The sequence below is a fragment of the Aquarana catesbeiana genome, linkage group LG03, assembly GCF_042186555.1.
Source record: "Aquarana catesbeiana isolate 2022-GZ linkage group LG03, ASM4218655v1, whole genome shotgun sequence".
Classification (NCBI taxonomy): domain Eukaryota; kingdom Metazoa; phylum Chordata; class Amphibia; order Anura; family Ranidae; genus Aquarana; species Aquarana catesbeiana.
Window position 1 is genome coordinate 744139652 of NC_133326.1, and position 67500 is coordinate 744207151.

Consider the following 67500-nt stretch of genomic DNA (forward strand, 5'->3'; position numbering starts at 1 on the left):
GGAGACCGAGGTGAAAAAGAAGGGGGGGGAGGAGACCGAGGTGAAAAAGAAGGGGGGGGAGGAGACCGAGGTGAAAAAGAAGAGGGGGGGAGGAGACCGAGGTGAAAAAGAAGAGGGGGGGAGGAGACCGAGGTGAAAAAGAAGGGGGGGGGGGAGGAGACCGAGGTGAAAAAGAAGGGGGGGGAGGAGACCGAGGTGAAAAAGAAGGGGGGGGAGGAGACCGAGGTGAAAAAGAAGGGGGGGAGGAGACCGAGGTGAAAAAGAAGGGGGGGGGGAGGAGACCGAGGTGAAAAAGGGGGGGGTAGACCGAGGTGAAAAAGGGGGGGTAGACCGAGGTGAAAAAGGGGGGGGGGGGAGACCGAGGTGAAAAAGGGGGGGGGGGAGACCGAGGTGAAAAAGGGGGGGGGGGGAGACCGAGGTGAAAAAGGGGGGGGGGGGGAGACCGAGGTGAAAAAGGGGGGGGGGGGGAGACCGAGGTGAAAAAGGGGGGGGAGACCGAGGTGAAAAAGGGGGGGGGAGACCGAGGTGAAAAGGGGGGGGGAGACCGAGGTGAAAAAGGGGGGGGGAGACCGAGGTGAAAAAGGGGGGGAGACCGAGGTGAAAAAGGGGGGGAGACCGAGGTGAAAAAGGGGGGGGGAGACCGAGGTGAAAAAGGGGGGGGGGGGAGACCGAGGTGAAAAAGGGGGGGGGGGAGACCGAGGTGAAAAAGGGGGGGGGGAGACCGAGGTGAAAAAGGGGGGGGGGGGGGGGAGACCGAGGTGAAAAAGGGGGGGGAGACCGAAGGTGAAAAAGGGGGGGAGACCGAAGGTGAAAAAGGGGGGGAGACCGAAGGTGAAAAAGGGGGGGAGACCGAAGGTGAAAAAGGGGGGGGGGAGACCGGAGGTGAAAAAGGGGGGGGGAGACCAAGGTGAAAAAGGGGGGGGAGACCGAGGTGAAAAAGGGGGGGGGAGACCGAGGTGAAAAAGGGGGGGGAGACCGAAGGCGAAAAAGGGGGGGGGGAGACCGAAGGCGAAAAAGGGGGGGGAGACCGAAGGCGAAAAAGGGGGGGGAGACCGAAGGTGAAAAAGGGGGGGAGACCGAAGGTGAAAAAGGGGGGGGGGGGGGAGACCGGAGGTGAAAAAGGGGGGGGAGACCAAGGTGAAAAAGGGGGGGGAGACCAAGGTGAAAAAGGGGGGGGAGACCAAGGTGAAAAAGGGGGGGGGGACCAAGGTGAAAAAGGGGGGGGGGGGGGGGAAGGGGGGGGGGGAGACCAAGGTGAAAAAGGGGGGGGGGGAGACCAAGGTGAAAAAGGGGGGGGAAAGGGGGGGGAGACCAAGGTGAAAAAGGGGGGGGGGGGAGACCAAGGTGAAAAAGGGGGGGGGAAAGGGGGGGGGAGACCAAGGTGAAAAAGGGGGGGGGGGGGGAGACCAAGGTGAAAAAGGGGGGGAGGAGACCGAGGTTAAGAGGGGGGGTGAAGACCGAGGTGAAGGGTGGGGGGAGGAGAGAGCCAGGTCAGTCATGTGATCAGACACAAGGACGGGTCAGTCATGTGATCAGACACAAGGACGGGTCAGTCATGTGATCAGACACAAGGACGGGTCAGTCATGTGATCAGGGGGCGTGGCTGACCCAGACGGGACCAGTAGCTGCGTGCAGTTGGCCCCTAGGCGATTCTTTAGGGATCACACAGAGGGGGCGTATTCTTCCTGTGTTATGTTAGTCATGGGAGGAGGGGCCAGAGGGGTTGGTTACGTTACTTCCATGCAATGGTGTGCAGATTGCCGAGTAGCCAATCCCCTTACACCTTGTGTTCCGTCATGTAGATGATATTTTGGGGTGACCTATAAAGATATTCATCTAATAAAGGGGGACTCCTCACCTGCACTGTTCTCCTCCCCTTCCTCCTCCTCCTCCTCTTCCTCTTCGTCGTTCTCATGCGGGGGAGGCTGACAGGACAAGGCGGTGATCTGAGTACATTTCCCATACAGGTCCACCACGGCCCACACTCCTGGGGAATCCCGGTGGCAGCGACTCCGCAGTCTCTTCCGTTCACCCATAGGTGGAGCTCTCCGGACAGAGTGCGCTGAACTCCCACCCGATCTCCCTCACCCAACTGATCCAGATCCTGTCCGTATTCCTCCATGATGGAGCGCCCATCCTCCAGCACCGAACAGCCCGACACAATCCAGGAGCCTCCCTTCAGACCGGTGGCACTGCTGGGGAAGTCCAGGAGGGAGGGGTCTTGTGAGGTCAGCCCGATCTCCATAGAGCCGCTCCATGAGTTCATCTGAGGGGAGACAGCAGACACACTGGTGAGTGTACATGGGGGGGGGGGGGGACACACACACACACACACCAATGACTGGGGGGAGGGGAGACACCAATGACTGGGGCTGGTCAGAAGTGGGGGAGGGGAGACAGCAGAGATACCAATCAATATGGCTGAATATACATGTGGGTTTAATGGTGGCAACCGAGGGACAGACTGTCCCTAAGGTGGTCTTATTGGCTTTTCCCCAACGATTAATCCCTCCCCTGAGGTGGCAGATCTGATCTCGTTGGCTTTTCCCCAATGAATAGTTCCTCCCCTGAATTGCCAGATCCGATCTCATTGACCTTTCCCTCAATGCTTAGCCCCTCCCCTGAGGTGTCAGATATGATCTCATTGGCTTTTCAAAAATTGCTTAGTCCCTCCTCTGAGGTGGCAGATATGATTTCATTGCCATTTCCCCAATGAATAGTTCCTCCCCCCCAAGGTGGCAGATCAAATCTTGTTGCTTGTCCAAATAATTAGTCCCTACTGATGATTAATCCCTCCCCTGAGCTGGCAAATCTGATTTCATTGGCTTTTCTTCATTGATTAATCCCTCCCCTGAGGTGTCACATCTGATATCGCTGGCTTTCCTTCCCCAATGCCTAGACCCTCCCCTGAAGTGTCACATCTAATATCACTGGCTTTTTTTCCCACCCATTGCCTCCCCCCCCAGTCCCTCCCTGAGGTGTCACATCTGATATTGCTGGCTCCCCCTCCCCCCCATTGCCTAGTTCCTCCCCTGAGGTGTCACATCTGATATTGCTGGCCCCCCCCCCCCATTCACTAGTCCCTCCCCTGAGGTGTCACATCTGATATTGCTGGCTCCCCCCATTGCCTAGTCCCTCCCCTGAGGTGTCACATCTGATATTGCTGGCTCTCCCCCAGCTGCCTAGTCCCTCCCATGAGGTGTCACATCTGATATTGCTGGCTCCCCATTGCCTATTCCCTCCCCCGAAGTGTCACATCTGATATCTCTGGCTTTTTTTCCCCCCATTGCCTAGTCTCTCCCCTGAGGTATCACATCTGATTTTGCTGGCTCCCCCCATTGCCTAGTCCCTCCCCTGGGGTGTCACATCTGATATTGCTGGCTCCCCCCCCCCCATTGCTTAGTCTCTCCCCTGAGGTGTCACATCTGATATCGCTGGCTTTTCCCCCCCCACCCATTGCCTAGTCCCTCCCCTGAGGTGTCACATCTGATATTGCTGGCTTCCCCCCCATTGCCTAGTCCCTCCCCTGAGGTGTCACATCTGATATTGCTGGCTCCCCCCATTGCCTACCCCCCCGAGGTGTCACATCTGATATTGCTGGCTCCCCCCCATTGCCTAGTCCCTCCCCTGAGGTGTCACATCTGATATTGCTGGCTCCCCCCATTCCTAGTCCCTCCCCTGAGGTGTCACATCTGATATTGCTGGCTCCCCCCCATTGCCTAGCCCCTCCCCTGAGGTGTCACATCTGATATCGCTGGCTCCCCCCCGAGGTGTCACATCTGATATCGCTGGCTTTTTTTCCCCCCATTGCCTAGTCTCTCCCCTGAGGTATCACATCTGATTTTGCTGGCTCCCCCCATTGCCTAGTCCCTCCCTGAGGTGTCACATCTGATATCGCTGGCTTTTTTTCCCCCACCCATTACCTAGTTCCTCCCCTGGAGGTGTCACATCTGATATTACTGGCCCCCCCCATTGCCTAGTCTCTCCCTGAGGTGTCACATCTGATATCGCTGGCTTTTTTTACCCCACCCATTACCTAGTCCCTCCCCTGAGGTGTCACATCTGATATTACTGGCTCCCCCCCCCCATTGCCTAGTCTCTCCCCTGAGGTGTCACATCTGATATCGCTGGCTTTTTTTCCCCCACCCATTACCTAGTCCCTCCCCTGAGGTGTCACATCTGATATTACTGGCTCCCCCCCCCTATTGCCTAGTCTCCCCCCTGAGTGTCACATCTGATATCGCTGGCTTTTTTTTCCCCACCCATTACCTAGTCCCTCCCCTGAGGTGTCACATCTGATATTACTGGCTCCCCCCCCCATTGCCTAGTCTCTCCCCTGAGGTGTCACATCTGATATCGCTGGCTTTTTTTCCCCCACCCATTACCTAGTTCCTCCCCTGAGGTGTCACAGCTGATATCGCTGGCGTCCCCCCGCCCCCATTGCCTAGTCCCTCCCTGAGGTGTCACATCTGATATTGCTGGCTTTCCCCCCCCCCCCATTGCCTAGCCCTGCTAGATGCTGAAAGCCGGATTCTCCTTCTCTCGGGAGGAAATTATTTCTGCTCCCCGGGGCCCCCCCTCTGTGCTCCCCGGGTACCGAGGCGAAAGTGTTTGTGAATGAAGGGGAAGCCTCTGTACAAAGCTCTTTTTGTCCTTTCATTCTGTGCAGCTGAGGCTGCAGGGATGGAGGGCTGTGTCCTCAGTCTCTTTTCTCTGTTTATAGCCCAGATATTTTACCCACCACCTGGGCTGCTAAAAACCAAATTTAAAAAAAAAATGGCAAAGATAAAAAACAAAAAAAAGGAAACTATTGACCCCGTCCACTGCCGTACCAACCCTGTCCTGATCTCACTGGGTTTTCCCATCGATTAGTCCCTCCCCTGAGGTGACAGACCTGATCTCATTCGCACCTCCCCCAAGGTGGAAGATCTGATCTAATTGATTTGTTCCTCCCCCGAGGAGTCAGAGGTCTATGAGAAGACAGAAGTTATCCAGCCTGTAGGCCAGACACTGTCATATGACGGGGACAGGAGAACTGGAAGAGGGTTAGTACAGTATGGAGGAGGGGCATTCAGGTGGGGGAGGGTAAAATAGGGAGAACTGCACACCCACTTTGCAGAGTAGGAAAGTATGGTGGGGAATACATTAGGGGGAGGGGTGTTACCGTAAGGAGGAACCGGAGTACAGTAGAGAAGGGGAGGAGCTTTACAGTGGGGAAATGAGCAGTGTTGGGTACAGTAGGGGTGGAGCCATACAGGGCAGAGGAGGGTCACTAACCAGCGGGGGGAGGGGGGTCAGTTCAGTACCCAGGTCAGCCCCTAGGGACCCCCTACTTCCTCATCACACACACCTTGTAAGATAGGAAAGTGTGTGTGTGTGTGTGTGTGGGGGGGGGGTATACAGTAGGGAGGGGGGGAGGAGCTTTACAGTGGGGAAATGAGCAGTGTTGAGGTACAGTAGGGGGAGGAGGCATACAGGGCGGAGGAGGGTCAGTGGGGTACTCGGGCCAGGCCCCAGGGACCCCATAGGGAAATGGGGGATACAGTAGGGGAAGGAGCAGAATAGTAGTAAGTTGGATGTGGGGGAGGAGTAGTACAGTGGGGGGAGGGAGCCATACAGGGCAGGGGAGGGTCAGTTTGATGCCCGGGTCGTCCCCCAAGGACCCCCCTCCCCACACACACCTTGTAGAGTAGGAAGGAGGGGAGGGGAATATGGAAGGGGGAGGAGCAGAATAGTAGGGAGTGGGATGTGGGGGAGGAGCAGTACAGTGGAGAAGGGGAGGAGCTTTACAATCTGGAGATGATCAGTGTTGGGATACAGTAGTGGGAGGAGCAATACAGGGTGGAGGGTCAATGCGGTACCCGGGCCGCCCCCCTGGGGCACCCCTCCCCTCCTCACACACACCTTGTAGAGTAGGAAGGGGGGGGAGGTGAATACGGTAGGGGGAGGAGCAGTACAGTGGGAGGGGTTTGATACCCGGGCCAGCCCCCAGGAATCCCCTCCCCCTCACACACACCTTTTAGGATAGGAAAGTGTGGGGGGGGGGGGGGGAGATACAGTGGGGGGGCTCAGTTTGATACCCGGGCGGGCCCCCAGAGACCCCCCTCCTCACACACACACACACACACCTTTTAGAAAAGGAAAGTCGGGGGGAGGGGGGATACAGTAGGGGAGGAGCAGTACCTTAGGGGGAGGAGCCATAAAGGGCGGGGGAGGGTTAGTTTGATACCCCGGACGACCCCTAGGGACCCCCCTCCCCACACACACCTTGTAGGATAGGAAAGTGAGGGGGGATACAGTAGGGGGGAGGAGTCATACAGGGCAGGGGAGGAGTCCCCCCAGGGACCCCCCTCACACACACCTTGTAGGATAGGAAAGTGGGGGGATACAGTAGGGGAGGTGCCATAAAGGGTGGGGGAGGGTTAGTTTGGTACCTGGACCTGCCCCCAGGGACCCCCCTCCACCTTATTACACACACCTTGTAGGATAGTAAAATGGGGGGAGGGGGGATACAGTAGGGGGAGGAGCAGTACAGTGGTGGGGGAGGAGTCATGCAGGGGAGGGTCAGTTCTGTATACCTGGTCTGGCCCCAAAGGCCCCCCCTCCTCACACACACCTTGTAGGACAGGAAGGTGGGGGGGAGGGGGAATACAGTAGGGAGGAGGCGCAGTACAGTGGTGGGGGAGGGTCAGTTCTGTGCCCGGTCCGGCCCCCAGGGACCCCCCTCCCCACACACACCTTGTAGGATAGGAAGGTGGGGGGGAATACAGTAGGGGGAGGAGCAGTGGTGGGGGAGGAGTCACACAGGGCGGGGGAGGGTCAGTTCTGTGCCCGGTCCGGCCCCCAGGGACCCCCCTCCTCACACACACCTTGTAGGACAGGAAGGTGGGGGGAGGGGAATACAGTAGGGGGAGGAGCAGTACAGTAGCAGGGGGAGGGAGGAGTCACACAGGGCGGGGGAGGGTCAGTTCTGTATACACGGTCCGGCCCCCAGGGACCCCCCTCCCCACACACACCTTGTAGGATAGGAAGGTGGGGGGAATACAGTAGGGGGAGGGTCAGTACAGTGGTGGGGGAGGAGTCACACAGGGCGGGGGTGGGTCAGTTCTGTATACACGGTCCGGCCCCCAGGGACCCCCCTCCTCACACACACCTTGTAGGATAGGAAGGTGGGGGGGAATACAGTAGGGAGGAGGAGCAGTACAGTGGTGGGGGAGGAGTCACACAGGGCGGGGGAGGGTCAGTTCTGTGCCCGGTCCGGCCCCCAGGGACCCCCTTCCCACACACACCTTGTAGGATAGGAAAGTGGGGGGGGAGGGGGAATACAGTGGTGGGGGAGGAGTCACACAGGGCGGGGGTGGGTCAGTTCTGTATACACGGTCCGGCCCCCAGGGACCCCCCTCCCCACACACACCTTGTAGGATAGGAAGGTGGGGGGAATACAGTAGGGAGGAGGAGCAGTACAGTGGTGGGGGAGGAGTCACACAGGGCGGGGGAGGGTCAGTTCTGTGCCCGGTCCGGCCCCCAGGGACCCCCTTCCCACACACACCTTGTAGGATAGGAAAGTGGGGGGGGGAGGGGGAATACAGTGGTGGGGGAGGAGTCACACAGGGCGGGGGTGGGTCAGTTCTGTATACACGGTCCGGCCCCCAGGGACCCCCTTCCCACACACACCTTGTAGGATAGGAAAGTGGGGGGGGAGGGGGAATACAGTAGGGGGGAGGAGTCACACAGGGCGGGGGAGGGTCAGTTCTGTATACACGGTCCGGCCCCCAGGGACCCCCCTCCCCACACACACCTTGTAGGATAGGAAGGTGGGGGGAATACAGTAGGGGGAGGGTCAGTACAGTGGTGGGGGAGGAGTCACACAGGGCGGGGGTGGGTCAGTTCTGTATACACGGTCCGGCCCCCAGGGACCCCCCTCCTCACACACACCTTGTAGGATAGGAAGGTGGGGGGGAATACAGTAGGGAGGAGGAGCAGTACAGTGGTGGGGGAGGAGTCACACAGGGCGGGGGAGGGTCAGTTCTGTGCCCGGTCCGGCCCCCAGGGACCCCCTTCCCACACACACCTTGTAGGATAGGAAAGTGGGGGGGGAGGGGGAATACAGTGGTGGGGGAGGAGTCACACAGGGCGGGGGTGGGTCAGTTCTGTATACACGGTCCGGCCCCCAGGGACCCCCCTCCCCACACACACCTTGTAGGATAGGAAGGTGGGGGGAATACAGTAGGGAGGAGGAGCAGTACAGTGGTGGGGGAGGAGTCACACAGGGCGGGGGAGGGTCAGTTCTGTGCCCGGTCCGGCCCCCAGGGACCCCCTTCCCACACACACCTTGTAGGATAGGAAAGTGGGGGGGGGAGGGGGAATACAGTGGTGGGGGAGGAGTCACACAGGGCGGGGGTGGGTCAGTTCTGTATACACGGTCCGGCCCCCAGGGACCCCCTTCCCCACACACACCTTGTAGGATAGGAAAGTGGGGGGGGGAGGGGGAATGCAGTAGGGGGGAGGAGTCACACAGGGCGGGGGAGGGTCAGTTCTGTATACACGGTCCGGCCCCCAGGGACCCCCCTCCTCACACACACCTTGTAGGATAGGAAAGTGGGGGGGGAGGGGGAATACAGTAGGGGGGAGGAGTCACACAGGGCGGGGGAGGGTCAGTTCTGTATACACGGTCCGGCCCCCAGGGACCCCCCTCCTCACACACACCTTGTAGGATAGGAAAGTGGGGGGGGAGGGGGAATACAGTAGGGGGGAGGAGTCACACAGGGCGGGGGAGGGTCAGTTCTGTATACACGGTCCGGCCCCCCAGGGACCCCCCTCCCCCTCACCTTGCGGTCTAGGCGGACGGTGAAGACCTCTCCGGGGCACAGCGGTCTCCCGCTCAGGACCAGGCCTTGGTTGAACTCCTGAGCCGGCTGTTTTCGGGTGGCGGTCCGGTTCTGGTTGCTCAGGATCACCAGCTTGCCGGTGCGGGGATGAAGCTCCGCCATGACAGCCGCTTTACGGCCGCAGCCCCGGCGCTTTACGACGTCACCAGGGAGACGAGTCTGACAGCCTACGCCGGAAGTTCAGGGCAAGGAGGGCGGAAGCGCCTCAATGGTTGGCGGAAGTCGGGCTGATAAAAGCCGGACGTGACGTAGCGGAAGTCTGGCTGGTGGTTCCCGGAAGTGACGCGGGTGTATCGGAGCGCCGCCGGAAGTAAGAGGTACGGAGAATCGGGAGAGGAGCTTCCCGCCTTCAGAGATCACCGGAACCGAGAGACACCGGAGAGAGGTGACCCCTCCCCCCACCTACCGGAGAGACCCCAACTCTCCTTCACCCACAGGGCCCCAACTGTCACTCCTCTCCCCCCATCAGAGGGCCCCAACTGTCACTCCGCTCCCCCCCCATCAGAGGGCCCCAACTGTCACTCCTCTCCCCCCATCAGAGGGCCCCGACTGTCACTCCTCTCCCATCAGAGGGCCCCAACTGTCACTCCTCCCCCCCCATCAGAGGGCCCCGACTGTCACTCCTCCCCCCCCATCAGAGGGCCCCAACTGTCACTCCTCTCCCCCCATCAGAGGGCCCCAACTGTCACTCCTCTCCCCCCCCATCAGAGGGCCCCAACTGTCACTCCTCTCCCCCTATCAGAGGGCCCCGACTGTCACTCCTCTCCCATCAGAGGGCCCCAACTGTCACTCCTCCCCCCCCATCAGAGGGCCCCGACTGTCACTCCTCCCCCCCCATCAGAGGGCCCCAACTGTCACTCCTCTCCCCCCATCAGAGGGCCCCGACTGTCACTCCTCCCCCCCCATCAGAGGGCCCCAACTGTCACTCCTCTCCCCCCATCAGAGGGCCCCAACTGTCACTCCTCTCCCCCCCATCAGAGGGCCCCAACTGTCACTCCTCTCCCCCCATCAGAGGGCCCCAACTGTCACTCCTCTCCCCCCATCAGAGGGCCCCGACTGTCACTCCTCTCCCATCAGAGGGCCCCAACTGTCACTCCTCCCCCCCCATCAGAGGGCCCCAACTGTCACTCCTCCCCCCCCATCAGAGGGCCCCGACTGTCACTCCTCCCCCCCCATCAGAGGGCCCCGACTGTCACTCCTCTCCCCCCATCAGAGGGCCCCAACTGTCACTCCTCTCCCCCCATCAGAGGGCCCCAACTGTCACTCCTCTCCCCCCATCAGAGGGCCCCGACTGTCACTCCTCTCCCATCAGAGGGCCCCAACTGTCACTCCTCCCCCCCCATCAGAGGGCCCCGACTGTCACTCCTCCCCCCCCATCAGAGGGCCCCGACTGTCACTCCTCTCCCCCCATCAGAGGGCCCCGACTGTCACTCCTCTCCCCCCATCAGAGGGCCCCGACTGTCACTCCTCTCCCCCCATCAGAGGGCCCCGACTGTCACTCCTCTCCCCCCATCAGAGGGCCCCGACTGTCACTCCTCTCCCCATCAGAGGGCCCCAACTGTCACTCCACTCCCCCCATCAGAGGGCCCCGACTGTCACTCCTCTCCCCCCATCAGAGGGCCCCGACTGTCACTCCTCTCCCCCCATCAGAGGGCCCCGACTGTCACTTCTCCCCCCATCAGAGGGCCCCAACTGTCACTTCTCCCCCCATCAGAGGGCCCCAACTGTCACTTCTCCCCCCATCAGAGGGCCCCAACTGTCACTTCTCCCCCCATCAGAGGGCCCCGACTGTCACTCCTCTCCCCCCATCAGAGGGCCCCGACTGTCACTCCTCTCCCCCCATCAGAGGGCCCCGACTGTCACTCCTCTCCCCCCATCAGAGGGCCCCGACTGTCACTCCTCCCCCCCCATCAGAGGGCCCCGACTGTCACTCCTCCCCCCCCATCAGAGGGCCCCAACTGTCACTCCTCTCCCCCCCCATCAGAGGGCCCCAACTGTCACTCCTCTCCCCCCCCATCAGAGGGCCCCAACTGTCACTCCTCTCCCCCCATCAGAGGGCCCCGACTGTCACTCCTCTCCCATCAGAGGGCCCCAACTGTCACTCCTCCCCCCCCATCAGAGGGCCCCGACTGTCACTCCTCCCCCCCCATCAGAGGGCCCCAACTGTCACTCCTCTCCCCCCATCAGAGGGCCCCAACTGTCACTCCTCCCCCCCCATCAGAGGGCCCCGACTGTCACTCCTCCCCCCCCATCAGAGGGCCCCAACTGTCACTCCTCTCCCCCCATCAGAGGGCCCCAACTGTCACTCCTCTCCCCCCCCATCAGAGGGCCCCAACTGTCACTCCTCTCCCCCCATCAGAGGGCCCCGACTGTCACTCCTCTCCCATCAGAGGGCCCCAACTGTCACTCCTCTCCCCCCATCAGAGGGCCCCAACTGTCACTCCTCCCCCCCCATCAGAGGGCCCCGACTGTCACTCCTCCCCCCCCATCAGAGGGCCCCAACTGTCACTCCTCTCCCCCCATCAGAGGGCCCCAACTGTCACTCCTCTCCCCCCATCAGAGGGCCCCGACTGTCACTCCTCTCCCATCAGAGGGCCCCAACTGTCACTCCTCCCCCCCATCAGAGGGCCCCGACTGTCACTCCTCCCCCCCCATCAGAGGGCCCCGACTGTCACTCCTCTCCCCCCATCAGAGGGCCCCGACTGTCACTCCTCTCCCCCCATCAGAGGGCCCCGACTGTCACTCCTCTCCCCCCATCAGAGGGCCCCGACTGTCACTCCTCTCCCCCCATCAGAGGGCCCCGACTGTCACTCCTCTCCCCATCAGAGGGCCCCAACTGTCACTCCACTCCCCCCATCAGAGGGCCCCGACTGTCACTCCTCTCCCCCCATCAGAGGGCCCCGACTGTCACTCCTCTCCCCCCATCAGAGGGCCCCGACTGTCACTTCTCCCCCCATCAGAGGGCCCCAACTGTCACTTCTCCCCCCATCAGAGGGCCCCAACTGTCACTTCTCCCCCCATCAGAGGGCCCCAACTGTCACTTCTCCCCCCATCAGAGGGCCCCGACTGTCACTCCTCTCCCCCCATCAGAGGGCCCCGACTGTCACTCCTCTCCCCCCATCAGAGGGCCCCGACTGTCACTCCTCTCCCCCCATCAGAGGGCCCCGACTGTCACTCCTCTCCCCCCATCAGAGGGCCCCGACTGTCACTCCTCTCCCCCCATCAGAGGGCCCCGACTGTCACTCCTCTCCCCCCATCAGAGGGCCCCGACTGTCACTCCACTCCCCCCATCAGAGGGCCCCGACTGTCACTCCACTCCCCCCATCAGAGGGCCCCGACTGTCACTCCTCTCCCCCCATCAGAGGGCCCCGACTGTCACTCCTCTCCCCCCATCAGAGGGCCCCGACTGTCACTCCTCTCCCCCCATCAGAGGGCCCCAACTGTCACTCCTCCCCCCATCAGAGGGCCCCAACTGTCACTCCTCCCCCCATCAGAGGGCCCCGACTGTCACTCCTCTCCCCCCATCAGAGGGCCCCAACTGTCACTCCTCTCCCCATCAGAGGGCCCCAACTGTCACTCCTCTCCCCATCAGAGGGCCCCAACTGTCACTCCTCTCCCCCCATCAGAGGGCCCCGACTGTCACTCCTCTCCCCCCATCAGAGGGCCCCGACTGTCACTCCTCTCCCCCCATCAGAGGGCCCCAACTGTCACTCCTCTCCCCCCATCAGAGGGCCCCGACTGTCGCTCCCCCTCCCCCCATCAGGGGGCCCCCGACTGTCGCTCCCCCTCCCCCCATCAGGGGGCCCCCGACTGTCGCTCCCCCTCCCCCCATCAGGGGGCCCCCGACTGTCGCTCCCCCTCCCCCCATCAGGGGGCCCCCGACTGTCGCTCCCCCTCCCCCCATCAGGGGGCCCCCGACTGTCGCTCCCCCTCCCCCCATCAGGGGGCCCCCAACTGTCGCTCCCCCTCCCCCCATCAGGGGGCCCCCGACTGTCGCTCCCCCTCCCCCCATCAGGGGGCCCCCGACTGTCGCTCCCCCTCCCCCCATCAGGGGGCCCCCGACTGTCGCTCCCCCTCCCCCCATCCCCCAAGGGCCCCGACTGTCGCTCCCCCTCCCCCCATCCCCCAAGGGCCCCGACTGTCGCTCCCCCTCCCCCCACACCCCAAGGGCCCCGACTGTCGCTCCCCCTCCCCCCACACCCCAAGGGCCCCGACTGTCACTCCCCCTCCCCCCATCAGGGGCCCCCGACTGTCGCTCCCCCTCCCCCCACACCCCAAGGGCCCCGACTGTCGCTCCCCCTCCCCCCACACCCCAAGGGCCCCGACTGTCGCTCCCCCTCCCCCCACACCCCAAGGGCCCCGACTGTCGCTCCCCCTCCCCCCACACCCCAAGGGCCCCGACTGTCGCTCCCCCTCCCCCCACACCCCAAGGGCCCCGACTGTCGCTCCCCCTCCCCCCACACCCCAAGGGCCCCGACTGTCGCTCCCCCTCCCCCCACACCCCAAGGGCCCCGACTGTCGCTCCCCCTCCCCCCACACCCCAAGGGCCCCGACTGTCGCTCCCCCTCCCCCCACACCCCAAGGGCCCCGACTGTCACTCCTTTTCCGGGCCCCGACTGTCACTCCTTTTCCGGGCCCCAACTGTCACTCCTCCCCCATACCCCAAGGGCCCCAACTGTCACTCCTCCTCCACACCCCAAGGGCCCCAACTGTCACTCCTCCTCCACACCCCAAGGGCCCCAACTGTCACTCCTCCCCCACACCTGAGTGTTAGATCCTACTATGGTCTTCAGACCTCGGTGATCTTCCCATGTTAGGTTCTTCCATGGTCTTCAGATTTCGGTGATCTTCCCATGTTAGGTTCTTCCATGGTCTTCAGATTTCGGTGATCTTCCCATGTTAGGTTCTTCCATGGTCTTCAGATTTCGGTGATCTTCCCATGTTAGGTTCTTCCATGGTCTTCAGATTTCGGTGATCTTCCCATGTTAGGTTCTTCCATGGTCTTCAGATTTCGGTGATCTTCCCATGTTAGGTTCTTCCATGGTCTTCAGATTTCGGTGATCTTCCCATGTTGGGTTCTTCCATGGTCTTCAGATTTCGGTGATCTTCCCATGTTAGGTTCTTCCATGGTCTTCAGATTTCGGTGATCTTCCCATGTTAGGTTCTTCCATGGTCTTCAGATTTCGGTGATCTTCCCATGTTAGGTTCTTCCATGGTCTTCAGATTTCGGTGATCTTCCCATGTTAGGTTCTTCTATGGTCTTCAGACTAGGGGTCGGCCGATATTTGGTGTTTTTTAATTAATCGGCATTGGTCGATTGTGCTGATAAAAAAGGCCGATATAACTTCAGAGTGACTTGCAAATGACTTCTGTAATAGAAATCAATACAAGTTGCCTGAAATCTGTGAAGTGAATTCTCTCCTCTCTGGGCAGCCAAATCTGATAAAAAGAACCTGAAGAGATACAATGTTTCTTCTTATCAATGGTCTGAACTCCCTGTGTAGGAGGAGTTTTCAGTTTAACTATTTAAATCTTTTCTGACATTTGTTGCTTACAAGTAAAAATCCTGTATTTTCTGCTAGAAAATCACTTCAAACCCCCAAAAATATATATATATATATATATATATATATATATATATATATATATATATATATATATATATATATATATATATATTTATTTTTAGCGGAGACCCTAGGGAATAAAATAGCGGTTGTTGCAATATTTTATGTCACACGGTATTTGCGCAGCGGTCTTTCAAACGCAATTTTTTTTGAAAAAATACACTAATGAAATAAAAAAAAAACTAAGCAGTAAAGTTAGCCCATTTTTTTCGTCCAAAAGTTTTGATGACCTGTTTTCCCTTCCCGCCGACCGTACGTAGATATGCCTACTCGGCTTTCCGGGGTTATACCGGGATGATGCCCGCAGCTGCAGGCATCATCCTGGGACCGTTGTTTACAGCGGGCGATCGGCTACCCGTGTATAACAACTGATGCAACTAAAAGCCGCTCGGCTGTTATACCGGAGGAGCGGGAGGGGACATCCCCCCCCCCCCTCCCGCCGCTGTTACCGGGCCTCCCGTGCGATCGGGAGGCCCGGTGTCCATTCGGCTGCCTTCGGCGGCTGGGGGCGGGCTGGAACGAAGCTGCGAGCGGCTTCGTTCCAGCCTTCTCGTAAACGCGGAAGCGACGTCATGACGTCACTTCCCGTTTACTCGGCTGCCAATGGCGCCGAATTTAAAAAAGTACACAGTATTCAGAATCGCCGTTTTTGGCGATCTGAATACTTTGAAGTGTAAAGGAGGGATGGGGGGTCTTTTAGACCCCCCATCCCTCCATAAAGAGTACCTGTCACAAGGGATGTTTACATTGCTTGTGACAGCAATAAAAGTAAAAAAAAAAAAAAAAAATTTTAAACACAATTTATAAAGTACAAAAATAAATAAAATTAAAAAAAAAAAAAATTTTAAAGCGCCCCCGTCCCCGCGAGCTCGCGCAGCGAAGAAAACGCATACGGAAGTCGCGCCCGCATATGTAAACTGTGTTCAAACCACACATGTGAGGTATCGCCGCGATCGCCAGAGCGAGAGCAATAATTCTAGCACTAGACCTCCTCTGTACCTCAAACCTGGTAACCGTAAAAAATTTTTAAAGCGTCGCCTATGAAAATTCATAGGTACCGTAGTTCGTCGCCATTCCACGAGTGCGTACAATTATAAAGGGTGACATGTTTGGAATCTATTTACTCGGCGTAACATCATCTTTCACATTATACAAAAAAATTGGGGTAACTTTACTGTTTGGATTTTTTAAAATACATGAAAGTGTCACTTTTCCAAAAATTTGTGTTTAAAACACCGATGCACAAATACCGTGTGATAAAAAATGTTGCAACAATCGCCATTTTATTCTCTAGATTCTCTGCTAAAAAAATATATATAATGTTTGGGGGCTCTAAGTAATTTTCTAGCAAAAAATACGGATTTTAACTTGTAAACACCAAATTTCAAAAATAGGCTTAGTCATGAAAGGGTTAATATTTAAGAGAGTTTTTGTTTTTTAATCTAAATTCTACATACAAGTGAACTGATTGGAGGTTTGTTTTGTTTAATAAATTTAAAAATGTTTCTGTATCACTTATTAAGGCGGCTCTCACACTGGAGCGGGAAGGCGTTGACGGTAAAATGCTGTTAGTTTTAGCGGCACTTTATCGTCATTTTAGCAGCGCTATTCGACTGCTAGCAGGGCGCTTATAACCCAGCTAGTGGCCGAGGAAGGGGTTAAATGCGCCGCTGACGAAACGCTTTGCAGGCACTTCAGCAGCAGTGCGCATTCATTTCAATGGGCAGGAGTGGTGGAGGAGGGGTATACACACCGCTCCAAAGATGCCACTTGCAGGACATTTTTAGCCTCCTGCCAGCGCATCGCCTGTGTGAAAGCACTCGGGATATCACACTGAGACTGCAGGGGAGGCATTTTGCAGGCACTTTACAGGCGCTATTTTTAGCCCAAAAGCGCCTGAAAAATGCCCCAGTGTGAAAGGGGTCTAACTGTTAGATCTTATGAGATGAAGGGAAAAAAATAATCGGCCTAACATATCAGCCCAAAAAAATCGGCATCATATATCGGCCATCGGCTGGCGCGATTTCTAAATATCAGCATCGGCCAGAGAAAAACCCATATCGGTCGACCTCTACCTCAGACCTCAGTGATCTTCCCATGTTGGATTCTTCTATGGTCTTCAGATCTCAGTGATATTCCATGTTAGGTTCTTATGGTCTTCGGATCTCAGTGATCTTCTCATGTTAGGTTCTTCTGTGGTCCTCAGACCTCAGTGATATTATATGTTAGATTTTTCTGTGGACCTCAGATCTCATTATTATTCCATGTTAGGTTCTTCTATGGTCTTCAGATCTCAGTGATCTTCCCATGTTAGGTTCTTCTATGGTCTTCAGATCTCAGTGATCTTCCCATGTTAGGTTCTTCCATGGTCTTCAGATCTCAGTGATCTTCCCATGTTAGGTTCTTCTATGGTCTTCACATCTCAGTGATCTTCCCATGTTAGGTTCTTCTATGGTCTTCACATCTCAGTGATCTTCCCATGTTAGGTTCTTCTATGGTCTTCAGATCTCAGTGATCTTCCCACGCTAGGTTCTTTTATGGTTTTTACATCTCGATCATCTTCCAATGTTAGGTCCTTCTATGGTCTTCACATCTCAGTGCTCTTCCATGTTAAGTTCTTCTATGGTCTTCAGACCTCAGTGATTTTCCCATGTTAGGTTCTTCTATGGTCTTCAGACCTCTGTGATCTTCCCATGTTAGGTTCTTCTGTGGTCCTGAGTCAGTGATCTTCCCAGTTTAGGTTCTTCTATGTTTTTTAGATCTTGGTGATCTTCCCATGTTAGGTCCTTCTATGGCCTTCAGACCTCAGTGTTCTTCTATGGTCTTCCCATCTCATTGATCTTACCATGTTAGATTTTTCCGGTGGTCTTTACATCTCAGTGATCTTCCCATGTTGGATTCTTCTATGGTCTTCAGATCTCTGTGATCTTCCCACATTAGGTTCTTCTGTGGTCCTCAAATCTCAATGATCTTCCCATGTTAGGTTCTTCTATGGTCTTCACATCTCGGTGATCCTCCCACACTAGGTTCTTTTTATGGTTTTTACATCTTGGTAATCTTCCAGTGTTGGGTCCTTCTATGGTCTTCAGACCTCAGTGATCTTCCATGGTAGGTCCTTCTATAGTCTTCTCATCTCAGTGATCTTCCATGTTAAGTTCTTCTATAGTCTTCAGACCTCAGTGATCGTCCCATGTTGGGTTCTTCTATGGCAGGGATCACCAAACTACGGCCCTCCAGCTGTTGCGGAACTACACGTCCTGTGAGGCATTGTAAAACCCTGACATTCACAGACATGACTAGGTATGTTGGGAATTGTAGTTCCTGAACAACTGGAGGTCCATATTTTTGGGACCCCTGTTCTATGGTCTTCAGACCTCAGTGATTTTCCCATGTTATGTCCTTGTATAATTTAAAAACTTTGGTGATATTTTCTTTAGTAGGGCCTTTGATTTGTACTCAATGCCCTATGAAATGTCTCTTCTGACTGCCACTACCTATTTGTTGACTAATGCTGTTTTCCTTCTTGTTTCTTCTCATAGTGGGATATTTGCTATTCATCATGCCGGCTCTTCTGGAGAGACCCAAGCTGACCAACACCATGGCCCGAGCCCTCCATCGGCATGTTATGATGGAGCGGGAACGCAAGCGACAAGGTTAGCCTCCATATTGGTGTAGTTGTAGTAGAAGGAACAGCCCACACATTCTATTCAAACTGAAGGTGAGGTCCATCTTGTCTTCTGTTTTCCACAGAGGAGGAGGAGGTGGATAAGATGATGGAGCAGAAAATGCGAGATGAACAAGAGAGGAGGAGAAAGAAGGAAATGGAGGAGAGGATGTCCCTGGAAGAGACCCGGGAACAGGTAAAGACAGAATTCTGGATAGATTTCTATTTGTCCAATGGTATCGCCTCATGAGGGGCTCATATTAAAAAAAAAAAACAAAAAAAACTGGGAGGAGCTGACCAAATCTTCTCTCCGCTGACAGCACCCCCCCCCCACACACACACACACACACACACACACACACACACACACACACACACACACAGGTGCTTCTAATAAAGGATTGACAACTCCAGAAAGGTCCATTGAAGGAGGATCAGAATGATGGGGGGGCTTGAGTGGGAAGTGGTGATCCGAGTGTAGTCGTAGATGTGAAGGTCTCTGTGATGAGCCAGTGCAAGAATGATGATGTCCTCGTTGTCCCGTATTTCTCCTGTCTGAACTCCTGACTCCTCTTATAGATCATGAAGCTCCAGGAGAAGCTGAACAAATTACAGGAGGAAAAACATCAACTCTTTCTGCAGCTGAAGAAGGTTCTTCATGAAGAGGAAAAGAGGAGAAGGAAGGAGCAAAGGTAAGACTAGACAGAGCCCATGCACATTAAAGCGGTTGTATACCCGCTGGGGTTTTTTTTCTACACCTGCAAGGGAAAAGGCATAATGAGCTAGTATGCACCGCATACTAGCTCATTATGAGTTACTTACCTTAGAACGAGGCACCGGCTTCTCACCCGGTCCATGCCGAGAGAGCTGACATTTCCCCTCGGCGTGTCTTCCGGGTATCGCGGCTCCGGCGCTGTGAGTGGCTGGAGCCGCGATGACGTCACTCCCGCGCATGCGCGCTGGAGACTTCTGTCCGGCAAGCTCCGGAGTTTGCCGGGCTGTCAGCCTGAGAATCCCCTGTGCGCATGCGCCGCTGCAGTCAGCGGCTCATTGCGAGGGGAATATCTCCTAAACCGTATAGGTTTAGGAGATATTTTTTTTATTTATAGGTAAGCTTTATTTTATAGGCCTTATTTTATAGGCTTACCTGTAGGTAAAAGTAAAAAAAAAAAAAAAAGGGTATACAACCGCTTTAAATGAGGCGAGATGTGACCCACACATGGGAGATGAGGCTGGGTGTGACCCACACATGGGAGATGAGGCTGGGTGTGACCCACACACGGTAGATGAGGCTGGGTGTGACCCACACATGGGAGATGAGGCTGGGTGTGACCCACACATGGGAGATGAGGCTGGGTGTGACCCACACATGGGAGATGAGGCTGGGTGTGACCCACACACACGGGAGATGAGGCGAGATGTGACCCACACACGGGAGATGAGGCTGGGTGTGACCCACACATGGGAGATGAGGCTGGGTGTGACCCACACATGGGAGATGAGGCTGGGTGTGACCCACACATGGGAGATGAGGCTGGGTGTGACCCACACACACGGGAGATGAGGCGAGATGTGACCCACACACGGGAGATGAGGCTGGGTGTGACCCACACACGGGAGATGAGGCTGGGTGTGACCCACACACACGGGAGATGAGGCGAGATGTGACCCACACACGGGAGATGAGGCTGGGTGTGACCCACACACGGGAGATGAGGCTGGGTGTGACCCACACACATGGGAGATGAGGCTGGGTGTGACCCACACATGGGAGATGAGGCTGGGTGTGACCCACACACGGGAGATGAGGCTGGGTGTGACCCACACATGGGAGATGAGGCTGGGTGTGACCCACACACACGGGAGATGAGGCTGGGTGTGACCCACACACACGGGAGATGAGGCTGGGTGTGACCCCCACACGGGAGATGAGGCTGGGTGTGACCCACACACACGGGAGATGAGGCTGGGTGTGACCCACACACACGGGAGATGAGGCTGTGTGTGACCCACACACACGGGAGATGAGGCTGGGTGTGACCCACACACACGGGAGATGAGGCTGGGTGTGACCCACACACACGGGAGATGAGGCTGGGTGTGACCCACACACACGGGAGATGAGGCTGGGTGTGACCCACACACACGGGAGATGAGGCTGGGTGTGACCCACACACGGGAGATGAGGCTGGGTGTGACCCACACACACGGTAGATGAGGCTGGGTGTGACCCACACATGGGAGATGAGGCTGGGTGTGACCCACACACGGGAGATGAGGCTGGGTGTGACCCACACACACGGGAGATGAGGCTGGGTGTGACCCACACACACGGTAGATGAGGCTGGGTGTGACCCACACACACGGGAGATGAGGCTGGGTGTGACCCACACACACGGGAGATGAGGCTGGGTGTGACCCACACATGGGAGATGAGGCTGGGTGTGACCCACACACATGGGAGATGAGGCTGGGTGTGACCCACACACACGGTAGATGAGGCTGGGTGTGACCCACACACACGGGAGATGAGGCTGGGTGTGACCCACACACACGGGAGATGAGGCTGGGTGTGACCCACACACGGGAGATGAGGCTGGGTGTGACCCACACACGGGAGATGAGGCTGGGTGTGACCCACACACGGGAGATGAGGCTGGGTGTGACCCACACACGGGAGATGAGGCTGGGTGTGACCCACACACGGGAGATGAGGCTGGGTGTGACCCACACACGGGAGATGAGGCTGGGTGTGACCCACACACGGGAGATGAGGCTGGGTGTGACCCACACACGGGAGATGAGGCTGGGTGTGACCCACACACACGGGAGATGAGGCTGGGTGTGACCCACACACGGGAGATGAGGCTGGGTGTGACCCACACACGGGAGATGAGGCTGGGTGTGACCCACACACGGGAGATGAGGCTGGGTGTGACCCACACACGGGAGATGAGGCTGGGTGTGACCCACACACGGGAGATGAGGCTGGGTGTGACCCACACACGGGAGATGAGGCTGGGTGTGACCCACACACGGGAGATGAGGCTGGGTGTGACCCACACACGGGAGATGAGGCTGGGTGTGACCCACACACGGGAGATGAGGCTGGGTGTGACCCACACACGGGAGATGAGGCTGGGTGTGACCCACACACGGGAGATGAGGCTGGGTGTGACCCACACACGGGAGATGAGGCTGGGTGTGACCCACACACGGGAGATGAGGCTGGGTGTGACCCACACACACGGGAGATGAGGCTGGGTGTGACCCACACACGGGAGATGAGGCTGGGTGTGACCCACACACGGGAGATGAGGCTGGGTGTGACCCACACACGGGAGATGAGGCTGGGTGTGACCCACACACGGGAGATGAGGCTGGGTGTGACCCACACACGGGAGATGAGGCTGGGTGTGACCCACACACATGGGAGATGAGGCTGGGTGTGACCCACACACGGGAGATGAGGCTGGGTGTGACCCACACACGGGAGATGAGGCTGGGTGTGACCCACACACGGGAGATGAGGCTGGGTGTGACCCACACACGGGAGATGAGGCTGGGTGTGACCCACACATGGGAGATGAGGCTGGGTGTGACCCACACACGGGAGATGAGGCTGGGTGTGACCCACACATGGGAGATGAGGCTGGGTGTGACCCACACATGGGAGATGAGGCTGGGTGTGACCCACACACGGTAGATGAGGCTGGGTGTGACCCACACACGGGAGATGAGGCTGGGTGTGACCCACACACGGTAGATGAGGCTGGGTGTGACGCACACACATGGGAGATGAGGCTGGGTGTGACCCACACACACGGGAGATGAGGCTGGGTGTGACCCACACACACGGGAGATGAGGCTGGGTGTGACCCACACACACGGGAGATGAGGCTGGGTGTGACCCACACATGGGAGATGAGGCTGGGTGTGACCCACACACGGGAGATGAGGCTGGGTGTGACCCACACACACGGGAGATGAGGCTGGGTGTGACCCACACATGGGAGATGAGGCTGGGTGTGACCCACACACACGGGAGATGAGGCTGGGTGTGACCCACACACACGGGAGATGAGGCTGGGTGTGACCCCCACACATGGGAGATGAGGCTGGGTGTGACCCACACATGGGAGATGAGGCTGGGTGTGACCCACACACGGGAGATGAGGCTGGGTGTGACCCCCACACATGGGAGATGAGGCTGGGTGTGACCCACACATGGGAGATGAGGCTGGGTGTGACCCACACACGGGAGATGAGGCTGGGTGTGACCCACACACACGGGAGATGAGGCTGGGTGTGACCCACACACACGGGAGATGAGGCTGGGTGTGACCCACACACACGGGAGATGAGGCTGGGTGTGACCCACACACACGGGAGATGAGGCTGGGTGTGACCCACACACACGGGAGATGAGGCTGGGTGTGACCCACACACGGGAGATGAGGCTGGGTGTGACCCACACACACGGGAGATGAGGCTGGGTGTGACCCACACACGGGAGATGAGGCTGGGTGTGACCCACACACGGTAGATGAGGCTGGGTGTGACCCACACACGGGAGATGAGGCTGGGTGTGACCCACACACGGGAGATGAGGCTGGGTGTGACCCACACACACGGGAGATGAGGCTGGGTGTGACCCACACACACGGGAGATGAGGCTGGGTGTGACCCACACACGGTAGATGAGGCTGGGTGTGACCCACACATGGGAGATGAGGCTGGGTGTGACCCACACACACGGGAGATGAGGCTGGGTGTGACCCACACACACGGGAGATGAGGCTGGGTGTGACCCACACACGGGAGATGAGGCTGGGTGTGACCCACACATGGGAGATGAGGCTGGGTGTGACCCACACACACGGGAGATGAGGCTGGGTGTGACCCACACACACGGGAGATGAGGCTGGGTGTGACCCACACACACGGGAGATGAGGCTGGGTGTGACCCACACACACGGGAGATGAGGCTGGGTGTGACCCACACATGGGAGATGAGGCTGGGTGTGACCCACACACACGGGAGATGAGGCTGGGTGTGACCCACACACACGGGAGATGAGGCTGGGTGTGACCCACACACACGGGAGATGAGGCTGGGTGTGACCCACACACGGGAGATGAGGCTGGGTGTGACCCACACATGGTAGATGAGGCTGGGTGTGACCCACACACGGGAGATGAGGCTGGGTGTGACCCACACACACGGGAGATGAGGCTGGGTGTGACCCACACACACGGGAGATGAGGCTGGGTGTGACCCACACATGGGAGATGAGGCTGGGTGTGACCCACACATGGGAGATGAGGCTGGGTGTGACCCACACATGGGAGATGAGGCTGGGTGTGACCCACACATGGGAGATGAGGCTGGGTGTGACCCACACACATGGGAGATGAGGCTGGGTGTGACCCACACACGGGAGATGAGGCTGGGTGTGACCCACACACGGTAGATGAGGCTGGGTGTGACCCACACACGGTAGATGAGGCTGGGTGTGACCCACACATGGGAGATGAGGCTGGGTGTGACCCACACACGGGAGATGAGGCTGGGTGTGACCCACACACACGGGAGATGAGGCTGGGTGTGACCCACACACACGGGAGATGAGGCTGGGTGTGACCCACACATGGGAGATGAGGCTGGGTGTGACCCACACACGGGAGATGAGGCTGGGTGTGACCCACACACGGGAGATGAGGCTGGGTGTGACCCACACACACGGGAGATGAGGCTGGGTGTGACCCACACACGGGAGATGAGGCTGGGTGTGACCCACACACGGGAGATGAGGCTGGGTGTGACCCACACACGGGAGATGAGGCTGGGTGTGACCCACACACACGGGAGATGAGGCTGGGTGTGACCCACACACGGGAGATGAGGCTGGGTGTGACCCACACACATGGGAGATGAGGCTGGGTGTGACCCACACACATGGGAGATGAGGCTGGGTGTGACCCACACACGGGAGATGAGGCTGGGTGTGACCCACACACGGGAGATGAGGCTGGGTGTGACCCACACACGGGAGATGAGGCTGGGTGTGACCCACACACGGGAGATGAGGCTGGGTGTGACCCACACACACGGGAGATGAGGCTGGGTGTGACCCACACACGGGAGATGAGGCTGGGTGTGACCCACACACGGGAGATGAGGCTGGGTGTGACCCACACACGGGAGATGAGGCTGGGTGTGACCCACACACGGGAGATGAGGCTGGGTGTGACCCACACACATGGGAGATGAGGCTGGGTGTGACCCACACACATGGGAGATGAGGCTGGGTGTGACCCACACACATGGGAGATGAGGCTGGGTGTGACCCACACACATGGGAGATGAGGCTGGGTGTGACCCACACACACGGTAGATGAGGCTGGGTGTGACCCACACACGGGAGATGAGGCTGGGTGTGACCCACACACGGGAGATGAGGCTGGGTGTGACCCACACACATGGGAGATGAGGCTGGGTGTGACCCACACACATGGGAGATGAGGCTGGGTGTGACCCACACACGGGAGATGAGGCTGGGTGTGACCCACACACGGGAGATGAGGCTGGGTGTGACCCACACACGGGAGATGAGGCTGGGTGTGACCCACACACGGGAGATGAGGCTGGGTGTGACCCACACACGGGAGATGAGGCTGGGTGTGACCCACACACGGGAGATGAGGCTGGGTGTGACCCACACACGGGAGATGAGGCTGGGTGTGACCCACACACGGGAGATGAGGCTGGGTGTGACCCACACACGGGAGATGAGGCTGGGTGTGACCCACACACGGGAGATGAGGCTGGGTGTGACCCACACACGGGAGATGAGGCTGGGTGTGACCCACACACGGGAGATGAGGCTGGGTGTGACCCACACACGGGAGATGAGGCTGGGTGTGACCCACACACACGGGAGATGAGGCTGGGTGTGACCCACACACACGGGAGATGAGGCTGGGTGTGACCCACACACACGGTAGATGAGGCTGGGTGTGACCCACACACACGGGAGATGAGGCTGGGTGTGACCCACACACACGGGAGATGAGGCTGGGTGTGACCCACACACGGGAGATGAGGCTGGGTGTGACCCACACATGGGAGATGAGGCTGGGTGTGACCCACACACGGGAGATGAGGCTGGGTGTGACCCACACACATGGGAGATGAGGCTGGGTGTGACCCACACACATGGGAGATGAGGCTGGGTGTGACCCACACACATGGGAGATGAGGCTGGGTGTGACCCACACACATGGGAGATGAGGCTGGGTGTGACCCACACACACGGTAGATGAGGCTGGGTGTGACCCACACACGGGAGATGAGGCTGGGTGTGACCCACACACGGGAGATGAGGCTGGGTGTGACCCACACATGGGAGATGAGGCTGGGTGTGACCCACACACATGGGAGATGAGGCTGGGTGTGACCCACACACATGGGAGATGAGGCTGGGTGTGACCCACACACGGGAGATGAGGCTGGGTGTGACCCACACACGGGAGATGAGGCTGGGTGTGACCCACACACGGGAGATGAGGCTGGGTGTGACCCACACACGGGAGATGAGGCTGGGTGTGACCCACACACGGGAGATGAGGCTGGGTGTGACCCACACACACGGGAGATGAGGCTGGGTGTGACCCACACACGGGAGATGAGGCTGGGTGTGACCCACACACGGGAGATGAGGCTGGGTGTGACCCACACACACGGGAGATGAGGCTGGGTGTGACCCACACACACGGGAGATGAGGCTGGGTGTGACCCACACACGGGAGATGAGGCTGGGTGTGACCCACACACGGGAGATGAGGCTGGGTGTGACCCACACACGGGAGATGAGGCTGGGTGTGACCCACACACGGGAGATGAGGCTGGGTGTGACCCACACATGGGAGATGAGGCTGGGTGTGACCCACACACACGGGAGATGAGGCTGGGTGTGACCCACACACGGGAGATGAGGCTGGGTGTGACCCACACACACGGGAGATGAGGCTGGGTGTGACCCACACACGGGAGATGAGGCTGGGTGTGACCCACACACACGGGAGATGAGGCTGGGTGTGACCCACACACGGGAGATGAGGCTGGGTGTGACCCACACACACGGGAGATGAGGCTGGGTGTGACCCACACACACGGGAGATGAGGCTGGGTGTGACCCACACACACGGGAGATGAGGCTGGGTGTGACCCACACACACGGGAGATGAGGCTGGGTGTGACCCACACACACGGGAGATGAGGCTGGGTGTGACCCACACACACGGGAGATGAGGCTGGGTGTGACCCACACACACGGGAGATGAGGCTGGGTGTGACCCACACACACGGGAGATGAGGCTGGGTGTGACCCACACACACGGGAGATGAGGCTGGGTGTGACCCACACACACGGGAGATGAGGCTGGGTGTGACCCACACACACGGGAGATGAGGCTGGGTGTGACCCACACACACGGGAGATGAGGCTGGGTGTGACCCACACACACGGGAGATGAGGCTGGGTGTGACCCACACACACGGGAGATGAGGCTGGGTGTGACCCACACACACGGGAGATGAGGCTGGGTGTGACCCACACACACGGGAGATGAGGCTGGGTGTGACCCACACACACGGGAGATGAGGCTGGGTGTGACCCACACACACGGGAGATGAGGCTGGGTGTGACCCACACACACGGGAGATGAGGCTGGGTGTGACCCACACACACGGGAGATGAGGCTGGGTGTGACCCACACACACGGGAGATGAGGCTGGGTGTGACCCACACACACGGGAGATGAGGCTGGGTGTGACCCACACACACGGGAGATGAGGCTGGGTGTGACCCACACACACGGGAGATGAGGCTGGGTGTGACCCACACACACGGGAGATGAGGCTGGGTGTGACCCACACACACGGGAGATGAGGCTGGGTGTGACCCACACACACGGGAGATGAGGCTGGGTGTGACCCACACACACGGGAGATGAGGCTGGGTGTGACCCACACACACGGGAGATGAGGCTGGGTGTGACCCACACACACGGGAGATGAGGCTGGGTGTGACCCACACACACGGGAGATGAGGCTGGGTGTGACCCACACACACGGGAGATGAGGCTGGGTGTGACCCACACATGGGAGATGAGGCTGGGTGTGACCCACACACACGGGAGATGAGGCTGGGTGTGACCCACACACACGGGAGATGAGGCTGGGTGTGACCCACACACACGGGAGATGAGGCTGGGTGTGACCCACACACACGGTAGATGAGGCTGGGTGTGACCCACACACGGGAGATGAGGCTGGGTGTGACCCACACACGGGAGATGAGGCTGGGTGTGACCCACACACGGGAGATGAGGCTGGGTGTGACCCCCACACGGGAGATGAGGCTGGGTGTGACCCCCACACGGGAGATGAGGCTGGGTGTGACCCACACACACGGTAGATGAGGCTGGGTGTGACCCACACACACGGTAGATGAGGCTGGGTGTGACCCACACACGGGAGATGAGGCTGGGTGTGACCCACACACGGGAGATGAGGCTGGGTGTGACCCACACACGGGAGATGAGGCTGGGTGTGACCCACACACGGTAGATGAGGCTGGGTGTGACCCACACACGGGAGATGAGGCTGGGTGTGACCCACACACGGGAGATGAGGCTGGGTGTGACCCACACATGGGAGATGAGGCTGGGTGTAACACACACATGGGAGATGAGGCTGGGTGTAACACACACACGGGAGATGAGGCTGGGTGTGACGCACACATTACACAATTGCACACACGATTGGAGGGAGTATATTTGGGGTGACCCCTCTTTATCTTCTTCTAGGGACACTTGCACGCAGTATTTGAAGGACCTTGGTAGGTAAGTAGTTCTATCTACATCTCAGAGAACTAAGCACAGATCTTCTGTGGACATCGGCAGCCTGAAATCCTTCTGTCTCCATGTCATCATCCCAGACAGACTCCATGATCAGGGCTCTGTTGGGGCCAAACCATCACTTCCAGGACTCCTTCTTTTTCTTCTTCTTTACACTGAAGATAGTTCTTAATCACATTGGCTGTATGTTTGGGGTGTTTGTCCTGCTGCAGAATAAAATTGGGGTCAATCATGCACAGTTGACGGTTTTAGTAGAGAAGAGGATGGTGTGGGTGGAGCAGAGGATGGTGTGGGTGGAGCAGAGGATGGTGTGGGTGGAGCAGAGGATGGTGTGGGTGGAACAGAGGACGGTGTGGGTGGACATTGTGGGTGGAGCAGAGGACGGTGTGGGTGGACATTGTGGGTGGAGCAGAGGACGGTGTGGGTGGAGCAGAGGACGGTGTGGGTGGAGCAGAGGACGGTGTGGGTGGACATTGTGGGCGGAGCAGAGGACAGTGTGGGCGGAGCAGAGGACGGTGTGGGCGGAGCAGAGGACGGTGTGGGCGGAGCAGAGGACGGTGTGGGCGGACATTGTGGGTGGAGCAGAGGACGGTGTGGGCGGACATTGTGGGTGGAGCAGAGGACGGTGTGGGCGGACGGTGTGGGTGGAGCAGAGGACGGTGTGGGTGGAGCAGAGGACGGTGTGGGTGGACATTGTGGGTGGAGCAGAGGACGGTGTGGGTGGACATTGTGGGTGGAGCAGAGGACGGTGTGGGTGGACGGTGTGGGTGGAGCAGAGGACGGTGTGGGTGGACATTGTGGGTGGAGCAGAGGACGGTGTGGGTGGAGCAGAGGACGGTGTGGGTGGAGCAGAGGACGGTGTGGGTGGAGCAGAGGACGGTGTGGGTGGACATTGTGGGTGGAGCAGAGGATGGTGTGGGTGGAGCAGAGGACGGTGTGGGTGGACATTGTGGGTGGAGCAGAGGACGGTGTGGGTGGACGGTGTGGGTGGAGCAGAGGATGGTGTGGGCGGAGCAGAGGACGGTGTGGGTGGACATTGTGGGCGGAGCAGAGGACGGTGTGGGTGGACATTGTGGGCGGAGCAGAGGACGGTGTGGGTGGACATTGTGGGCGGAGCAGAGGACGGTGTGGGTGGACATTGTGGGCGGAGCAGAGGACGGTGTGGGTGGACATTGTGGGCGGAGCAGAGGACGGTGTGGGTGGACATTGTGGGCGGAGCAGAGGACGGTGTGGGTGGACATTGTGGGCGGAGCAGAGGACGGTGTGGGTGGACATTGTGGGCGGAGCAGAGGACGGTGTGGGTGGACATTGTGGGCGGAGCAGAGGACGGTGTGGGTGGACATTGTGGGCGGAGCAGAGGACGGTGTGGGTGGACATTGTGGGCGGAGCAGAGGACGGTGTGGGTGGACATTGTGGGCGGAGCAGAGGACGGTGTGGGTGGACATTGTGGGCGGAGCAGAGGACGGTGTGGGTGGACATTGTGGGCGGAGCAGAGGACGGTGTGGGTGGACATTGTGGGCGGAGCAGAGGACGGTGTGGGTGGACATTGTGGGCGGAGCAGAGGACGGTGTGGGTGGACATTGTGGGCGGAGCAGAGGACGGTGTGGGTGGACATTGTGGGCGGAGCAGAGGACGGTGTGGGTGGACATTGTGGGCGGAGCAGAGGACGGTGTGGGAGGACATTGTGGGTGGAGCAGAGGACGGTGTGGGCGGAGCAGAGGACGGTGTGGGTGGACGGTGTGGGCGGAGCAGAGGACGGTGTGGGTGGAGCAGAGGACAGTGTGGGTGGACATTGTGGGTGGAGCAGAGGACGGTGTGGGTGGACGGTGTGGGTGGAGCAGAGGACGGTGTGGGTGGAGCAGAGGACGGTGTGGGTGGAGCAGAGGACGGTGTGGGTGGACGGTGTGGGCGGAGCAGAGGACGGTGTGGGTGGACGGTGTGGGCGGAGCAGAGGACAGTGTGGGTGGACATTGTGGGTGGAGCAGAGGACGGTGTGGGTGGACGGTGTGGGTGGAGCAGAGGACGGTGTGGGTGGAGCAGAGGACGGTGTGGGTGGAGCAGAGGACGGTGTGGGTGGAGCAGAGGACGGTGTGGGTGGAGCAGAGGACGGTGTGGGTGGACGGTGTGGGTGGAGCAGAGGACGGTGTGGGTGGACGGTGTGGGCGGAGCAGAGGACAGTGTGGGTGGACATTGTGGGTGGAGCAGAGGACGGTGTGGGTGGACGGTGTGGGTGGAGCAGAGGACGGTGTGGGTGGAGCAGAGGACGGTGTGGGTGGAGCAGAGGACGGTGTGGGTGGAGCAGAGGACGGTGTGGGTGGACGGTGTGGGTGGAGCAGAGGACGGTGTGGGTGGACGGTGTGGGTGGAGCAGAGGACGGTGTGGGTGGACGGTGTGGGTGGAGCAGAGGACGGTGTGGGTGGACGTTGTGGGTGGAGCAGAGGACGGTGTGGGTGGACATTGTGGGTGGAGCAGAGGATGGTGTGGGTGGAGCAGAGGATGGTGTGGGTGGACATGGTCGGTGGAGCAGAGGACGGTGTGGGTGGAGCAGAGGACGGTGTGGGTGGAGCAGAGGACGGTGTGGGTGGACATTGTGGGTGGAGCAGAGGACGGTGTGGGTGGACATTGTGGGCGGAGCAGAGGACGGTGTGGGTGGACATTGTGGGCGGAGCAGAGGACGGTGTGGGCGGAGCAGAGGACGGTGTGGGTGGACGGTGTGGGCGGAGCAGAGGACGGTGTGGGTGGACGGTGTGGGCGGAGCAGAGGACGGTGTGGGTGGACGGTGTGGGCGGAGCAGAGGACGGTGTGGGTGGACGGTGTGGGCGGAGCAGAGGACGGTGTGGGTGGACGGTGTGGGCGGAGCAGAGGACGGTGTGGGTGGACGGTGTGGGCGGAGCAGAGGACGGTGTGGGTGGACGGTGTGGGCGGAGCAGAGGACGGTGTGGGTGGACGGTGTGGGCGGAGCAGAGGACGGTGTGGGTGGACGGTGTGGGCGGAGCAGAGGACGGTGTGGGTGGACGGTGTGGGCGGAGCAGAGGACGGTGTGGGTGGACGGTGTGGGCGGAGCAGAGGACGGTGTGGGTGGACATTGTGGGCGGAGCAGAGGACGGTGTGGGTGGACGGTGTGGGTGGAGCAGAGGATGGTGTGGGCGGAGCAGAGGACGGTGTGGGTGGACATTGTGGGCGGAGCAGAGGACGGTGTGGGTGGACATTGTGGGCGGAGCAGAGGACGGTGTGGGTGGACATTGTGGGCGGAGCAGAGGACGGTGTGGGTGGACATTGTGGGCGGAGCAGAGGACGGTGTGGGTGGACATTGTGGGCGGAGCAGAGGACGGTGTGGGTGGACATTGTGGGCGGAGCAGAGGACGGTGTGGGTGGACATTGTGGGCGGAGCAGAGGACGGTGTGGGTGAACATTGTGGGCGGAGCAGAGAACGGTGTGGGAGGACGGTGTGGGTGGAGCAGAGGACGGTGTGGGTGGACGGTGTGGGCGGAGCAGAGGACGGTGTGGGTGGAGCAGAGGACAGTGTGGGTGGACATTGTGGGTGGAGCAGAGGACGGTGTGGGAGGACATTGTGGGTGGAGCAGAGGACGGTGTGGGTGGAGCAGAGGACGGTGTGGGTGGACGGTGTGGGTGGAGCAGAGGACGGTGTGGGTGGAGCAGAGGACGGTGTGGGTGGAGCAGAGGACGGTGTGGGTGGAGCAGAGGACGGTGTGGGTGGACGGTGTGGGTGGAGCAGAGGACGGTGTGGGTGGACGGTGTGGGTGGAGCAGAGGACGGTGTGGGTGGACGTTGTGGGTGGAGCAGAGGACGGTGTGGGTGGACATTGTGGGTGGAGCAGAGGATGGTGTGGGTGGAGCAGAGGATGGTGTGGGTGGAGCAGAGGATGGTGTGGGTGGACATGGTCGGTGGAGCAGAGGACGGTGTGGGTGGAGCAGAGGACGGTGTGGGTGGAGCAGAGGACGGTGTGGGTGGACATTGTGGGCGGAGCAGAGGACGGTGTGGGCGGAGCAGAGGACGGTGTGGGCGGAGCAGAGGACGGTGTGGGCGGACATTGTGGGTGGAGCAGAGGACGGTGTGGGCGGACATTGTGGGTGGAGCAGAGGACGGTGTGGGCGGACGGTGTGGGTGGAGCAGAGGACGGTGTGGGTGGAGCAGAGGACGGTGTGGGTGGACATTGTGGGTGGAGCAGAGGACGGTGTGGGTGGACATTGTGGGTGGAGCAGAGGACGGTGTGGGTGGACGGTGTGGGTGGAGCAGAGGACGGTGTGGGTGGACATTGTGGGTGGAGCAGAGGACGGTGTGGGTGGACATTGTCGGTGGAGCAGAGGACGGTGTGGGTGGAGCAGAGGACGGTGTGGGTGGACATTGTGGGTGGAGCAGAGGATGGTGTGGGTGGAGCAGAGGACGGTGTGGGTGGACATTGTGGGTGGAGCAGAGGACGGTGTGGGTGGACGGTGTGGGTGGAGCAGAGGATGGTGTGGGCGGAGCAGAGGACGGTGTGGGTGGACATTGTGGGCGGAGCAGAGGACGGTGTGGGTGGACATTGTGGGCGGAGCAGAGGACGGTGTGGGTGGACATTGTGGGCGGAGCAGAGGACGGTGTGGGTGGACATTGTGGGCGGAGCAGAGGACGGTGTGGGTGGACATTGTGGGCGGAGCAGAGGACGGTGTGGGTGGACATTGTGGGCGGAGCAGAGGACGGTGTGGGTGGACATTGTGGGCGGAGCAGAGGACGGTGTGGGTGGACATTGTGGGCGGAGCAGAGGACGGTGTGGGTGGACATTGTGGGCGGAGCAGAGGACGGTGTGGGTGGACATTGTGGGCGGAGCAGAGGACGGTGTGGGTGGACATTGTGGGCGGAGCAGAGGACGGTGTGGGTGGACATTGTGGGCGGAGCAGAGGACGGTGTGGGTGGACATTGTGGGCGGAGCAGAGGACGGTGTGGGTGGACATTGTGGGCGGAGCAGAGGACGGTGTGGGAGGACATTGTGGGCGGAGCAGAGGACGGTGTGGGCGGAGCAGAGGACGGTGTGGGTGGACGGTGTGGGCGGAGCAGAGGACGGTGTGGGTGGAGCAGAGGACAGTGTGGGTGGACATTGTGGGTGGAGCAGAGGACGGTGTGGGTGGACGGTGTGGGTGGAGCAGAGGACGGTGTGGGTGGAGCAGAGGACGGTGTGGGTGGAGCAGAGGACGGTGTGGGTGGACGGTGTGGGCGGAGCAGAGGACAGTGTGGGTGGACATTGTGGGTGGAGCAGAGGACGGTGTGGGTGGACGGTGTGGGTGGAGCAGAGGACGGTGTGGGTGGAGCAGAGGACGGTGTGGGTGGAGCAGAGGACGGTGTGGGTGGAGCAGAGGACGGTGTGGGTGGACGGTGTGGGTGGGGCAGAGGACGGTGTGGGTGGACGGTGTGGGTGGAGCAGAGGACGGTGTGGGTGGACGTTGTGGGTGGAGCAGAGGACGGTGTGGGTGGACATTGTGGGTGGAGCAGAGGATGGTGTGGGTGGAGCAGAGGATGGTGTGGGTGGACATGGTCGGTGGAGCAGAGGACGGTGTGGGTGGAGCAGAGGACGGTGTGGGTGGAGCAGAGGACGGTGTGGGTGGACATTGTGGGTGGAGCAGAGGACGGTGTGGGTGGACATTGTGGGCGGAGCAGAGGACGGTGTGGGTGGACATTGTGGGCGGAGCAGAGGACGGTGTGGGCGGAGCAGAGGACGGTGTGGGTGGACGGTGTGGGCGGAGCAGAGGACGGTGTGGGTGGACGGTGTGGGCGGAGCAGAGGACGGTGTGGGTGGACGGTGTGGGCGGAGCAGAGGACGGTGTGGGTGGACGGTGTGGGCGGAGCAGAGGACGGTGTGGGTGGACGGTGTGGGCGGAGCAGAGGACGGTGTGGGTGGACGGTGTGGGCGGAGCAGAGGACGGTGTGGGTGGACGGTGTGGGCGGAGCAGAGGACGGTGTGGGTGGACGGTGTGGGCGGAGCAGAGGACGGTGTGGGTGGACGGTGTGGGCGGAGCAGAGGACGGTGTGGGTGGACGGTGTGGGCGGAGCAGAGGACGGTGTGGGTGGACGGTGTGGGTGGAGCAGAGGATGGTGTGGGCGGAGCAGAGGACGGTGTGGGTGGACATTGTGGGCGGAGCAGAGGACGGTGTGGGTGGACATTGTGGGCGGAGCAGAGGACGGTGTGGGTGGACATTGTGGGCGGAGCAGAGGACGGTGTGGGTGGACATTGTGGGCGGAGCAGAGGACGGTGTGGGTGGACATTGTGGGCGGAGCAGAGGACGGTGTGGGTGGACATTGTGGGCGGAGCAGAGGACGGTGTGGGTGGACATTGTGGGCGGAGCAGAGAACGGTGTGGGAGGACATTGTGGGTGGAGCAGAGGACGGTGTGGGTGGAGCAGAGGACGGTGTGGGTGGACGGTGTGGGCTGAGCAGAGGACGGTGTGGGTGGAGCAGAGGACAGTGTGGGTGGACATTGTGGGTGGAGCAGAGGACGGTGTGGGAGGACATTGTGGGTGGAGCAGAGGACGGTGTGGGTGGACGGTGTGGGTGGAGCAGAGGACGGTGTGGGTGGAGCAGAGGACGGTGTGGGTGGAGCAGAGGACGGTGTGGGTGGAGCAGAGGACGGTGTGGGTGGAGCAGAGGACGGTGTGGGTGGACGGTGTGGGTGGAGCAGAGGACGGTGTGGGTGGACGGTGTGGGTGGAGCAGAGGACGGTGTGGGTGGACGTTGTGGGTGGAGCAGAGGACGGTGTGGGTGGACATTGTGGGTGGAGCAGAGGATGGTGTGGGTGGAGCAGAGGATGGTGTGGGTGGACATGGTCGGTGGAGCAGAGGACGGTGTGGGTGGAGCAGAGGACGGTGTGGGTGGAGCAGAGGACGGTGTGGGTGGACATTGTGGGCGGAGCAGAGGACGGTGTGGGTGGACGGTGTGGGCGGAGCAGAGGACGGTGTGGGTGGACGGTGTGGGCGGAGCAGAGGACGGTGTGGGTGGACGGTGTGGGCGGAGCAGAGGACGGTGTGGGTGGACGGTGTGGGCGGAGCAGAGGACGGTGTGGGTGGACGGTGTGGGCGGAGCAGAGGACGGTGTGGGTGGACGGTGTGGGCGGAGCAGAGGACGGTGTGGGTGGACGGTGTGGGCGGAGCAGAGGACGGTGTGGGTGGACGGTGTGGGCGGAGCAGAGGACGGTGTGGGTGGACGGTGTGGGCGGAGCAGAGGACGGTGTGGGTGGACGGTGTGGGCGGAGCAGAGGACGGTGTGGGTGGACGGTGTGGGCGGAGCAGAGGACGGTGTGGGTGGACGGTGTGGGCGGAGCAGAGGACGGTGTGGGTGGACGGTGTGGGCGGAGCAGAGGACGGTGTGGGTGGACGGTGTGGGCGGAGCAGAGGACGGTGTGGGTGGACGGTGTGGGCGGAGCAGAGGACGGTGTGGGTGGACGGTGTGGGCGGAGCAGAGGACGGTGTGGGTGGACGGTGTGGGCGGAGCAGAGGACGGTGTGGGTGGACGGTGTGGGCGGAGCAGAGGACGGTGTGGGTGGACGGTGTGGGCGGAGCAGAGGACGGTGTGGGTGGACGGTGTGGGCGGAGCAGAGGACGGTGTGGGTGGACGGTGTGGGCGGAGCAGAGGACGGTGTGGGTGGACGGTGTGGGCGGAGCAGAGGACGGTGTGGGTGGACGGAGCAGAGGACGGTGTGGGTGGACGGAGCAGAGGACGGTGTGGGTGGACGGTGTGGACGGAGCAGAGGACGGTGTGGGTGGACGGTGTGGGCGGAGCAGAGGACGGTGTGGGTGGACGGTGTGGGCGGAGCAGAGGACGGTGTGGGTGGACGGTGTGGGCGGAGCAGAGGACGGTGTGGGTGGACGGTGTGGGCGGAGCAGAGGACGGTGTGGGTGGACGGTGTGGGCGGAGCAGAGGACGGTGTGGGTGGACGGTGTGGGCGGAGCAGAGGACGGTGTGGGTGGACGGTGTGGGCGGAGCAGAGGACGGTGTGGGTGGACGGTGTGGGCGGAGCAGAGGACGGTGTCATTTAATAGAATAGATGCCGGTTTCAAGGCAAAGCGGAGGAGGTTTGACACCCCAAATATTGATTGGATCTTGTTAATTGATAAACAAATAAAATCTAGATTTGTGAAAGCGTTCTTGCTGCCGTATATCCCGAGGAGAAGGAAGGAGGTTTAGCATTGTGTGTGCTCAGACTCTGTATTGTCTCTCTTTCTCCCGCAGTGACCTCAGCACTCTGACATCTGCCGCCTACCAGCAGGGCATGGTAATGCACGCCGGGGCTCACCTCCTCAACATGCAGGGTAAGATGTCTCCTGTACAGCCTGTCACATGATACCAGATGTGTCCTACATCCCTGGACTGGGGGCAGACTGCCCTTCCTGATGTCAGTGTTCGAGGAGGTCTTATCTCTGCTACAACATCACACAGGACCAGTCCTAACCACACACAGGAAGTGACATCACACAGGACCAGTCCTGACCACACACAGGACCAGTCCTGACCACAGGCAGGAAGCGACATCACACAGGACCAGTCCTGACCACACACAGGAAGTGACATCACACAGGACCAGTCCTGACCACACACAGGACCAGTCCTAACCACACGCAGGAAGTGACATCACACAGGACCAGTCCTGACCACACGCAGGAAGCGACATCACACAGGACCAGTCCTGACCACACGCAGGAAGTGACATCACACAGGACCAGTCCTGACCACACACAGGACCAGTCCTAACCACACGCAGGAAGTGACATCACACAGGACCAGTCCTGACCACACACAGGAAGCGACATCACACAGGACCAGTCCTGACCACACGCAGGAAGTGACATCACACAGGACCAGTCCTGACCACACACAGGACCAGTCCTAACCACACACAGGAAGTGACATCACACAGGACCAGTCCTGACCACAGGCAGGAAGCGACATCACACAGGACCAGTCCTGACCACAGGCAGGAAGCGACATCACACAGGACCAGTCCTGACCACAGGCAGGAAGCGACATCACACAGGACCAGTCCTGACCACACGCAGGAAGCGACATCACACAGGACCAGTCCTGACCACACGCAGGAAGCGACATCACACAGGACCAGTCCTGACCACACGCAGGAAGCGACATCACACAGGACCAGTCCTGACCACACGCAGGAAGGGACCTCACACAGGACCAGTCCTGACCACACGCAGGAAGCGACATCACACAGGACCAGTCCTGACCACACGCAGGAAGTGACCTCACACAGGACCAGTCCTGACCACACGCAGGAAGCGACCTCACACAGGACCAGTCCTGACCACACGCAGGAAGCGACATCACACAGGACCAGTCCTGACCACAGGCAGGAAGCGACATCACACAGGACCAGTCCTGACCACAGGCAGGAAGCGACATCACACAGGACCAGTCCTGACCACAGGCAGGAAGCGACATCACACAGGACCAGTCCTGACCACAGGCAGGAAGCGACATCACACAGGACCAGTCCTGACCACAGGCAGGAAGCGACATCACACAGGACCAGTCCTGACCACAGGCAGGAAGCGACATCACACAGGACCAGTCCTGACCACAGGCAGGAAGCGACATCACACAGGACCAGTCCTGACCACAGGCAGGAAGCGACATCACACAGGACCAGTCCTGACCACAGGCAGGAAGCGACATCACACAGGACCAGTCCTGACCACAGGCAGGAAGCGACATCACACAGGACCAGTCCTGACCACAGGCAGGAAGCGACATCACACAGGACCAGTCCTGACCACAGGCAGGAAGCGACATCACACAGGACCAGTCCTGACCACAGGCAGGAAGCGACATCACACAGGACCAGTCCTGACCACAGGCAGGAAGCGACATCACACAGGACCAGTCCTGACCACAGGCAGGAAGCGACATCACACAGGACCAGTCCTGACCACAGGCAGGAAGCGACATCACACAGGACCAGTCCTGACCACAGGCAGGAAGCGACATCACACAGGACCAGTCCTGACCACAGGCAGGAAGCGACATCACACAGGACCAGTCCTGACCACAGGCAGGAAGCGACATCACACAGGACCAGTCCTGACCACAGGCAGGAAGCGACATCACACAGGACCAGTCCTGACCACAGGCAGGAAGCGACATCACACAGGACCAGTCCTGACCACAGGCAGGAAGCGACATCACACAGGACCAGTCCTGACCACAGGCAGGAAGCGACATCACACAGGACCAGTCCTGACCACAGGCAGGAAGCGACATCACACAGGACCAGTCCTGACCACAGGCAGGAAGCGACATCACACAGGACCAGTCCTGACCACAGGCAGGAAGCGACATCACACAGGACCAGTCCTGACCACAGGCAGGAAGCGACATCACACAGGACCAGTCCTGACCACAGGCAGGAAGCGACATCACACAGGACCAGTCCTGACCACAGGCAGGAAGCGACATCACACAGGACCAGTCCTGACCACAGGCAGGAAGCGACATCACACAGGACCAGTCCTGACCACAGGCAGGAAGCGACATCACACAGGACCAGTCCTGACCACAGGCAGGAAGCGACATCACACAGGACCAGTCCTGACCACAGGCAGGAAGCGACATCACACAGGACCAGTCCTGACCACAGGCAGGAAGCGACATCACACAGGACCAGTCCTGACCACAGGCAGGAAGCGACCTCACACAGGACCAGTCCTGACCACAGGCAGGAAGCGACCTCACACAGGACCAGTCCTGACCACACGCAGGAAGCGACCTCACACAGGACCAGTCCTGACCACACGCAGGAAGCGACCTCACACAGGACCAGTCCTGACCACAGGCAGGAAGCGACCTCACACAGGACCAGTCCTGACCACAGGCAGGAAGCGACCTCACACAGGACCAGTCCTGACCACAGGCAGGAAGCGACCTCACACAGGACCAGTCCTGACCACAGGCAGGAAGCGACCTCACACAGGACCAGTCCTGACCACAGGCAGGAAGCGACCTCACACAGGACCAGTCCTGACCACAGGCAGGAAGCGACCTCACACAGGACCAGTCCTGACCACAGGCAGGAAGCGACCTCACACAGGACCAGTCCTGACCACAGGCAGGAAGCGACCTCACACAGGACCAGTCCTGACCACAGGCAGGAAGCGACCTCACACAGGACCAGTCCTGACCACAGGCAGGAAGCGACCTCACACAGGACCAGTCCTGACCACAGGCAGGAAGCGACCTCACACAGGACCAGTCCTGACCACAGGCAGGAAGTGACCTCACACAGGACCAGTCCTGACCACAGGCAGGAAGTGACCTCACACAGGACCAGTCCTGACCACAGGCAGGAAGTGACCTCACACAGGACCAGTCCTGACCACAGGCAGGAAGTGACCTCACACAGGACCAGTCCTGACCACAGGCAGGAAGTGACCTCACACAGGACCAGTCCTGACCACAGGCAGGAAGCGACCTCACACAGGACCAGTCCTGACCACAGGCAGGAAGCGACCTCACACAGGACCAGTCCTGACCACAGGCAGGAAGCGACCTCACACAGGACCAGTCCTGACCACAGGCAGGAAGCGACCTCACACAGGACCAGTCCTGACCACAGGCAGGAAGCGACCTCACACAGGACCAGTCCTGACCACAGGCAGGAAGCGACCTCACACAGGACCAGTCCTGACCACAGGCAGGAAGCGACCTCACACAGGACCAGTCCTGACCACAGGCAGGAAGCGACCTCACACAGGACCAGTCCTGACCACAGGCAGGAAGCGACCTCACACAGGACCAGTCCTGACCACAGGCAGGAAGCGACCTCACACAGGACCAGTCCTGACCACAGGCAGGAAGCGACCTCACACAGGACCAGTCCTGACCACAGGCAGGAAGCGACCTCACACAGGACCAGTCCTGACCACAGGCAGGAAGCGACCTCACACAGGACCAGTCCTGACCACAGGCAGGAAGCGACCTCACACAGGACCAGTCCTGACCACAGGCAGGAAGCGACCTCACACAGGACCAGTCTTCTGGTGGAGTAGACACGTCTTGTAAGGTGTGTAGATATGAACCTTTTGAATGTCCTCTTCTTCCATCCGTCTTCTTTCAGGGAGTCCTGGAGGTCATTCCAGGCACAGCTCTCTTATGGCCGATCGGGCCAAGCAGATGTTTGGTCCTCCCGTTATAACTGTGAGTATCATTTTCTGTTCCTTTGTTGTTGTCTTGGTCCTGTGCCTCAGAATTTCATCTTATTCTCCTAACTTCCTCCCAGGGCCGTCATTATTCGACACAGCCGTCCTTCAGTCCCACTGCAGCAGAACATGGCCAGTACCAGACCAGCCAATCAGGTCACAGCCCTTATACCGTCAGCCAGTCACAGCATAGCTTTGGAGCAGCCCAGGCTGGACCGGTCAGCTATACAGGCAGCCAGCCTATCAGAGGTCAGAATGGCTTTCAGCTCTCATGGAAGACTCTGTGAATTGTATTCCGCTGTTCTAATTCCAGTCCTTTTCTCTTGTAGGTCCTTCTGCTTTCCCCACCATGCAGTACCTGTCCCACCAGCAGCAAGGATATGCAGTCCATGGTCATTATACTGGAGCTCATGCAGGTTCGACCTTCTGTCACTTTCTATACACCCCATCCCCCCCCTCAGTCTCATTGCCATTGCCCTGCTAGGTACATCAATAACACTCCTCGCTCCGACCTTCTCACCTAGAGATGTTTGTAGAACCTTTCCCTCAACAGCCATCATGATTGTCCTGCATAAGATGTAGGTAGAACTCCCCTCCCCCAGCCCCATAACCATTGGTATATAGGTAGGACTCCCCTCCCCCAACACCATAACCATTGTCCATATATGGGTAGGACTCCCCTCCCCCAACACCATAACCATTGTCCATATATGGGTAGAACTCCCCTCCCCCAGCCCCATAACCATTGTCCATATATAGGTAGAACTCCCCTCCCCCAGCCCCATAACCATTGTCCATATATAGGTAGAACTCCCCTCCCCCAGCCCCAAAACCATTGTCCATATATAGGTAGAACCCCCCAGCCCCATAACCATTGTCCATATATAGGTAGAACCCCCCAGCCCCATAACCATTGTCCATATATAGGTAGAACTCCCCTCCCCCAGCCCCATAACCATTGTCCATATATAGGTAGAACTCCCCTCCCCAGCCCCATAACCATTGTCCATATATAGGTAGAACCCCCCAGCCCCATAACCATTGTCCATATATAGGTAGAACTCCCCAGCCCCATAACCATTGTCCATATATAGGTAGGACTCCCCTCCCCCAACACCATAACCATTGTCCATATATGGGTAGGACTCCCCTCCCCCAACACCATAACCATTGTCCATATATGGGTAGGACTCCCCTCCCCCAACACCATAACCATTGTCCATATATGGGTAGGACTCCCCTCCCCCAGCCCCATAACCATTGTCCATATATAGGTAGAACTCCCCTCCCCCAGCCCCATAACCATTGTCCATATATAGGTAGAACTCCCCTCCCCCAGCCCCATAACCATTGTCCATATATAGGTAGAACTCCCCTCCCCCAGCCCCATAACCATTGTCCATATATAGGTAGAACCCCCCAGCCCCATAACCATTGTCCATATATAGGTAGAACTCCCCAGCCCCATAACCATTGTCCATATATAGGTAGGACTCCCCTCCCCCAACACCATAACCATTGTCCATATATAGGTAGAACTCCCCTCCCCCAGCCCCATAACCATTGTCCATATATAGGTAGAACTCCCCTCCCCCAGCCCCATAACCATTGTCCATATATAGGTAGAACCCCCCAGCCCCATAACCATTGTCCATATATAGGTAGAACTCCCCAGCCCCATAACCATTGTCCATATATAGGTAGAACTCCCCTCCCCCAGCCCAATAACCATTGTCCATATATAGGTAGAACTCCCCTCCCCCAGCCCAATAACCATTGTCCATATATAGGTAGAACTCCCCTCCCCCAGCCCCATAACCATTGTCCATATATAGGTAGAACTCCCCTCCCCCAGCCCCATAACCATTGTCCATATATAGGTAGAACTCCCCTCCCCCAGCCCCATAACCATTGTCCATATATAGGTAGAACTCCCCTCCCCCAGCCCCATAACCATTGTCCATATATAGGTAGAACTCCCCTTCCCCAACACCATAACCATTGTCCATATATAGGTAGAACTCTCCTCCCCCAACACCATAACCATTGTCTATATATAGGTAAAGACCCCCGTCTCCTAGACTTCGATCTCCTAGACTTCGATCCCCTGGACCCCTGTCTCCTAGACTTCGATCCCCTGGACCCCCGTCTCCTAGACTTCGATCTCCTAGACTCTGATTCCCTGGACCCCCGTCTCCTAGACTTCGATCTCCTAGACTCTGATTCCCTGGACCCCCGTCTCCTAGACTTTGATCTCTTAGACTCTGATCCCTTTGATCTGTTAGAGTCCGATCCCTTAGACTCCAATCCTTAGATTCCGTTCCCCTTATATTCCCATCCTTTAGTCGCCAATCCCTTCCTTTCTGATTTGTTTCTGATCCTGCCGACTTCAGACCCTTAGTCTCCGACTCTGATATCCTACACTCCCATCCCCTAGACTCTGAAACCCCCCCCCCCCCCGAGACTCCCATCCCCGAGACTCCAATATTTTAGTCTCCCATTTCTTCGATCTACTAGACTCCAATCCCTCAGACTCTGATCCCTTAAAGGCCAATCCCCTGGACCCCGTTCACTTAGACTCCGATCTCCCTGACTCCAGAACACAAGCAGCAGAGTGATATTGTGTATGTAAGGATCTGTCCTGTGTTTAGTATCTTGTCCTGCGCTCTCCAATGTGTGATTTCATTCCTTCTACTGCTGGATCCAGAAATCGGGCTGATTGTTCCCCTCTGTGTCCTCCTCCAGGGTTTATCCCTCCCAGCAGCGGTATTCCTCTCCAGAAGCAGCTTGAACACGCCAACCAGCAGTCTGGCTTCACCGATTCTGTGAGTAGCTCATATCTGTTTGTGTCATGATTGGTCACCTGCAGGGGGTCACAGTTCAATCATCACAATTCAATACGAATATATAATATATACCTATTATATGGCCAAGAGTATGGGGTCACCTGACCATCGCACCCATTATATGGCCAAGGGTATGGGGTCACATGACCATCGCACCCACTATATGTCCAAAAGTATGGAGTCACATAACCATCGCACCCACTATATGGCCCAAAGTATAAGGTCACCTGACCATCGCACCCACTATATGGCTAAAAGTATGTCAACCCCCTTCCAGATGATGGCGTTCAGGTGCCTCCAGTGAAGGGTTCTGGTAATACTCATCAGGTGTCTCTAGCAAAGGGTCCTGTTAGTACTCCAGGTGCCTCCAGTGAAGGGTCCTGGTAATACTCATCAGGTGTCTCTAGTGAAGGGTCCTGGTAATACTCCATCAGGTGTCTCTAGTGAAGGGTTCTGGTAATACTCCATCAGGTGTCTCTAGTGAAGGGTCCTGGTAATACTCATCAGGTGTCTCTAGTGAAGGGTCCTGGTAATATTCCATCAGGTGTCTCTAGTGAAGGGTCCTGGTAATACTCATCAGGTGTCTCTAGTGAAGGGTTCTGATAATACTCCATCAGGTGTCTCCGGTGAAGGGTCCTGGTATTATTCCATCAGGTGTGTCCAGTGAAGGGTCCTGGTATTATTCCATCAGGTGTGTCCAGTGAAGGGTCCTGGTAATATTCCATCAGGTGTCTCTAGTGAAGGGTCTTGGTAATACTCATCAGGTGTCTCTAGTGAAGGGTTCTGGTAATACTCATCAGGTGTCTCTAGTGAAGGGTTCTGGTAATACTCCATCAGGTGTCTCTAGTGAAGGGTTCTGGTAATACTCATCAGGTGTCTACAAGTGAAGGGTTCTGGTAATACTCCATCAGGTGTCTCCAGTGAAGGGTCCTGGTAATATTCCATCAGGTGTCTCTAGTGAAGGGTTCTAGTAATACTCCATCAGGTGCCTCCAGTGAAGGGTCCTGGTAGTACTCCAGGTGCCTCCAGTGAAGGGTCCTGGTAGTATTCCATCAGTTGTCTCCAGTGAAGGGTCCTGGTAATATTCCATCAGGTGTCTCCAGTGAAGGGGCCTGGTGGTAATCCATCAGGTGCCTCCAGTGAAAGGTCCTGGTAATACTCATCAGGTGTCTCTAGTGAAGGGTCCTGGTAATGCTCATCAGGTGTCTCCAGTGAAGGGTCCTTGTAATACTCCATCAGGTGTCTCTAGTGAAGGGTCCTGGTAATGCTCATCAGGTGTCTCTAGTGAAGGGTCCTGGTAATGCTCCATCGGGTGTCTCTCTAGTGAAGGGTCCTGGTAATATTCCATCAGGTGTCTCTAGTGAAGGGTCCTGGTAGCACTCCAGGTGCCTCCAGTGAAGGGTCCTGGTAATATTCCATCAGGTGTCTCTAGTGAAGGGGCCTGGTAGTACTCATCAGGTGTCTCTAGTGAAGGGTCCTGGTAATATTCCATCAGGTGTCTCTAGTGAAGGGTCCTGGTAATACTCATCAGGTGTCTCTAGTGAAGGGTCCTGGTAATACTCATCAGGTGTCTCTAGTGAAGGGTTCTGATAATACTCCATCAGGTGTCTCTAGTGAAGGGTTCTGATAATACTCCATCAGGTGTGTCCAGTGAAGGGTCCTGGTATTATTCCATCAGGTGTGTCCAGTGAAGGGTCCTGGTATTATTCCATCAGGTGTGTCCAGTGAAGGGTCCTGGTAATATTCCATCAGGTGTCTCTAGTGAAGGGTCTTGGTAATACTCATCAGGTGTCTCTAGTGAAGGGTTCTGGTAATACTCCATCAGGTGTCTCCAGTGAAGGGTCCTGGTATTATTCCATCAGGTGTGTCCAGTGAAGGGAACTGGTAATATTGCATCGGGTGTCTCTAGTGAAGGGTTCTGGTAATACTCATCAGGTGTCTCTAGTGAAGGGTTCTGGTAATACTCCATCAGGTGTCTCCAGTGAAGGGTCCTGGTAATACTCATCAGGTGTCTCTAGTGAAGGGTTCTGGTAATACTCATCAGGTGTCTCCAGTGAAGGGTCCTGGTAATATTCCATCAGGTGTCTCTAATGAAGGGTCCTTATAATACTCCATCAGGTGTCTCTAGTGAAGGGTCCTGGCAATACTCCATTGGATGTCTCCAGTGAAAGGTCCTGGTAATACTCCATCAGGTGTCTCTAGTGAAGGGTTCTAGTAATACTCCATCAGGTGCCTCCAGTGAAGGGTCCTGGTAGTACTCCAGGTGCCTCCAGTGAAGGGTCCTGGTAGTATTCCATCAGGTGTCTCTAGTGAAGGGTCCTGGTAATAATACTCCATCAGGTGTCTCCAGTGAAGGGGCCTGGTGGTAATCCATCAGGTGTCTCTAGTGAAGGGTCCTGGCAATACTCCATTGGATGTCTCCAGTGAAAGGTCCTGGTAATACTCCATCAGGTGTCTCTAGTGAAGGGTTCTAGTAATACTCCATCAGGTGCCTCCAGTGAAGGGTCCTGGTAGTACTCCAGGTGCCTCCAGTGAAGGGTCCTGGTAGTATTCCATCAGGTGTCTCTAGTGAAGGGTCCTGGTAATAATACTCCATCAGGTGTCTCCAGTGAAGGGGCCTGGTGGTAATCCATCAGGTGTCTCTAGTGAAGGGTCCTGGTAATACTCCATTGGATGTCTCCAGTGAAAGGTCCTGGTAATACTACATCAGGTGTCTCCAGTGAAGGGGCCTGGTAATAATCCATCAGGTGTCTCCAGTGAAAGGTCTTGGTAATACTCCATCAGGTGTCTCCAGTGAAGTGTCCTGGTAATACTCCATCAGATGTCTCCAGTGAAGGGTCCTGGTAATACTCCATCAGATGTCTCCAGTGAAGGGTTCTGGTAATACTCCATCAGGTGTCTCTCTAGTGAAGGGTCCTGGTAGTACTCCAGGTGCCTCCAGTGAAGTGTCCTGGTAATACTCCATCAGGTGTCTCCACTGGAGACATTATAGACAATTGTGCTCTTCCAGCTCTGTGGTAACAGTTTGATGAAGACCCTTTGCTGTTCCACTATGACTGTGCCCCCTCATGTGTACAAAGCCAGCTCCATAAAGACATGGTGTGACCATGACCTCCATGTTCTGGAATGGAAGGTCTAGTGAGCTTCCCTTCTCTTGGGTAATACAAGGTAATAGACAACTGTCTGGTATTGGTCAGGTATGCGCAGGTTGTTGGCCATCAAGTGTATTGGTGGCATGGTGGAGTATACGCTTGGTGGCACACAAGTATCACAAGGGGGATCTCTGGACCTATGGCCTTATCCTAATTTATAGCTCTATTCCTCAGCTCACATCCGTCCTGTGGTGACCTCTCAGGGGGGTTTTCACCAGAACCTTTGTGGTGCAAATGTACAGATAAACTAGGACATCACATCACACTTTTCAACAGAGTTAAGTGCTGTTTATTGTCTCCACAAACCCCAATGGGGATGCCTCTTCCCTGCCGGAGGAGGATTGCCCCGGGGTGGTGGTAGCTGTTTGGTCTGAGGTCAGTAGTGGGGGTTATTGATGAGATAAGGAGGGCAAGCACAGCTATTTATCTACATTTTGCTGCAGCACATCTCCGTTTCCCCCGGTGATGAGCACAGCCATTAGAAAATGCTGGATGACAGTACCCCGGGGAGGGGGGAGGGTACATCGCCGTCCTCACAGGGCGGAGTCATATTTATTCATACTTCTGAACAATGTCTGGATGAGGATGTGCCCTGACCAGCTTGTGTTTTATTGTAGTCTACCCTCCGCCCCATGCACCCCCAGGCTCTACACCCCACCCAGACTCTCCTCACCGCACCTCAGATAGCTGTGCCCATGCAAACTGCCAAGGTAAGACTCCGCAAAAGCCGAGTAACACGCCACCTGCAGGTGTTTTCCCTGTACTCGTCTCCTCTCCTCCCACCTCTCCAACTTACCTCATCTCTCTTCTAACCTCTTCCATTTATCCTCCTCTTTCCTCACCGCTTCCATTTATCCTCATCTTTCCTCACCTCTTCCATTTATCCTCATCTCTCCTCACCTCTTCCATTCATCCTCATCTCTCCTCACCTCTTCCATTCATCCTCCTCTCTCCTCACCTCTTCCATTCATCCTCCTCTTTCCTCACCTCTTCCATTTATCCTCATCTTTCCTCACCTCTTCCATGTATCCTCATCTCTTCCATTGATCCTCATCTCTCTTCTCCTCACCTCTTCCATTGATCCTCATCTCTCTTCTCCTCACCTCTTCCATTGATCCTCATCTCTCTTCTCCTCACCTCTTCCATTGATCCTCATCTCTCTTCTCCTCACCTCTTCCATTGATCCTCATCTCTCTTCTCCTCACCTCTTCCATTGATCCTCATCTCTCTTCTCCTCACCTCTTCCATTGATCCTCATCTCTCTTCTCCTCACCTCTTCCATTGATCCTCATCTCTCTTCTCCTCACCTCTTCCATTGATCCTCATCTCTCTTCTCCTCACCTCTTCCATTGATCCTCATCTCTCTTCTCCTCACCTCTTCCATTGATCCTCATCTCTCTTCTCCTCACCTCTTCCATTGATCCTCATCTCTCTTCTCCTCACCTCTTCCATTGATCCTCATCTCTCTTCTCCTCACCTCTTCCATTGATCCTCATCTCTCTTCTCCTCACCTCTTCCATTGATCCTCATCTCTCTTCTCCTCACCTCTTCCATTGATCCTCATCTCTCTTCTCCTCACCTCTTCCATTGATCCTCATCTCTCTTCTCCTCACCTCTTCCATTGATCCTCATCTCTCTTCTCCTCACCTCTTCCATTGATCCTCATCTCTCTTCTCCTCACCTCTTCCATTGATCCTCATCTCTCTTCTCCTCACCTCTTCCATTGATCCTCATCTCTCTTCTCCTCACCTCTTCCATCGATCCTCATCTCTCTTCTCCTCACCTCCTCCTCCTCCTCCCCCCCCCTCACCTGTCCTGTGTCCATCTTCCCTAACCCTACACCGCAGGGTGTCTTAGATATTCACGACTACTTGGGTTATGCTGCCACCTTCAGGTGAATGGACACTGACAAAAAAAGGTGGGGTTCCCCAAACCCCTCCCACCTCAACTAAACCCCAGTTTTTTGCCATCCTGCAGTTTTTTGGGTCCCTAAGTGATGGATGTGTTGGGGACGTCTCTCTGAAGATCCCTTTCTGTGGCTGGTAGTCCCCTGTTTTCATGGTCTATTCTGCACCCCCTTACTGGGGAAAGGCTTAATCCTGATCAGTCACCTACAGCCCTGGGGGCCCGGAGGGGCGGTACCTTGACCCTGCATGCAAGAACAGGCATGGCCTGTTGCAGTTTGCATTGAATTCTGCAGACGGCCATCTCTGGCGTCACCAGTATCTGGTGACCTCGCTGGCATGGTGCTATAGAAGTCCACTCCAGGACAGAACTGGAATGGAATGCCTGGGGTGTAGATGTGGGTGCTCTTCTTCCCCTCCCCTCCTTTTGTGTGTTATGAGGTGTCAGAGGAACATCTTCTGGATGAGGAGACAGATGTTGAGGTTTGAGCGTCTTCTTTGGATGAGTCCTTTCAGGAAGAGTCTTAGGGTGTCCGGGCTGTTTCAGATGCAAAGGACAACAGCTTACAAACTCATCCTGGTTCTGCTTCAGCTTCCAGAGTCCTCCTCTCCCATAGACACTGGATTTGGGTCCTGGTGGTGGCTGTCTACCAATCCTAGATCTTTTCATGTGCATCCTTATTTGTAGGAACTGATGTATGCTCATTGGGCTCACCTGGGGAAGTGTTCGCTCACATCAGTAGCACCCCATGGAAGAGGAATTCCTACTTGCATACGACTCTGACGGTCCTGGTCTTTAAAAACACCACTGATAAGAGGTGACAGGCCCTCTTTTAAGTGGTCCTTTCCTCTTGTGGGAGTAGCTCTGCAGCTGGAGGTGGGAATTTGTCAAGCCCTCAAAGTTTGGGCAAAGCATAGGCTATGTTCCAGAGAATCGGACCCAGGTGATCCTGCCATTTGGCAATTCCTGGTGGATTTTCTGAGAGCCTTAAGGCCGTTGGAAGGCTCCATATGGCCACTTTCCAGGTTGGGCACTATGTCTGTCCATATGAGTAGGATCCAATGGCTCAAGTGCTGGTTGGTAGAACTTCTCTTCAAGAAGCAACTTGAGAGCCTGCCCTGTTAATGCCTTCATTCAGAAGGTGACTTTGATGAATTGAATGCTGTTACTCCAGAAGAAAGCAAAATTAACAAATCAGAAACCGGTTCCCCCTTTGTAATCCAAGACCTCCTTTTGTAAGTAGAAAGGCAAAAGCTCTAAGCAAAAGCCTACATTACAATTCCTTGAGAAGATCTGGAATCCCATGTCCTCTGGGTTCAGAGGCAGATCCCCTTCATAGTAAAGGGACGCCCCCACTCAGTGGGGGGATGTCTATTGCCTTTCTCAGTGATTTGGCTGGCTCTCCTATACTGCTCTGTCTACCATCGGGGTCTCCCTGTCAGGGTGCAGTCTGACAATGCCACGGTTGTAGCATACATCAACCATCAAGAAGTTACGCTGCACAAGAAGTGAACCTGATCTTGTCCTGGGCTTCACGTTCTGGCCCTCTCTGCTCGACATGTACACATTCCTGGGGTGGAAAATTACCAGTAGGATTTCCTTAGCCTTCCACAACTGAATCCAGGAGAATAGGCCCTTCACTTGGAGTTGTTTGCAGTGGGGGATGCTGAAGTGGAGATGAAGATCTCTTGGTGTAGATATTCCACAACAAGCTGGACAGGTTTGTGTCCTGGACCAGGGATCCTCAGGCATTTGGGGTGGATGCCCTGGTGACTCCTTGTCATCAGTTGTCCCTGATCTATGCCTTTGCTGCTTCTTCCTCATCTGTTAATAAGGATTGGGTTGGAGGGCACTCTGGTGATTCTGATTTACACTAGTGTGGTCAAGAAGATTGCAGTATGCAGGCATCATCAATCTCTTGCCAAACCAGCCCTGGGTTCCTCCAGATCAGCCATATTTGCTGTCCCATCCTCCATCTTGCTTTAGTCACTTTTTTTGGCTGTTGATGGCCAAGTGCTAAGGGACAGGGAGTTTCTGATCCTGTGATTCCCACCTTCCTCAGGGCTAGAAAGTTGACCTTCAGGAAGGTGTGCCGTCATACATGGAAGGCCTATTTTGCCTGGTGTGAGACTAGTAAATGTTTATCCCTAAAGGTCTGGAGATGAGATGCTTCTGGCCTTAGGTACCATCATGGGGCATGACCCATTATGTCATTCTTTGGTAGAATCCTTTTGTGTAGGGTGTCACATGGATTGCTCGGCCTGTGCAGGCCCCTTTGACTCCGTGGGACCTTAAAGGGGTGGCAAACCCTGGGGGGGGGGGGGGGGGGGGGGGGGTAGGGCCAAGTCCTGCTGTCTGTGTCAGCAGGACTTGGGAGCGTGCCCACATGGAAAGTGGCTCTCTGTGGGGGCACTCGATGAAGAGGAGGAGCCAGGAGCGCCGTTGGGGAACCCCAGAAAAGAAGGATCGGGGCCGCTCTATGCAAAATCCTTGCACAGCGCAGGTAAGTATAGCATAACATGTTTGTAAAGCTTTGTGTGTTTTTTTTTTTTTTTTTTGTTGTTTTTTTTTAAATAATCACTTTAAAGGGTAACTCCACTTTTGTGGGGGAGAAAAAAATAATTTATATATTATTTATTTATTATACAATTGCTACACAAGTCATTTTGTAATTGAATGTTATTAAAAACGACCTTTCCCTTTCACTCTGCAGCCGCTGTAATTTTCTGTAAAATCCAGTATGGCCGCCTGGAGGCTTCTGTACACACATGGTGTACAGAACGCCCCCCAGAAATGTTATCTCCTGCTTATGTGATTGGCTCACTGGTTTTGGCTCACTGAGTCAGATTTTAGGCATCCCCTGCAAAAAAATGTAATTTTTGATGAGATGCTTCCAAAGGGAAATCGGGTCTAAAGGGAGGCAGACCCTGCCACTTTCCTCATTAGAGCCCTGCAGGTGCAGCAGCTAACTGATCATTATAAGGTCACTCCCATTCACTCTGCACATTGCACATGTACAAAGACACAACTATTTCTTCACAATAACAAAAGGTAGAAATCTGCAACACCGTTTGTTAAATTCCTGAGACGTATATCGATCACCCGGGGGGAGATCTCATTTGGTCTTGTCTGTTCTACAGACTTTTCCATTGGAGTCTCTGTGAAGGATTTTTTTTGGTGCTTCTTACTCGTAATGTTGTCTTTTTTTGGTTGCCTTTACAGAGCTGGATGTGCTTTCCCGATTCTTCACAAGTATAAGGTGGTGCCGAGGCCTCAGGCATTTCTTTTCACCAAAGGTGGTTTCCTTGTCCCACGGAATCAGGACATTGTGTTGTCATGTTTTTTCCTAATCCGTAGAAGGTTCTTCACTCACTGAACGTTGTCCAGGTTTCTCTGAAGTCTACAGTTTTCTTTCAGTAGTTTGAGTCCCTGTTCTACCTTAATGCCCTTCCAAGGGTTACGTTACTTTTTGATTCACTATTTCTAGGTGGATTTGTCATCTCATTTGTCAGGCCTATGGCCTCAAGAGCAAGGTTTCTCCCCTCCTAGTGGAGGAGTGTCTTTGCTTCCTGGCCTATAGCATCAAGCTTCTGTTCAAGTTTGTAAGGCTGCTTCCCAGCCTTCTCTGCACACGTTTACCAAGTTCCACCAGGTAGATGTTCGTGGCTCTGTGGACACCAGTTTTGGGTGAAAGGTCTTACAGATGTCTCTGTAGTGGGGTTCCCTCTTTCTTTCGAGACATCTTAAGTAGTTATGAATATGAAGACACCCCGTTTCCAGTGATGTATGATTAAGAAATTAGGATTTTTGGTTTACCTGTCAAATCCTTTTCTTGCAATACATCGCAGGACACGGATATCTCTCCACTATTTCGCCAGTGTCTAGTCACCTGAAGGTTGCACCATAACCCAATCAGCCATGAATATGATGTATAGATAAAGCAAAAATTGTAATTATTCTTTCTCCTCCTGACCCCTCCCCTCTTCATCTTTCTCCCCCTCCCCTCTTCATCTTTCTCCCCCTCACCTCTCCTGCCTTTATTCAGCTTTCTTCTCATTACTTCTCTTGTCTCCCTTTTTATCTTTCTCCTCCTCACCTTTCCCTCTCCATCTTTCTCGTCCTTCTCTCTCCTCTCTTCAGCTTTCTCCTTCTTACCTCTTCCTTTACCTATCTCCTCCTCCTCACCCCTCTACTCTTTTTATCTTTCTCCTCCTCCCCTCCTATATCTCTCTTCATCTTTCTCCTGAACGCTTTCACGCCTTTCTTTTATCTTTCTCCTCAACTCTCCTGTCTGCCTTCATCTTTCTCCTCAACTCTCCCGTCTGCCTTCATCTTTCTCCTCAACTCTCCCGTCTGCCTTCATCTTTCTTCTCAACTCTCCCGTCTGCCTTCATCTTTCTCCTCAACTCTCCCGTCTGCCTTCATCTTTCTCCTCAACTCTCCCGTCTGCCTTCATCTTTCTCCTCAACTCTCCCGTCTGCCTTCATCTTTCTCCTCAACTCTCCCGTCTGCCTTCATCTTTCTCCTCAACTCTCCCGTCTGCCTTCATCTTTCTCCTCAACTCTCCCGTCTGCCTTCATCTTTCTCCTCAACTCTCCCGTCTGCCTTCATCTTTCTCCTCAACTCTCCCGTCTGCCTTCATCTTTCTCCTCAACTCTCCCGTCTGCCTTCATCTTTCTCCTCAACTCTCCCGTCTGCCTTCATCTTTCTCCTCAACTCTCCCGTCTGCCTTCATCTTTCTCCTCAACCCTCCCGTCTGTCTTCATCTATCTCCTCAACTCTCCCGTCTGCCTTCATCTATCTCCTCAACTCTCCCGTCTGCCTTCATCTTTCTCCTCAACCCTCCCGTCTGCCTTCATCTTTCTCCTCAACCCTCCCGTCTGCCTTCATCTTTCTCCTCAACCCTCCCGTCTGTCTTCATCTTTCTCCTCAACGCTCCCGTCTGTCTTCATCTTTCTCCTCCTCTCTCTGCCTCTCTTCCTCGCCCCTCTCTCTGCCATCCCTCATCTTTCTCCTCCTCACCATCTCTCTTGATTTGTTTGTTCTCTGTTTGCAGTCAGCCTTGTCTTACACTCACCCTTCAAGGTCTGCTTCTCCTGGAGGGTACAGCCATGGGACTCCGCCTCAGCAGCCCCACACAGTAAGGGACCTCTCCAGCCTAAACTTTAGTGTTTAATTTTTTTTCAGGATTTCTTGATCTGTGTTTTCTCTGCTTTATTTCCTCAGTCTGGATTTCAGGCCTCTCCTCAGCAAACACCCCGTCTTCCATTCATGCAGCATGGACAGAATCAGCGCTTCTACCACAAGTAAACATCGGGGATCTCTTAATACTGACAAGAATGGTTTTCTAATAAGATTAAAGCCGGATTGGAAATATTCTTCCTCCTCTCACTATTTACAAATTCTTCGACAGTCTCACCTAAAGCTCTGTACCGCTTATTCTCAAATGACAACAGCGGTATGCTCTGCCCATACAGCAGTCTGAGGCCAGCACTGGAAAAGGTGTTGGAATGTAAAATTCTTAATCAAATTGGTTGGTGTGGGGCAGTACATATAGTTCATATTTTAGACTCTTTACTCAATGAGGCTTCTTATACTTTGTCTAAGTTCCAGACTGAAATAGCTTTTTCTCATTCTTCATTTCTCCATCTAACCTGACACCTCTGTCCTCCCTTCCTCGGGCCTCTGTCTAACATGACCCCTCTGTCCTTCCTCAGATCTCCATCTAAGACAACACCTCTGTCCTTCCTTCCTCAGATGTCCATCTAACCTGACACCTCTTTCCTCCCTTCCTCATACCTCCATCTATCCCTGCACCTTTGTCCCCCTTCCTCAGATCTCCATCTAACTCGACACCTCGGTCCTCCCTTCCTCAGATCTCCATCTAACCCGACACCTCTGTCCTACCTTCCTCAGATCTGAATCTAACTCGACACCTCTGTCCTCCCTTCCTCAGATTTAAATATTACTCGACACCTCTATCTTTCCTTCCTTAGATCTCCATCTAACTCGACACCTCTGTCCTTCCTTCCTCATATCTCCATCTAACCCTGCACCTTTGTCCCCCCTTCCTCAGATCTCCATCTAACCCAACACTTCTGTCCTCCCTTCCTTAGATCTCCATCTAACCCTGCACCTCTGTCCTTCCTTTCTCGGATCTCCATCTAACCCAACACTTCTGTCCTCCCTTCCTTAGATCTCCATCTAACCTGACACCTCTGTCCTTCCTTCCTCGGATCTCCATCTAACCCGACACCTTTGTCCCTCCTTCCCAAGATCTCCATCTAACGTGACACCTCTGTCCTCCCTTCCTCAGGCCTCTGTCTAATACAACCCCTCTGTCCTTCCTTCCTTCCTTAGATCTCCATCTAACCCAACACCTCTGTCCTCCCTTCCTTAGATCTCCATCTATCCCGACATCTTTGTCCCTCCTTCCCAAGATCTCCATCTAACGCGACACCTCTGTCCTCCCTTCCTCAGAAAGCCATCTCACCCGACCCCTCTGTCCTACCTTCCTCAGATCTCCATCTAACCCAACACCTCTGTCCTACCTTCCTCAGATCTGAATCTAACTCGACACCTCTGTCCTCCCTTCCTCAGATCTCTGTCTAACATGTTCCCTCTGTCCTTTCTTCCTCTCTCATGTTTTTCTTCCTTGTCCCAGTATCGTCACCCTATGTTTTTTTTGCCTTCCATACTTTTACGTTTCATTGCCAGCTTTCCTGTGTAAATAGTTATATGGAATAGTTTGCGTGAGATGGAAAGAACATATGTTTTATATAAAATAAGAAGTTTTATGACCTCCTACTAACTGAGTGTAATTGATGCGGCGTCATGGAACCCGCCTGTGGCATCTTGCTGTAATAAAATAAAAGCTGTTTATCATTTTTGGTGTCAGACTGATTTTTAGGATCTTTTTAGAGTATAATAGTGATTATCCGTCTTATAACCCCATCTGATTCCACTGCCTGAGAACTTTACCCTGGTACTGTGCCCTACCAGAGCGTCTCACGTTGTGTCCTGGTCAGGGTGGAGGAGCCATAGAAGAACGAGTGGTGGCACCTCTACTCATCCTTGGACCAATCTTCATCATTCTCTGTGCTAAAATCTGTACCAACAAAGCAGGCTACAAGTAGCTTCATCCAAGCCTGCTTTATTCTACAGAGAGCTATAGGTCAGAAATAGAAGCCTTGACCATGTGCTGGGCTGCCTGCATCTTATCAACCAATTACGTCATCGGTTGCTAGGGAGCACGCTGGTCACCCCTCACTTGCCCCTATAGACGAACTGGATTCATATTGGATCTCTCCTCCCCCATATGAAGTATCCTGGAAACGAGGGGGTGCTCGGCAACTTCTCCCTGGGCAGCCTGAGGTGGTGGGTGGGACCTGGGATGTGGGGTACCGCTCGCCGGCCTCCCCGACACTGCATACCGCTCGCCGGCCTCCCCGACACTGCATACCGCTCGCCGGCCTCCCCGACACTGCATACCGCTCGCCGGCCTCCCCGACACTGCATACCGCTCGCCGGCCTCCCCGACACTACAGCTAGGTATAACCCCTCCCAGCTCAGCTCTTAGGTGATGGATGGGCCTATCTTTGTCTGTCTGAAGACTGACTTCATGGGCTTTATTCAGGGGTGTTATGGGCATAATTCCTGGCCTGTTCCTCGCACCCCTGCTAGGGGGGCTTTATCCATCCGGATCAGTCGGTACAGCCAGCAGGCCCCACCTGCAAGAGCCAGGACGGCCTGTAATGCTGCTGGATACTGGGAGCAGTTATCTCCGGGGTATTGTATACCTGGTGAACTCACTGACAGGGGGCCTAACAAGTCCAGGGCAGTGATCCCCAGGAGGGCAAGTGATATCCCTGAAGATCCTGCGGCAGGACCATAGACATCATAAAGGGGTGAAAATCGGGTCTACTGACCCTGCTACAGGGAAAGGTGAGTGCCTTTGGTGCAGGTGGCAGTCTGTCCCCTTTGGTTTTTCTTGTGATGTGGGGCTGTTTTTTCCAGGTGGAGCATCACACCACAGTAGGCGTCTTGGCGTGAATCTGCACATACGTGGCCACCAGGGTTGTCAACCTACCAAAATGAAATTTACTGACATGGTCAACTTTTTATCAAGAAGTTACAAAATTACAGTTTTCTGTGCAAATCTCAGTATTTAAGTTATAGAAGTAGAAAATACAATTAGAACTGAAGGCAAAAACAACGTATTTCACATTTTGGATAAAGGAAAGGGGTGGGGGGGTATTATAAACTTTCAGTTTTGTCCATTTAGAGAGATTCCCCTTTAATCTGCATTCCATAGTCACCTCCGTAGCCACCATGAGCACCGGATCCCGTTCTGGATTTGATCTTCATTCTCTTTGTGGTGATAATGATAATCAGGGCAAATAGAAGGTAAATCTCCCCCACCTGGGGCACAGAGATATCAATAAACCACTGACAGCGCACTTACCAGCTGCAACATTCAAATAAGAAAGGAGCTTGCAGAAGCGGTTAGTGGAGCCGGGGCCCCCATGTGAAGGTTTCCCACACCTTCTCTTCCACTGACCACTGCAAAAATAAAGCGGTCACTTCCTGCCCCTGTGACAACGGAGGAAAAGGTGAACCTCCTGACCCCACTTCCAACAACGGGAGCAAATAAAAGCCAAATCTGCATTTGTAGGCAAAAGAAAACGCACAAACCCCAACATTTTCACAACTCAAACTGTCGTTTTCAATTATAACACTAGAAACTAAACCTTCCTGTTTTCTGATTGCGCACATCAGGAAGGAATCAAACATGTCCACGCTCATCTGCAGTCCTCCACCACCACCTCATTGTTGTCCTCACCAGCAGAAGAAGCACCGATTGGTTTGCATTTGGGGTTCCATAAAGTTTCAGCCCTGTTGTCCTCACCAGCAGAAGAAGAAGCACCGATTGGTTTGCATTCGGGGTTCCATAAAGTTTTAGCCCTGTTGTCCTCACCAGCAGTAGAAGAAGCACCGATTGGTTTGCATTCGGGGTTCCATAAAGTTTCAGCCCTGTTGTCCTCACCAGAAGAAGAAGCACCGATTGGTTTGCATTCGGGGTTCCATAAAGTTTCAGCCCTGTTGTCCTCACCAGCAGTAGAAGAAGCACCGATTGGTTTGCATTTGGGGTTCCATAAAGTTTCAGCCTTGTTGTCCTCACCAGCAGAAGAAGAAGCACCGATTGGTTTGCATTCGGGGTTCCATAAAGTTTCAGCCCTGTTGTCCTCACCAGCAGTAGAAGAAGCACCGATTGGTTTGCATTCGGGGTTCCATAAAGTTTCAGCCCTGTTGTCCTCACCAGCAGTAGAAGAAGCACCGATTGGTTTGCATTTGGGGTTCCATAAAGTTTCAGCCCTGTTGTCCTCACCAGCAGTAGAAGAAGCACCGATTGGTTTGCATTTGGGGTTCCATAAAGTTTCAGCCCTGTTGTCCTCACCAGCAGTAGAAGAAGCACCGATTGGTTTGCATTTGGGGTTCCATAAAGTTTCAGCCCTGTTGTCCTCACCAGCAGTAGAAGAAGCACCGACTGGTTTGCATTCAGGGTTCCATAAAGTTTCAGCCCTGTGGACATGCATTGTGACGTCACCATCTTTGGTACGCTTACAACTGAGGGATTTGGCTATTTCGGAGTCTGGGAACCAGGCGGCTGCGCTATGAATAAGATCATCCAGCAAAGATACTGGCAAATTTTTTTGTGCGAGAAAATTAACTATTTTCAACTCAGTTTCAAAGAAAATTTTATCAGCCAACACTGCTGGATCCGGTGGAGGTGTTTTTCTAGTAAAATGAACAATTCCAGAGCTGGCTTGCCTAGCCGCAGAAATAGACTTGTGTTTGGAACTTGAAGCATGACTACGGACATCACGAACCCCACCGTGTGCAATGCTGAACGATTTCTTGCACCACAGACACTTGGCCTTGTGTTTGGATTCAACATCTGATGATATCCACTCTTTGAACCGCGTGTCGGTTTGCCATGAGCCTGAAAAGGAACAAAGCCTATGCTTGTGAGATTTTTCGGATGCCCCTTCCATTTCACAAGCCCTAAACTGTGTTGTGTTACCAATGTCAGCTCTTAAAGGTGCCAAACTTTATTCAGAGATCAAACAGCCCTTTAAAATCTTTTCCCACTTCTTTATCCAAGGCAGCAGTAGAACAGGCTGGTCAATAGCAATGGTGGCGATGGGTGAGAGTCCAAAAAAAGCTACATGTACAAGAGAAAACACTAGAATGAGACTTATAGCCAAAAAAATAAAAATAAAAAACAAATAAAAAGTACTTACCTGTAGATGTAGCTGTATGCTCAAATCTGAGACTGCCAAAAAGAGTTTGCAGTGGCAGTTGGACTTGTATTCAGGCGGCTGACCGTCTCCCAGGGCAGATTCAGGAAGGCCGGGAACTCAGGATCAGTGTGAGTCCAGGAGAAGCAACCTACACAAAGAGCGAGAAGGTGATAAACCCCAGACTAGAACCTAACGCCAATGAAACCCACCAAAACCATCCTCAAATATGAGACATTGAGAGAATGTAAATGGGGGTATGGCGCTCCCTAGTGGGGGGTATATAAGTGATACAGTATATTGTGATGCAGTAAATGCTTAGTATGTACCATACACAAAGGGTGAAGAGTGCAATAACTCATACATGGATTAAAACCCTAAAACATTGTTTAAATTGGTGAGACCAAAAAAAATAAATATATAAAATGTGGTGAGAACACCCCTATATTACATTCACATGTATTAATAAGTGTAAGATAGTGGCAAATAGTGACCACTAGGTGCTACTACTATATAAACTGTGCAGCTTATGTGATGAGTTCAACGTGTTTCAAAGGTAAGTGACAAATGCAATCCAATCAAAAAAATTATAAGCGAAAAAATTAATATAAAATAATATAAATAATAAAGGAAAATACAAAATGCAAAAAGTCTGTTCAAAGGTGGTGCGTTTCCAAAATGTAAATATCAGGACAAAGTTCCAAGAGCTTTAGTGACTGTAGTGCTCACAGAGAGGAGAGTATCCGTGACTTCTGTGCTCCCCTTTTGGCTCCCCACTCACCAGCTCCCCTTTGACAACGTCGATGACGAAACGCGTAAGGCGGAGCTACGCACTTACGTCATTTCCGGGTACGGAGCGAGAGAGCTTGGAACGCAGCTGGACCGCACGCTGCGGGAAAGCACTTCCTGGTTTTCGGCTTCACCCATAGTGTAGTGTTTTGTGGATTTTTTCTTCTCCCGTTTGGGGAGTATTATTTTAATATAGTTTTTAATCATACTACACTATGAGGTGGCATCTTTTCTTATGAGGAGTTCTCTGGCGATCCCCTTCTTGGACGTGGTATGGAGAAGTGACTTGGAATTCCTGGGAGAGAGCATACCATATCTCAGCAACCACGGGATACCTACCAAGAGGACGGCATTGGGATCTTAAAGTGTCTGTCACCCCTGCAGGGGTATTGGGAGCTGGTGAGTGGGGAGCCAAAAGGGGGAGCACAGAAGTCACGGATACTCTCCTCTGTGAGCACTACAGTCACTAAAGCTCTTGGAACTTTGTCCTGATATTTACATTTTGGAAACGCACCACCTTTGAACAGACTTTTTGCATTTTCCTTTATTATTTATATTATTTTATATTAATTTTTTCGCTTATAATTTTTTTGATTGGATTGCATTTGTCACTTACCTTTGAAACACGTTGAACTCATCACATAAGCTGCACAGTTTATATAGTAGTAGCACCTAGTGGTCACTATTTGCCACTATCTTACACTTATTAATAAATGTGAATGTAATATAGGGGTGTTCTCACCACATTTTATATATTTATTTTTTTTGGTCTCACCAATTTAAACAATGTTTTAGGGTTTTAATCCATGTATGAGTTATTGCACTCTTCACCCTTTGTGTATGGTACATACTAAGCATTTACTGCATCACAATATACTGTATCACTTATATACCCCCCACTAGGGAGCGCCATACCCCCATTTACATTCTCTTATATATGTTAGCTCCCTTTGAGGGCTTAACTAGGGGAGGCAGCACACCTTAGCTTCTCTCTTTTCTGGCTATCTCCCCTCACTGACCCCTTTTCCCTCATCCTTCCTCTCTCTTTATTGGGGTACACACCCCCCTGCATCTTACATCCCCCTCCTCTTCCTTCTTCTTTTTCTCTTCTTTGTCCTCTGTCCTAAGCCCAGAGATTTTGTGGCTTTGAAATATGAGACATTGTCTCCAGAAAGAGAGAGAGAGAGAGAGAGAGACTGCTCCACATTTCCCCCAGAAAGAGAGAGAGAGAAGGTGATAAACCCCAGACTAGAACCTAACGCCAACAAAACCCACCAAAACCATCCTCAAATATGAGACATTGTCTCCAGAAAGAGAGAGAGAGAGACTGCTCCACATTGTCCCCGGAGAGAGAGAGAGAGACTGCTCCACATTGTCCCCCAGAGAGAGAGAGAGAGAGACTGCTCCACATTGTCCCCCAGAAAGAGAGAGAGAGAGAGAGACTGCTCCACATTTCCCCCAGAAAGAGAGAGAGAGAGAGACTGCTCCACATTTCCCCCAGAAAGAGAGAGAGAGAGAGACTGCTCCACATTGTCCCCCAGAAAGAGAGAGAGAGAGAGAGACTGCTCCACATTTCCCCCAGAAAGAGAGAGAGAGAGAGACTGCTCCACATTTCCCCCAGAAAGAGAGAGAGAGAGAGACTGCTCCACATTTCCCCCAGAAAGAGAGAGAGAGAGAGAGAGAGAGAGACTGCTCCACATTTCCCCCAGAAAGAGAGAGAGAGAGAGACTGCTCCACATTTCCCCCAGAAAGAGAGAGAGAGAGAGAGACTGCTCCACGTTTCCCCCAGAAAGAGAGAGAGAGAGAGACTGCTCCACATTTCCCCCAGAAAGAGAGAGAGAGAGAGACTGCTCCACATTTCCCCCAGAAAGAGAGAGAGAGAGAGAGACTGCTCCACGTTTCCCCCAGAAAGAGAGAGACTGCTCCACATTTCCCCCAGAAAGAGAGAGAGAGAGAGAGACTGCTCCACATTTCCCCCAGAAAGAGAGAGAGAGAGAGACTGCTCCACATTTCCCCCAGAAAGAGAGAGAGAGAGAGACTGCTCCACATTTCCCCCAGAAAGAGAGAGAGAGAGAGAGACTGCTCCACATTGCCCCCAGAGAGAGAGAGAGAGAGAGACTGCTCCACATTTCCCCCAGAAAGAGAGAGAGAGAGAGAGAGAGAGAGACTGCTCCACATTTCCCCCAGAAAGAGAGAGAGAGAGAGAGAGACTGCTCCACATTTCCCCCAGAAAGAGAGAGAGAGAGAGAGAGACTGCTCCACATTTCCCCCAGAAAGAGAGAGAGAGAGAGAGACTGCTCCACATTTCCCCCAGAAAGAGAGAGAGAGAGAGAGAGACTGCTCCACATTTCCCCCAGAAAGAGAGAGAGAGAGAGAGAGAGACTGCTCCACGTTTCCCCCAGAAAGAGAGAGAGAGAGAGACTGCTCCACATTTCCCCCAGAAAGAGAGAGAGAGAAGGTGATAAACCCCAGACTAGAACCTAACGCCAACGAAACCCACCAAAACCATCCTCAAATATGAGACATTGTCTCCAGAAAGAGAGAGAGAGAGACTGCTCCACATTGTCCCCCAGAAAGAGAGAGAGAGAGAGACTGCTCCACATTTCCCCCAGAAAGAGAGAGAGAGAGAGACTGCTCCACATTTCCCCCAGAAAGAGAGAGAGAGAGAGACTGCTCCACATTTCCCCCAGAAAGAGAGAGAGAGAGACTGCTCCACGTTTCCCCCAGAAAGAGAGAGAGAGAGAGAGACTGCTCCACATTGCCCCCAGAGAGAGAGAGAGAGAGAGAGAGACTGCTCCACATTTCCCCCAGAAAGAGAGAGAGAGAGAGAGAGAGAGAGAGACTGCTCCACATTTCCCCCAGAAAGAGAGAGAGAGAGAGAGAGAGAGAGAGACTGCTCCACATTTCCCCCAGAAAGAGAGAGAGAGAGAGAGAGACTGCTCCACATTTCCCCCAGAAAGAGAGAGAGAGAGAGAGAGACTGCTCCACATTTCCCCCAGAAAGAGAGAGAGAGAGAGAGAGAGACTGCTCCACATTTCCCCCAGAAAGAGAGAGAGAGAGAGAGAGACTGCTCCACATTTCCCCCAGAAAGAGAGAGAGAGAGAGAGAGACTGCTCCACATTTCCCCCAGAAAGAGAGAGAGAGAGAGAGAGAGACTGCTCCACATTTCCCCCAGAAAGAGAGAGAGAGAGAGACTGCTCCACATTTCCCCCAGAAAGAGAGAGAGAGAGAGAGAGAGACTGCTCCACGTTTCCCCCAGAAAGAGAGAGAGAGAGAGACTGCTCCACGTTTCCCCCAGAAAGAGAGAGAGAGAGAGACTGCTCCACGTTTCCCCCAGAAAGAGAGAGAGAGAGAGAGAGAGAGACTGCTCCACGTTTCCCCCAGAAAGAGAGAGAGACTGCTCCACGTTTCCCCCAGAAAGAGAGAGAGAGAGAGAGAGACTGCTCCACATTTCCCCCAGAAAGAGAGAGAGAGAGAGACTGCTCCACATTTCCCCCAGAAAGAGAGAGAGACTGCTCCACATTTCCCCAGAAAGAGAGAGAGAGAGAGAGACTGCTCCACGTTTCCCCCAGAAAGAGAGAGAGAGAGAGAGAGACTGCTCCACATTTCCCCCAGAAAGAGAGAGAGAGAGAGAGAGACTGCTCCACATTTCCCCCAGAAAGAGAGAGAGAGAGAGAGAGACTGCTCCACATTTCCCCCAGAAAGAGAGAGAGAGAGACTGCTCCACATTTCCCCCAGAAAGAGAGAGAGAGAGAGACTGCTCCACATTTCCCCCAGAAAGAGAGAGAGAGAGAGAGACTGCTCCACGTTTCCCCCAGAAAGAGAGAGAGAGAGAGACTGCTCCACATTTCCCCCAGAAAGAGAGAGAGAGAGAGACTGCTCCACATTTCCCCCAGAAAGAGAGAGAGAGAGAGACTGCTCCACATTTCCCCCAGAAAGAGAGAGAGAGAGAGAGACTGCTCCACGTTTCCCCCAGAAAGAGAGAGAGAGAGAGACTGCTCCACGTTTCCCCCAGAAAGAGAGAGAGAGAAGGTGATAAACCCCAGACTAGAACCTAACGCCAACGAAACCCACCAAAACCATCCTCAAATATGAGACATTGTCTCCAGAAAGAGAGAGAGAGAGACTGCTCCACATTGTCCCCCAGAAAGAGAGAGAGAGAGAGACTGCTCCACATTTCCCCCAGAAAGAGAGAGAGAGAGAGACTGCTCCACATTTCCCCCAGAAAGAGAGAGAGAGAGAGACTGCTCCACATTTCCCCCAGAAAGAGAGAGAGAGAGACTGCTCCACGTTTCCCCCAGAAAGAGAGAGAGAGACTGCTCCACATTGTCCCCCAGAAAGAGAGAGAGAGACTGCTCCACATTGCCCCCAGAGAGAGAGAGAGAGAGAGACTGCTCCACATTTCCCCCAGAAAGAGAGAGAGAGAGAGAGAGACTGCTCCACATTGCCCCCAGAGAGAGAGAGAGAGAGAGAGACTGCTCCACATTTCCCCCAGAAAGAGAGAGAGAGAGAGAGAGAGAGAGAGAGAGAGAGAGAGAGACTGCTCCACATTTCCCCCAGAAAGAGAGAGAGAGAGAGACTGCTCCACATTTCCCCCAGAAAGAGAGAGAGAGAGAGAGAGAGACTGCTCCACATTTCCCCCAGAAAGAGAGAGAGAGAGAGAGAGACTGCTCCACATTTCCCCCAGAAAGAGAGAGAGAGAGAGACTGCTCCACATTTCCCCCAGAAAGAGAGAGAGAGAGAGACTGCTCCACATTTCCCCCAGAAAGAGAGAGAGAGAGAGAGAGACTGCTCCACATTTCCCCCAGAAAGAGAGAGAGAGAGAGAGAGAGACTGCTCCACATTTCCCCCAGAAAGAGAGAGAGAGAGAGACTGCTCCACATTTCCCCCAGAAAGAGAGAGAGAGAGAGAGAGAGACTGCTCCACATTTCCCCCAGAAAGAGAGAGAGAGAGAGAGAGAGACTGCTCCACGTTTCCCCCAGAAAGAGAGAGAGAGAGAGACTGCTCCACGTTTCCCCCAGAAAGAGAGAGAGAGAGAGACTGCTCCACGTTTCCCCCAGAAAGAGAGAGAGAGAGAGAGAGAGAGACTGCTCCACGTTTCCCCCAGAAAGAGAGAGAGACTGCTCCACGTTTCCCCCAGAAAGAGAGAGAGAGAGAGAGAGACTGCTCCACATTTCCCCCAGAAAGAGAGAGAGAGAGAGACTGCTCCACATTTCCCCCAGAAAGAGAGAGAGAGAGAGACTGCTCCACATTTCCCCCAGAAAGAGAGAGAGAGAGAGACTGCTCCACGTTTCCCCCAGAAAGAGAGAGAGAGAGAGAGAGACTGCTCCACGTTTCCCCCAGAAAGAGAGAGAGAGAGAGAGAGACTGCTCCACATTTCCCCCAGAAAGAGAGAGAGAGAGAGACTGCTCCACATTGTCCCCCAGAAAGAGAGAGAGAGAGAGACTGCTCCACATTGCCCCCAGAGAGAGAGAGAGAGAGAGACTGCTCCACATTTCCCCCAGAAAGAGAGAGAGAGAGAGAGACTGCTCCACATTGCCCCCAGAGAGAGAGAGAGAGAGAGACTGCTCCACATTTCCCCCAGAAAGAGAGAGAGAGAGAGAGAGAGAGAGAGAGAGAGAGAGAGAGAGACTGCTCCACATTTCCCCCAGAAAGAGAGAGAGAGAGAGACTGCTCCACATTTCCCCCAGAAAGAGAGAGAGAGAGAGAGAGAGAGAGGAGAGAGAGAGAGACTGCTCCACATTTCCCCCAGAAAGAGAGAGAGAGAGAGAGAGACTGCTCCACATTTCCCCCAGAAAGAGAGAGAGAGACTGCTCCACATTTCCCCCAGAAAGAGAGAGAGAGAGAGAGAGAGAGAGAGAGAGAGACTGCTCCACATTTCCCCCAGAAAGAGAGAGAGAGAGAGAGAGAGAGAGAGAGAGAGAGAGAGAGAGACTGCTCCACATTTCCCCCAGAAAGAGAGAGAGAGAGAGAGAGACTGCTCCACATTTCCCCCAGAAAGAGAGAGAGAGAGAGAGAGACTGCTCCACATTTCCCCCAGAAAGAGAGAGAGAGAGAGAGAGACTGCTCCACATTTCCCCCAGAAAGAGAGAGAGAGAGAGAGAGAGACTGCTCCACATTTCCCCCAGAAAGAGAGAGAGAGAGAGAGAGACTGCTCCACATTTCCCCCAGAAAGAGAGAGAGAGAGAGAGAGACTGCTCCACATTTCCCCCAGAAAGAGAGAGAGAGAGAGAGAGAGAGACTGCTCCACATTTCCCCCAGAAAGAGAGAGAGAGAGAGACTGCTCCACATTTCCCCCAGAAAGAGAGAGAGAGAGAGAGAGAGACTGCTCCACATTTCCCCCAGAAAGAGAGAGAGAGAGAGAGAGAGACTGCTCCACGTTTCCCCCAGAAAGAGAGAGAGAGAGAGACTGCTCCACGTTTCCCCCAGAAAGAGAGAGAGAGAGAGACTGCTCCACGTTTCCCCCAGAAAGAGAGAGAGAGAGAGACTGCTCCACGTTTCCCCCAGAAAGAGAGAGAGAGAGAGACTGCTCCACGTTTCCCCCAGAAAGAGAGAGAGACTGCTCCACGTTTCCCCCAGAAAGAGAGAGAGAGAGAGAGAGACTGCTCCACGTTTCCCCCAGAAAGAGAGAGAGAGAGAGACTGCTCCACATTTCCCCCAGAAAGAGAGAGAGACTGCTCCACATTTCCCCCAGAAAGAGAGAGAGAGAGAGAGACTGCTCCACGTTTCCCCCAGAAAGAGAGAGAGAGAGAGAGAGACTGCTCCACATTTCCCCCAGAAAGAGAGAGAGAGAGAGAGACTGCTCCACGTTTCCCCCAGAAAGAGAGAGAGAGAGAGAGAGAGAGAGAGAGAGACTGCTCCACATTTCCCCCAGAAAGAGAGAGAGAGAGACTGCTCCACATTTCCCCCAGAAAGAGAGAGAGAGAGAGACTGCTCCACATTTCCCCCAGAAAGAGAGAGAGAGAGAGAGACTGCTCCACGTTTCCCCCAGAAAGAGAGAGAGAGAGAGACTGCTCCACATTTCCCCCAGAAAGAGAGAGAGAGAGAGACTGCTCCACATTTCCCCCAGAAAGAGAGAGAGAGAGAGACTGCTCCACATTTCCCCCAGAAAGAGAGAGAGAGAGAGAGACTGCTCCACGTTTCCCCCAGAAAGAGAGAGAGAGAGAGACTGCTCCACGTTTCCCCCAGAAAGAGAGAGAGAGAAGGTGATAAACCCCAGACTAGAACCTAACGCCAACGAAACCCACCAAAACCATCCTCAAATATGAGACATTGTCTCCAGAAAGAGAGAGAGAGAGACTGCTCCACATTGTCCCCCAGAGAGAGAGAGAGAGAGAGAGAGAGAGAGACTGCTCCACATTGTCCCCCAGAAAGAGAGAGAGAGAGAGACTGCTCCACATTTCCCCCAGAAAGAGAGAGAGAGAGAGAGAGAGAGAGAGACTGCTCCACATTTCCCCCAGAAAGAGAGAGAGAGAGACTGCTCCACATTTCCCCCAGAAAGAGAGAGAGAGAGAGACTGCTCCACATTTCCCCCAGAAAGAGAGAGAGAGAGAGAGACTGCTCCACGTTTCCCCCAGAAAGAGAGAGAGAGAGAGACTGCTCCACATTTCCCCCAGAAAGAGAGAGAGAGAGAGACTGCTCCACATTTCCCCCAGAAAGAGAGAGAGAGAGAGACTGCTCCACATTTCCCCCAGAAAGAGAGAGAGAGAGAGACTGCTCCACATTTCCCCCAGAAAGAGAGAGAGAGAGAGAGACTGCTCCACGTTTCCCCCAGAAAGAGAGAGAGAGAGAGACTGCTCCACGTTTCCCCCAGAAAGAGAGAGAGAGAAGGTGATAAACCCCAGACTAGAACCTAACGCCAACGAAACCCACCAAAACCATCCTCAAATATGAGACATTGTCTCCAGAAAGAGAGAGAGAGAGACTGCTCCACATTGTCCCCCAGAAAGAGAGAGAGAGAGAGACTGCTCCACATTTCCCCCAGAAAGAGAGAGAGAGAGAGACTGCTCCACATTTCCCCCAGAAAGAGAGAGAGAGAGAGACTGCTCCACGTTTCCCCCAGAAAGAGAGAGAGAGACTGCTCCACATTGTCCCCCAGAAAGAGAGAGAGAGACTGCTCCACATTGCCCCCAGAGAGAGAGAGAGAGAGAGACTGCTCCACATTTCCCCCAGAAAGAGAGAGAGAGAGAGAGACTGCTCCACATTGCCCC

At 55.3% G+C, this 67500-nt stretch overlaps 2 protein-coding genes across 5 annotated transcripts in view; one reads left to right on the top strand and one right to left on the bottom strand.

The window, feature by feature from the left end:
• The window catches only part of NEURL4 (neuralized E3 ubiquitin protein ligase 4), a gene marked incomplete at its 3' end in the record, with an annotated part of 73505 nt that extends 71239 nt beyond the window's left edge, over positions 1-2266 (bottom strand). The window contains 1 exon segment of the mRNA XM_073623494.1: positions 1859-2266. Within this exon segment, the coding sequence (XP_073479595.1) occupies positions 1859-2036 (178 nt within the window).
• Positions 2267-9078: 6812 nt separating this feature from the next.
• On the top strand, positions 9079-55087 carry GPS2 (G protein pathway suppressor 2). Of its 4 annotated transcripts, none has more exons than XM_073623496.1 (13): positions 9079-9205; positions 18055-18168; positions 18266-18375; positions 18759-18871; positions 28053-28088; positions 36321-36400; positions 40216-40295; positions 40378-40546; positions 40627-40713; positions 43043-43122; positions 46913-47005; positions 53257-53340; positions 53427-55087. In XM_073623496.1, the coding sequence occupies exons 2-13, from the start codon at positions 18075-18077 to the stop codon at positions 53508-53510; spliced, it is 1110 nt and encodes a 369-aa protein (XP_073479597.1). In that variant the 5' UTR covers positions 9079-9205; positions 18055-18074; the 3' UTR covers positions 53511-55087. The 4 variants fall into 4 exon arrangements, with proteins under 4 accessions (XP_073479597.1, XP_073479596.1, XP_073479599.1 ...); XM_073623495.1 differs by having other exon boundaries at positions 9120-9273; XM_073623498.1 differs by lacking the exon at positions 46913-47005 and having other exon boundaries at positions 9120-9273.
• The last annotated feature ends 12413 nt before the right edge of the window (positions 55088-67500 follow it).

Excerpts from the sequence above, each read along its gene's own strand:
- GPS2 (XM_073623496.1), top strand. The coding sequence starts at position 18,075 with ATGCCGGCTCTTCTGGAGAGACCCAAGCTGACCAACACCATGGCCCGA. Across the intron at positions 18,376-18,758 it reads TGGAAGAGACCCGGGAACAG|ATCATGAAGCTCCAGGAGAA; the intron begins GTAAAGACAGAA and ends CTCCTCTTATAG. Across the intron at positions 43,123-46,912 it reads AGTCTGGCTTCACCGATTCT|TCTACCCTCCGCCCCATGCA; the intron begins GTGAGTAGCTCA and ends GTTTTATTGTAG.